We start from the raw sequence: 72,089 nt of genomic DNA, 5'->3' as shown, positions 1-72,089 counted from the left end.
ATGGTTTCTAAACACAAGTATTAATAAAAGAACTTTGCCTAAATATACTGAGCCAAAACTGTAAAAGAAAAATGTTGGTTTAAATCAAATAACTGCCTTTTTCTTATGTTATAAGTTTACAAATCTGACACTTTTTGATATTTGATGCTTTAGGCACATTTCTGTCAGTAACAAAGAACATATTGATGTTTGACCAATTAATTTTTGGTCTGTGATGAGGCACAAACACCGACCTCCAAATACCAGAACAGAGATTATTCTTTCTGTGATTGACAGCCCCACCAAGAGCCTTAAAACAGGCGTTAGAGATCATTTAATCAATTATTATTTAATTTTAAAGCTCCTACTTGATTTCTCTCAACACTCTTCACCATTAAGTTTGAACATTACTGTCACTGTGCTATTTTTAAGTCTTTTTGTAGCCTTTTTATGATTTTTGAGGTTTTTTCAAAAGAACAGCATGTACAGGATGCCCATTTCGTGTAACCTATGGCAACTGGATCACAAAGAGAAGTAGGGGATGCATACATGCCACATAGGTTGTAGACGTGGACAAAATAGCTTCATTGTATGACACAAGGAGCAACGCCGGTTGAGGTCCCTGCTGGAATTTGGCCTCGGGTCTGTTGCGTGACAGCCGGTGGAAGATAAGGGAGGAAAAAAGGCTTAACCTGGTCTGTGCGGCTGTAGCGTTTTATCGGCGAGGCTAATCGCTGTGATTAAACCTCAACACTCGATCGGTACGGAGAGGAAATGGACCAAAATTTCAGCCGAGCTGTTACAAGAACACGTGTTGCTCTGGGGAGGGAAAACGTGAAACTGCTATCTTGTTTTTCCCAATGAATTTTTAATTTCCTGATCAACTCCGGGGTCTCGGGGGTGAGATTTTCAACTAAATTGGTAACCTGTTCTGCAGTTTGGAAGCCCAGTAAAAGAGCTGGATCTCCATATGGCTGTATTAACTCAGATTCTGACACCGACAGCTGGGGCAGATGTTTCCGTCTACGGTTGAGCGACTCAGATAAATCACACGCTGACACTACATCGGGCCATTGTGTATGAGAGGTCTACCGCAATTCCAGAGTGTGAAGATATGGATCCTTTTAGTATTTGTTACAGCTGTGTGGTTGGTTTGTGCTGGAAGTGACACCGCAGATATATAAGATTTATTTATTTTTTCTGTTTTTAGTTGAGAACAGAATATCTTAAAAGGTCATTACGCGGCTCTTGCGTAGTCATATTTTTCTTCCCGGTTCTTGTTAAATCAACACCATATGTTTTCATAAATCCACAATTAATTGCAGGTTAATATTGCATATTGTTTCTACTGTTTCTACTAAATCAAATCTTTTTTTACTGTTTATGCATTAAATCGTTGCTTTATAAGGTGATAAATGTTGTCTTTTTAGTCCCCAAGCTGCTAAAACGGGGAATATTTGCTAATCTTTTATCAAATTTGATTAATAGCACAGTTTTTTTCATGTTTAATACTTGTTGTTTTGTGTTTATGAGTAAGAAGAAGTGAATCTGTGTCTGATTGCAGTTGTTTTATATTCTGTTTGTATTGAATCCTATTACTTCTGTTGCACCTAATTTCTCCACAGGGATCAATGAAGCTTCACCTCTTTTACTTACGGTGGATGTTTTCATCTGAGCACGATACGTTTCTAGCATCAAACCCTTTCTAAACCGGCAGCCAGGCTACATTAGCTTGTTGTTGAAAATCTCTGCAGATTTACACCCTAGTCTGTGTTTTGATTTTTTTTATATATATATATATATATCTGACTGACTGAAAAGTTTCCTTCAATGCCTGGAAACCTCTTTAGATTCAGATGGTGTCGCAGGCAGACGGGAGGGGATATCCAACAGGTGGAAGTGAGATGGAATGGGGAAACAGAGGAGCCCGCAGAGACAGCCCGAGGCTCACCGACATTCCTCAGCACTAAAGGCTCCCACGTCGGGAGGATTTGCAGAGGAGCTGCTGGTAGCGAATGGAAACAAGGGATCAACTTTGAAAAAGATTTTACATTTTCGACCGTGCGCGCTAACTCTGTGCTGTTTTTACACCCGAGTCGCTGCGAGAGATACTGTGATGTGTTCTTTAGTGTCCTGGGAATGTCACATATAAGGCCTAAAGCTGCGTCACACAACAGTTTTAGTGAATAGTCACAATGTTCTGCTTTGTGCAAACAATAAAGAGCATCAGTATGGTTAAGAAAACATATTCAAATGTACAGAATCCGGTGAGCGATCGCTTCCGACAGCTGATGCGAAACATGAATTATCATGTAAGATATTTGACTCTGCTTTAATATCTACTTTAAATCCCGCGTGGCGCTGCATTGCAGTGAATTCTCGTCCAAGTTTCTCCTCCCCTGAGCTTGAACTTTCAAATTCCATTTTAGCAAAAAACATTTTGCAGACAAATCAGATTCTCTCATAATTCAGACTCGTGTAGACTCCCCGGTGTATCACCCCTAATGTAACCATTGCCCTGACAATGCGTTTCCCTATTTATCACCAGTAATGATAAACCAAAATGCAAAAATGGTGATACAAAATGAACATAAAAAAATGAAATGACGTGATTGATGTCGGATCCTCGGCAAGCTGGCACGCTAGGGAGCAGAATAAATGAACGTCAAAGATTCCCTTCTGGGCAGAAGCACAGAGGGAAGAAATCTAAAGCACTTTAATGTCTCTGTCTCCATTTTTCACTAACATCTAGATATGCACACACACATGCACACACACACACACACACACACACACACACACACACACACACACACACACAGTCTCCTTCCCCTCGTCCCACACTCTCTTGCTCCCTCTCCTGCTCTCTGTAAAGCTCCCAGACTTTTATGTCGATGCTCGTCATTTGATTTGCAAGCCAAATTCATTCCTCTCCCTTACAATCTTGCTGTAGGGTTCACCACCCGCCTCCTCCTCCTCCTCCTCCTCCTCCTCCTCCTCTTCTCTTGACCCCGCCTCCCATGAGCCGCACATTTGGAATGGAAGCAGCTCCAGTAACGGTGTTGGCAGACATCTGGAAATGTTTTAGCCCTGCGCTGGAGGTCACTGTCTGGACCAATAGAGACCATACCTCAACCTTTGCAATGTGACAAGCCTTCATATATCTCCCCGACCTCGTGTACTGTATGGAAACACCCGCCCACCTCCCCTCCACCCCCTCCTCTCTTTCCTCTCTGCTCATTTCCTTACCTCCCTCATCCTCTGCTCCCATCTCAACCGCCACCTTTTTTCTATCTCCATCCACCTCATGGTATAAAACACATAACCCAGTGTTTATTCTGTCTTTTTCTCTCTCTCTTTCTGTCTCCACTCGGCTCTTCAAGCCATGTGGCGATCACAACAAGTTCCACTCACGCCAGATCGTTTCAGTCCGGTCGGGGTCAAGACCCGAGATCAAAGGGAGTCAAGATCATTCCTATCATACCTTTCTGAATTAGCCTCCCATGAGCGATGGCGGCAGTTCAGTCACTTTGTTGTTGCTGTACAGCAAAACAACAAACCGACCAATAATAAATCAGCTTTTGATGTGGTGAATGAATATGTTATTGTGTATTTTGTAATGTGGTTTTTATTTTAAAACCTCATGTGAATCATAACTCCAAACTGAACCAGGCATGTAAATTCTATTTATAGATACTTTGATAATTATTACAGTTACTTTTTTACTACTTGCACAGCAAATAAATCACTTCTAGTACATATTTAAACACTATGGCTGACTTTAATTTGCTTATTTTCATGAAAAACAACATGTTAGTCTTTTATGTTTATGTCCTATTCTATTTGAAGCACTTTAAAAAAGAACACTGTCATTTTTTTTAACAAATGTTACTCAAACAGGAGGACATGGTAAATTTGTCGGGGACTATTTTCTGCTGTCCATTAATACACATTTGATGTTCTAGTGAGTATTTATAGCAGCAGCAGGATAATAAATGTCAGACTGATTCAAAATTAAAATTAACTACAGCGCCCATGTCAGTGGTAATTAATATAGTTAAAAGGAACGGTTCAACATTTTGGGAAATACAGTTAGAGGGGAGGGGGGGGTGTGTGTGGGGGGGGGGGGGGGGGGGGGTGTACAGCTCATCATTGATTACAGTCACAGAGGAAGCACAAGTCTATAGATACAAGACAGACATTCACAAATAATCAACTTTGGGTTTTGAGCTGTGTGAAGAAAAAAAATTAGAACCAGCAATAAATACTTGGAATTAAACTATTGAATCATATAAATATGCTTTTAAGGAACATTTTACATATTTTAAGAAAACTATCATTCAAAAAAACTCCCTATAGGTTTTATTTAATAGAGTAACAGCTTTAAGATATAAGAAACAAAGGTTAGTGTAATAAAACGATCATAAAATGATTAAATTTAATAGATGTAATTGTGTTGATCCTATCAGATGTTGTTTTTATATCTTATCTTTATTTAATAAGGCCACATGTTTGATTTGAAGTTATTATGCTGTATATACTTTAATAAACTACTTGTATGGTTGACATTTGTTTTGTTTTTTTAATGAGACATTGAGACAAGATCTTTACAGGTTGTATTTACTTTGTCCTGTGATCGCTTCTCCAAAAAGTGCAGTCGGCGTCTCTTTTGTGTAAAGTGATTTATTCTTATAATTATTATTATTTTAGTCTACTCTGATCCACCTTGAACGCTGCTCTGGTCTGTTTTTCCATCCGTCATCATCCCACCTGCATCCAGAGCTCTCTCCTCTTCTTCTATTTCTATGCACTGAAAGTGTGGCAATGTCATATTTTAAGAGGCCATTTACACTAAGCTATTTATCTACACACCCTTGGAGGAGCGAGGCAGGGTGGCATCAGAGATTAGACGCATTTATTCGACTGTAACAGCGTGTGGGAAGCGGGACCGTTGCGCCGACGTTCGTCTAAAACTTTGACCTTTTCTATGTATCGTGTGTCAGATATGTGCCTTCGCTCTTAATATTGGCCTGAAAAAGCCCGAGTGTGTGTATGTGTGTGTGCAATGATGGGTCTGTACATGTAGTCGCATACACCCGCATCTGTGTAGGTGTTATTTTTCACTTCCTGTGCACGGGGAATGACAAGATATGTATGTTGAGAGAGAAAGACAGAGAGGATATGAACAAACTATTTCCCTCAGCTGTTGGTGTTACAGGCATATTTTTCAGGATGTAGCAGCATGTGGGCTCAGGCACTGTTTGTCCAGGATGACACACTTCACGTCCATTCATCAACGTCCTGCCAGACCTCACCGACCTTGGGTTGCCTGCCTGTCCGTGTGTGTCTGTGTGTGTGTGTGTGTCTGTGTGTGTGTGTGTGTGTGTGAGGGAGAAAAAATAAGGGGAAAGACAAGATCGAGAGGAGTGATGGAATGTACTCATGTTCTTGGGTGGTATTTTAATTTGTGTGTGTGTGTGCACGGCTGAGCGCACACATGTCTCAGCAGGACATCGGCCTCTGCTTTTGCTTGCTGCACACACACACACACACACACACACACACGCACATGCACGGCGGCAGGATCCAGTCCAGAGAAACTGAACCGATTAAGAGCGTGACGAGGAGAGGAAAAAACCGTCTCTTACGCGATGCATCTTTATCTGCTCGTTTGCTCGAGCAAGATGTAGCAACACGGGGGGAATATTTATCACCTTGAAAGAGGTGTGAACTCAGACCTGGACCCGTGTGATTGAGAGTCAAACATACTCAGACATTTGTTATTGTAACATCTTAATGATTTCGCCTTTTTAAGTCACCCAAGACTGCAGTAGTTCCTTCCTCCAGGTGCCCAGGTGACAGATGGCTGGCCCGGGCAGGGGTCCCTCCTTCTGCAAGTTATAGATGGACACCTTGTCTGAGACACACACACACACACACACACACACACACACACACACACAAGGAGAAAAAGGCAATTAGGGCCAGCACGGAGGAAAAAAATAAAAAAAGCTTGATGATGTTGATAGAGTTTTACGTTGGCCTTGTGTTCTGAGCATTTTCCTGCACAAAAGGGACAAACTGTGTGTGTTTTTTTTTCTTCCAAGGGCAAACATGAGGAAGATAAATTCACCTGACTTGTGCGTATCACCAGAAATCTGACAGTTTGAGGCAGTTGACTCTACATGTATGGTCTGTACTGTAGGGTTATAGAAACACATGTTTTTAATGTATGGATATATGTCAAGTGCTTACAACAGGAAATGATAAACCTATTATTCCATGAGAAAAACAGCTGCTTGTGAGATTCTGGGCATAAAATCTATTTGACATATGATCATGTATGTCAGCTGGAAAAGATGTCAGCAGGGAGATGAGGGTGTTCGGTGATACTGGAAACGAAAGCAACGTTTTTTCTTTTTGTTGTTGCTGTATCACTACCTGATGTTCTTTCAGCATCTACTTTATATCATCAGGATTTGAAGAGCAGTAGACGATTCACTCAAACGGTTTTAGAGCATTTACATTAGTAGTATTTCATTTCTGGTTCTTTTACTCAAAGAGTTGTGAAATACGAGAGCGGACGACCTGGACGGGCTTTTACGAGCGTGCAGGATGATGATGAGCTGATGTCAGGAAAGTTTGAAAGACTTTGCAAACGAAGCGCTGCAGCGAGCTGAAGCCTGAGCTTTGTCTTTTTTTTTTTAATCATAACTCAAGTTTTGGAACTTTGACCGTGTTTAACATACCCATCCAACATAGTAGTAAATAAAAAAAAGTATAGAAATAACACGTCCCCTTTAAATAAATACATCTCTGATCACTGGGAAGATATAATCAGTATGAACATTTTGGAACTTTGCTAAAACATTCAATAAAAGTGTTTCCTTGATATGTAAATACACATTTAATACAGTTGGCTCTTTGTTTTATTTCTCTCATGTGTATTTGCTTTAGTGGAACCATTTGAAAGGTCAGTTCCTTGAGGTAAATATCTCTAAATTTAAGTAGTGAATTTACAGTTTATCGACATTTGAGAGAAGAAAATCTTTCTTTAATGGGCTGAAACACAAAAAGTTTCTGAATCTCCTTCTGAAATATATCACTGATAGTAGCCATCGCAAGCTACATGCTAACAACGTGGATTAGTGCTAAAAAGGAGCATTTTCTAAATTCTATGAAAACAGGCCAATAACAGCCGAGAATCCGAACCGCCAATCACTGAAAGTCTGCTTCAAGCGAGCGAATGATACATCAGAAAGACGGCCCTGAATCCTGATTACTTAATGGACTGAGTTATTTTGATAATTAAAACTTCTTTTGAAGAGGCTATCTGGGATGTTTTCATCAGCTGCGCCCGCCGTCTTATGAGAGCGTCTCTCTCCTCTCTTCCTCCTCTCATCTCTCTCTTTTGTGTTTCTATGGCGGAGATCGAGAGCGGCTCGAATAACGACAGATGCATTAGTCTCTGAGCCTGAGCCTGATTGATTATGAGTCCCAGCCCACAAACAAATTAAAAGACTCTCTATCTTGTAAACCTTAATCTTGATCTTGGATTCTCTTTAACATTTTTTTTTTTTTTTGCTTCTAAAACTTCCAAAGATTGAAAGTGATAAACCAGAAAAACAAAAATCTCTACTAAAAGAGTAAAAACATGGCATGTTTTCATGGCAGAAATAAAGTATAAAATGCTTCCATTTGCTTCGGCATCGATCCAGCCGTCAATCATTTCATCATAGAAATAAAAGAATCGGCTCAACTTTTCATGTTGAATCACAAAAAGCTACAAAAGCAGGGAAATGAAACGCTTTGATGAAGTTTTTCATCCTCCCCGGGTGTGTAAATCACGCCGGTGCTGACCTGTATATTAGCTCTTTAAGTCGTGTTTACGACCGTAGACAAATCAGTTAGTCCACAGGATATTTACACCGGTTCCCTGACAGCCTCTCTCAGCTTCAGTGGTGCTTAAGCTCACTGCAGGACTGCACGATGGTTAAAGTAGAACCCTCGGAGCCCCACCCCGGCTCACCCCCCCCAACACACATACACTTTCTCTGGGTCCAGTTATTTATGGTATGAGTGTACAGCCACCTTCCGTCCAATTAAAGCTGAGTGCTGGCTTTGTGCAGGCCCTGTTCATCATTTCCCTCACGGGGGCAATTGGAAAAGAAGGGGGGGGGGGCGAGCTGAGCTGTACATTCACTTTCCATCTGACCCGCTCTCTAGGGTCAGGACAGGAGAGTCTGGGTTTAAGGGAAATGCCACTGAATTTCATCCTTCAAATATATTATTCCCATGCTGCTCGACAGTTCAATTTGTAGAGTCTGAAGTTAAAGGGAAAATCAACCCGGTGACTTATTCTCCTATGCATGTCAACCAGTTATTGATTGCGAGCTTCAACAGCTCTTTCTTCCAGAGCTTGAGTCCACAGAGAGAGAAATGGTCATGCATGAAAAGGAAGATGAATATACTCTCTCTTTGTTTACCATCATCTGCCTCTCAGCTGGGAGTCAGTACGACTAAAAATAACAGAGATGTAGACTTTATCAGTGGTATTTGCAGGTGCTGGAGAGTATTACTTCATATGTACTCTCCGGGGGGAGCTGAGTGAAATCTGATAAATTGCCTTAAATGATTTAACTTGAGTCAGAGTCAGTCGGGCCTGAAGACTACAAGTTTGAGAATGAAAAAAGATCTGAGGGTGTGGAGTCAGATAGAAGTGAGGTTAGCAGACGTCTGTAGCTGCTCCTCCTCTCTGCTGGAGGCTAGCAGCTACAGGCTACATTAGCCGCTACTAGCATAACACACCAGAATCTCTGACTGAACTGTTAGGGGCTGGGTTGCATTGTGGGTAATGTAGGCATCAGGATCTGACAAGGATCTTGATCTTTTTTTTAAAAAAAAATGTCCATCATGAGTCTGACAGTGTTATAGGAGTGCAATTTTAAATCGGTGGAGTGATCTTTTAATGTATATTTTATTTTTTTTAACATCTGTTTTGTAACTTTTTACAAAACATCCTGTTGCATCACTGAATGTAAACATAGTTTAAAGCTTTTCGAGTGTTTGAACATATCACATGACCTTCATTAGGAGATGATGAGGCTGTTTCAAGGTCAACAAACCTGAAAATACAACTTTGGAGCCAACATGGATGAGAAGAGCAAAAAGGCTGCAGCTACAGGCTACATTAGCTGCTACTAGCATAACACACCAGAATCTCTGACTGAACTGTTAGGGGCTGAGTTGCATTGTGGGTAATGTAGGCGCCAGGATCTGACAAGGATATTGATCTTTTTAATGTGCATCATGAGTCTGACAGTGTTATAGAAGTGCAATTTTAAATCAGTGGAGTGCACTTTTGATGTATATTTTATTTTTTTTAACATCTGTTTTGTAACTTATTGCAGGTGCCATAGCAACACACAACAATCCTGTTGCATCACTGAATGTAAACAATCTCACCTGGAGATCCATTTAGTATTGCGCTCAAGTTTTTGAACATATCACATGACCTTCATCAGGAGATGATGAGGCTGTTTCAAGGTCAACTTTGGAGCCAACATGGATGAGAAGAGCAAAAACTCCATCTGCTGATGACGACGACGGTCATGTGATATGATCAGAAACTTCAGAAGAGCTACAGAAGATATTCTGCTTTTATATTAAACAGATCTTGTGCATCTATTTTGACACCATTGTGCAGTGAAAACCGTGTTCTGCTGTATGTACGAAGAAACAAATCAGTCAATAAATTAAACACATGGTGATTTTTTGGAGTTTTATTTGTCAGTGTTAATAAATCCATATTTTCATACATCCACAAGTGAATTTCATGCTGTGAGCCGCTCCAGCAAAAATAGAAGCAGTACGTCAGAGATGCACGTGAGACGCTCCAGTCACGCATCCAGCGGCCGACCGCTGGTGGAGGCTGAACGTCCAGTGGACATCCAGGGTTAGATTCATTATCTGGGTCAGAAAATGTTGTCGTCCACTGGCTGCCACTCTTGGCTTATTACCGGGGCAGCTGTCAGCCATCATTACCGAGGACCCCGACTGGCATCACTCTAAAAAATCTCTAAATGGAAGTGAAGGGAGAAAAATACTGTATATATGTGGACACACAGAGGTCGTTGAAACCTCAAACTGCCACTTTATTGCACATCTTTTCAAGCTCTGAGAGCTGATTCTGTGATAGCGTCGCTCACCTGGATGGACGGATTTACATACATTATGATTATGTCCTATACTGCTATTAAATTAATACTTTTAATTTGATTTAATACAAACATTTATTTATGTATTTATTTATTTAGTATGGGAAAAGTTCAATTTTTTCATATAATTTCTCATATTGATATGATTTAGCCAGTCTGGATATGATTACATGTTCTATTTACATTATTTCACTCTTTCACTTTTCTATTATTTCTTTGCTAATTTTCTTGTTTTTACATGTTTAATTTGATATTCTCCCCATTTTCTTTTCCTTCCCAGAGTTGCCAAAATCAGATGACAACTTGACAACTACAGTAACTTTGAAAACTAAATGAAAAAATGAAAATATATATATATATATATTTCATAAGAAAATTGTACTTTTAGAAAGTTAAAGGTTACATTTGAAAGCAGTTTCTGTATCATTTGTGTGTGTGTGGGCGGATTTTCATTTTGTCTACAGCAGACTGGAGGAGCCAGTCGATCAGGAAGTGTCTTCATTGATACCTAAATTTATACAAAACCTAATTTTTCTTTCTTTTTTTTAAAAAAAAAACACTCCACACTTCAGATTTCATCATCCTTGAAACTTTCTCCCTCTCTCTCTTTAACTGTCTAGAGAACAATCCCCCCATTGTTTGGAGCAGACATGCGTTTTTGGAGGTGAACATAACCAGTCAAGCCTCAGACCATTAAAAACAGCATGCTGTCTGGTTCATGCTTTAGCGACCGGAAACCCACATAAACAACGCGCGGCCTACCTCACCCTGACGGCCTGTTATGTTCAGGGAAAACCGGCTAAACTGACAAAATCTATTACCTCCAATAAATACTGCAGCACAAGGGCTCTCACAAGAAGACTAGCTGCGTTACAGTGCTGACGATGATGATGATGATGCATTCCTGTCAGAGTCTGGAAGGCCCCCCCTGAGGCCTTTGGGGGAGGGAAAACTTGGCTCTGTAGTTCCAACTTTTTTTTGATGACAATTAATGTACACAGATGTCTCGTCCGATGGGCTTTCCCGGCAGCGTCGGGGGTGAGAGGTCGTTTCCCTTCACGGAGCGAGAGGGATAGTCGTAGCTAATGCCGAGTTCCCTGACGCATATATCACAGTGACATGCTAAACCGGAGCTGTAGAGCCCCCCTCACCGCCCCCCCGCGCCGGAGGGCATGACCCACACTGGGAGGATGCATCAGAGCGCTAAGCATGTCAGCACCTTCACCCTGGACTCTGGAGGGTTTGGATGGATCTGTGTTTCCCCCCCTCTCCTTTGACTCCTCTCATGCTACTTTTTAGCCATTTTACAAGTATTCCTCTCTGGTCTTCTCCATCCTTTTGTTTCTCATGCCTTCCTCTGTTTTCATTTGCTTTTTTTAAAATGCCACAGAGACCAGAGAGAAGTTTAAAATAGATGGATCCCAATCTGCAGCCGTTTTTTTTTTCCTCTCTGGAGCCACGGTCCCCCTGTTTGCTTTCTCACAAATATGCCCCGGACAATTTTGTATATCAGGGAACAGAATAAATATCCAGATTATTAGCATTCCTCGTGTCGCTGATACCCGCACACATAAACACGGCTTCTCCGTTAAACCCCCTCAAACTTGCAACACACATTTACACAGACTATAAAAGAAAAATACACAGCATCCGCTCGGGCAGCTGTTTGTCAAACAATCTCTCGGTAATCTGCCCGAATCCATGAGACGGCACCAAACATTTGTTTCTCCAGACTGTATTAAAACTTTTAGCCCCGACTAAACTCCTCGTGGTTCTCGGGTGTCGGAGTCAGCGAGGTGATTAGTGTGGGAGTCAGACGTGGCACGAGCTCTCCTGTGGAGGACCAAAACATGTTTTTATACCTCTTTTTATCCCTGTTGTTCATCAGGACATCATTTAACACAGAACACATGATTTATTCACTAGTTCTCTATAATAATTATTTGCTTGAATGTTTATTTATAGTTCATTTTTTACTATATTTGAGAAAACAGTCAGATGGTCTATTTAGTAGCTCTTCAGGGGTTTTCAATCATATCACATGATCTTCCTCTGAGAAACAACTTTAGATTCTTTCGTGACCTTAAAAACAGTTGACAAAATAATTTCACCACATTTTTTACTGTAATTTACTATATTTAATTAGTATTATCAGAGCTGATACCCAATCAAAAGGGTCTTTAACAATATTTACACATTTGATTGATGGTTACATGAAATAGTTGACAGTTATGAATATGTCTTTACAGAGCAAATACTTGTTTGCTGCTATATTGATTGTTCAAATTGTCATATATTGGATATTCAGGCTTTTAAAACTTTACATGCATGCAACATATTATAAAGGTATTTCCTATACTGTGATTTCCTCCTCACAGCATTAATCAATTCACTATTAACTATTAACCTGAACAGTTTATGATGTTGTATATGGTATCATTGTAATCCTCGGCCATCAAAACATGGAGGTAGACGTCACTTTTTCTGTGTTATCAGGTTCGGTTCAGGAGATATGATGCAATATACATAATTAGGTTATGGCGGCGGAAAGTAATTTGGTCGCCATGGCTACCACGAGGCCATTTTCACACATCACCTGGACTATTGTGGAGGGATGTGATGCCTGACATAAGTTTATCTTATTATGGTGTGATGTGTTGTTTTGAATCATTCCTCATTTAAATGAGTTATATTTCTGTGTCGTATATTCTTAAATTTATTTGACAGGATTATTTCAAAAGTGAAATTTCCAATTTTCTCCAGTAAATTTTTATGAGTATATTTTTTGTCATATTTTCCTTCGATGTCCTGCTGTGTTTTTTTTTTTTTTTTTTGATCTGGTCTTGTTAATGTTGTTTGTTGTTATAGCAAAACTCTGGTTTATTTGCTCCAGATGTTGATCCACATGTTGTTACCCATAATGGCTCTTCGTAGTGGCAACTTTCTGTGTTTACTTTCGCTCTGACTGACTCAGAGACAAGTGTTAGAAATGATTCATGTGGACATTATGTTTATTTGGAATGTTTTACAAGACTCGCTCGGCTTGTCCCCGTTACACCCGAGCGGCGACGACCAAAAGCTTGAAGCTGAAGCCGCTCCGGACCTTAAAGTGCAATTCTACCGACAGCCGCTAGATGCTGAGTGATGTTGTCTGTGATGTTTTGGGGGGGAAGGCAGAAACCTCTCAGATAGACGGTATATCAGCATCTCCATGGTTACCAAGGTCAGAGGAGGCTTCCTTAAACAACACAGTCAGACGCTTGAACCAAAACTGCTGAAATTACATGCAACGTGACTGAAACAGTCCCTTGTTTAGAAACTAGTGAACCAATCAGACTTTTCTCCACCATCGCTCAAAATATCCACAACAGTCTCAACCGCTAGCTGCGCCGGTGGTTATTTTGGACACGATCGCTCTGTTAATAAGATTTGAAGACTGATAGTAGCGTTAATGTTAATGCTGTGTGGGCGTTGATTGACAGCTGTGATTGATCGTTCACTCACCTGCTGTTGTCACAATATTTCATTAAGTTTAATAGGACATAATTTAGCTTAAGTAGCCGATCTCTCTTTTCTCTACGTTCATGGGCTTTTAATTTCATGCTGATAGAAGCAGGATAGCCAGAAATATTTGGTAAGAAGTGTTGGAAGAGAGTCGTGAGACATGCAGGTCTTTAGGAGGTGTTGAGTGTTACTGTCGGTATCTTAAGATGACAAAGTAAAAGCAGTTGGTGTTAATTAGTGAGTGACATGAATCTGTTGTAGCATGTGAGCTGTTAAACTACACATTAAACTGTGTTTTACCAGGTTTTATTAGCATTTATTTGTTTATTTGGCGTCCAGCTGTGTGAGACATGGACATTATTTGAACAGCAGTGTTTTTGTTTTGTATGTGTGGGTTGCATTTGTTTCACTATCTGCCTTTCTAGACAAATGTAGAACCAGAGTGTACATGCATGTCTGTGTGTGTGTGTGTGTGTGTGTCTGTGTGTGTGTGTGTGTGTGTGTGTGTGTGAAGTCAGGCCATCTGACACCTCTCTGGGACACACACATTATCCATCAATCATATCTGGGAAATGAAATGTCTCTCTTTGCCTCTGTGGTTTAATTTGACACAGTAAGCAAACACACACACACACACACACACACACACATTTGACCTCAGTTTCATCATGCTACAATGCTATCTACTCTCTCAGACTGCCTTCATTCTGTCAGCAGCCCGTATCCCACAATTATTCCCTCCATTTTCTCTCTCCTCCTCCTTCTGGTATTAAACTGGAGAGCATTCTCTCCATTCCTCCCTCTCTCTCTCTCTCTCTCTCTCTCTCTCTCTCTCTCTCTCTCCACCTTTCTCAGACTCTAAACTTTTTTCTTTCTCATCTCCTCATTTCCTTTTTATATTTTCTTCTTTGTAATTGCTCTCCTTCCTCCTTCTTTCCCTCCCTCTCTTCTTTATCTCTCTCTCTCTCCTCTTTTTTTACCAGTCTCCCCACTTTTCCCATCCCTCTTTATGTCCTCACTTATCTCCTCGTCTCCACTCTTCCTCTCATTTCTCACCTGCCTTTCTCTCTTTTCTTTTCTCTTCCTCTTGTCCTCCTTTCTCCGTCCGTTTTGCCGCTCCTCATTTCTTGCCTCCATTTCTACCTTTTTTCTCTCTCGTCACCTCTCCGTTTCCTCGCCTCGTCTGCTGTTCGGTGAAACGAGCTGTCAAAGCCGCCGATGATTGACGAGTCAAGGTGGACCGGACCCTTCCCTGTCACTCAGACGGCTGCGTTTGTGTGCCTGTTTGTGTGTGTGTGTGTGTGTCAGCTTGGCGGTGGGTAATAGCACTGACACAGCAGTCTAAGTATGAGAGGAGAGTTTCGCCTCAGCGACAGCTGATGATTAGATTGCCTAGACTCAATCAAAAAGCGGATGTTGTCCTCAGCAGTCGAGGAAATGACTCTGCTTCTTGTGTATCTCCAAAAGAAACTCTTTGGAACGAGAATATAAAAGAGAGCCAATAATTAATTGAGGAAGTAGAGATAGAGGATGGTGGTAGGGAGGGGGGGTGGGGGGGGGGATTACAACCAAATGTCACTGACAATTAATTTTCTATTGCACAAAGGCAGAAAATGAAGAGAGGCATAATCTGTTCCAAGTCAATCAGATCCTAAATCCCTGTGACAAGCACGATCTATGATTAAGTGGCTGCTTCGACGCCGAGGTACCTTAATTAATCTATTTTACCTTGTCATCAGTTTTGCTTCCTGCAAGTCGTTAAGAGGGTACCTTTAATGGAACGACGAGCCGCCGTTTAGGAGATCCGGGCCTTCCATCACCGTAAACGTCACCTCAGAGAGAGAAACTACGGAGGAGAGAACATGCCTCTGTCCGATACAACGTTCACTCAACGTCGTATCACTTTGTCACGCTGCTTCGTCTTGATTTTTATAAAAGATGAGTCTTTAATCTCTTGGGAGTGTCATTTTCCTTAAAACTATCACTCATTTGTAACTTGTGTAGTACTTGTTGCAAGGTGTTTGCCCAGATAAGTCATCATACATACACACACGCATCGTTTCCTGAGAAAAACCCCCAGCCAGCAGTGACAAATGATCCATTGTGATTGCGTGTCATTATTCTTATAAATAACATGTAAACTACAGGCTGGGATGCAAACAGATTGACCTTCCACTCTTTTTTTTTTTGTGTGGCACAATATGAGGAACTGATTGGAGGATGGTTCCTTAAACTCCCATCTGGAGGCATTTAAACAGTAAAAACAGTCAAGCGGCAATGAGAGGAAACCTTTTCCCACTCGGAGTTCAGCTTTATTTACCCTGCTTATCTCCCCGCTGGAATCAACACAGCCAGGCTCAGAGCTGCACTGTTTATTCAAAACGGAGCAAAGAATAATACAGTCCCCCAGTCTTCCAATCTAGAGGGTCTGAAGTCATGTGTGTGCTTTGGGGTGTTTCTAATGGCTTCACAGTCCAAAACCACATGCCTGACTTTTGTCCAATTTTTTCTCACCTACCGAAAAATCAAGTCAAACTAACCTCTTCTTCCTCCGCCCCCTCCTTCCATTTCCTCTGTTCAGTTTCTGTCTGTAAACACGGAGCTTTCAGGTGACTTAATTTCTTGGCAGTTATTTGGGACTTCTTACTCCTGACATGTGAATTGTTGTGACGAGCTGGTTACATTTCTATTTCTGCACACACGGCTGTCGAAACATGTTTATGGAGTGAAAACTGATCAGATTTATGCTGAAATAATGTTCTTTTACCTTAGTGAACAGCCAGTATAGTTTGGTGTTTTTTAATTTAAGTGCATATCGAAACCTCCTATCTGAAAAATGCACTTTTTTTGCAGAATACTATTTGTTAAGGATACCTGATACATAATACACTGTTTTTGGACTATATTACTATATTATGTGTTAATAATACCGTAATAACCATACAAACATACAGTAAACAATACCACATATCCTTAACAAATAGCATTCTGCAAGAAAACAACAAGTTTTTTTTTTAACCCTCCTGTTGTCTTGTAACTTTTGTCTCCCGGGTCAATTTTGACTTGGGAGGACAAAAGTCCACAGATGCTATAAACTTTAATAAAACACCCAAAATTCAATGAAAGTAGTGATCATTACTTTTACTTGCAACGTGTGTGTGGTATGGAACCATTCATGTGATTTTCAGGCAATTAGATGAAAGAAATCCATATTTCTGATATAAAAACATTTGAAAATGGGTCAAATTTGACCCGAGGACAGGTTTTCAAAATAAGTGCATTTTTCAGACAGGAGGTTTTGCTCTTCAGCCATCGATATGAATTATTTTAAAGTAGTTAGCATACTGCAACATATAGTGGAGGCTACAGTGCTCTCACGTTAACATTAACATTGGTTGCTTTGATGAATTAGCCTGGTGGCTAATTGGCTAGCTAATGATGCAAATATGCTCATTAAGTGTAATGAGATGACTCTTACAGTGTTGCGGAGTACAGACTAAGATCTAGGAAGGTGAAGAATAACAAAATACAGTTGAGATGCCTTCAAATGAAGTCATTCAGATATGAAAGCTGAAACTTAAAGGGAAAGTCTGACAATGTTCTCTAATGTTGTTACTGTCAACACAACCTGTGAAAAGACCAAAACCAACAGTGTGTTACTTCCCGACTACTGGTTCCTACTGAACATGCAAAACTTTGAAAACAGCTCACAGATATCTAGTTTCCTTTTTTTTTTTTTTTTTTTTTACTCAAACAGGAGATAATAGTGCATTTGTTCAGGGACACATTCGGTGCTCCAGTGAGTGCAGCAGGATGGTGTTTGTGGGATTGAGTTAAAATAAACTGCAGTGTTTGTGTTTATGGTAATAAAGGAACATGTCACCCGGTGCAACGGTGTGGCTCATTGATGTGTTTTTAATAGTTTTTGGACAACAACAGCACAGAGGAATAAGATATATAAGACTTTAATACACACACGGTACTTATTAGAAAGATCAGGTCGTTGTTTGTTTGGCTGTTTTTGAAGGATTTGTTGGAAAAAAACAGGAAGAAACTTGCAAAAAAGGTTCTAATATTTTATTGTAAGTTTAACATAAAGTTTGATAGTGTATAGTTAACACATACATGATTTAAAAAGCCAATAATGTGAAGATCCATTATAATATGATGCAAAAATAGATATCTCTGTTTGTATTTATTATTATAAATCATGTTTTGTGTGTGTGTGTGTGTGCACTCCAGAGAGTATCAATCAAACAGGTGTCTGTTTTTTCTCCATATATACACAAACCAGGACCCTGATTCAGTCCAGTCAGGTCTGGTATCGGCGTATTGTCGTATTTCAGTGGGTCTAAAGTCTGTTGTCATTGTGTCTAATACCCAAATGAGTTCGCGCAGGTTTGTCATAATCATCACTGGGAGGAGAAAAAGTTGTTTTTTTGGAGAGTGTGAACTGTGAAGTGCAGAAATAATTACATGTTTTGCTGCTCTTTTCAGCTGTGACCGTTAATTGGTGAGGCATCGTGCTACTGCTTAGTGTTCATTCTCTGTTCGGGTCTGTTGGGGTTGACTGCTTTTTGGATCAGGTCTAATTGTCTCTGTTGTGTATTGGAATCGAGTGCGACTGCCCTTTGATTCCTTAGTCATTAGGTCTCCTTTCATGAGAATTCATTTATGCGTGTCGGGTTTGGGAAGGTTTCAGAATCAGGTCCAACTTTTTTTGGACCTCTAGTACATTGTAAAAAGAAAAAAAATAATAATGATGACAGTTGAAAAACAAAATATTGTGTTATGTTTATACATGCTTAAAAAATATTTAAAAATAACAGAACTGAAATGTTGCTGCACTGCACAACCATAAAGCTTCTGCAGGCTGGTTGTCAGACGTTGTGCTAACATGCTAGTTAGCAAAACACTCAGGCTGTATACTTTAGCGGCAGCAGTAGTAGTAGTATTTTTTTGCGAGGTCTTTGCTGCATGGGTCGGTGGGTCTGTTCCAGTGTTGTGGTTCAAACTGATAAGGCTCGCTGAGGAAGTACCGTCCCAACGTCAGAGGGCCAAAGAGGAAACAAGGGGTCAGCCCGTGGAGTCAGATAAGCGGCGACGTTCCCTCCCCCCCACCCACCCACCCACCCTCCCAGCAGATAACTCCAGCCTCCAAAAACTCTGCCTGCCAACATGGCAAACACTCCCTCTGCTCATCAGGTCCAATCATAACAGAAAGTCAGAGAGAGAGAGAGAAAAGAGGGTACACAGGGGAAGAAAGCTGGGATGGGAGGAGAGTGGAACAACAACAGAGCAGTAGTCATATGAGTAACATATGAAATCATGATGCTGACAACCCAGAAAAACAATAATGTTGATGTTAAATGACATGCATCAAAGAATCCTCTCCCCAAAGTCATCATTCAAAATATAAGTCCTCTTGAGATGTGTAGACTTTGGGAGCTGGGGGGGTTGAGCCCGAGAGCGCTCAGCACTCTGTCTGTGATTCATCACTTCACTGTACACAGTTTGCAAAATGATACAGTACAATATGTTACGCAGGTGAAGGTTTTTGAATGATTGCACTGAATCCATATAAAGAGAATGTACATCAAGTGTAAACCCAAACAGTTTGACGTTTATAGAGATTTCCTATTTGGGTTCTCCGGTGTTCTTTTTTAGATGTTTGCATAATCAGATCAACAAATGTTTGAACTGCCATCACCTGCTAAAACAACCCACATGATCTGATTCCCCTATCAGATTATGATCTTCAAAAGAAACCAAGATAGACTGTCACCTTTGTTGAACCAACCAACCTTTACCTCTTCCATAAAAGGATCTGCTGCTCTGCTTCTTCCTTCTTCCTCTTCTACTGAAAAAAAAACAGACAGATCCGTCAAAATTAACACAGCCGACATGATCATATGTCATCGTAGAATGACTGAAGTGCAACCCACACCGGCAGCGTATAACACACAAAACACCCACACGGGCCTCACTCAACAATATTTTGTAATTTTGTCTCTTGAATTTATTCCTAAAAGCTTGTCAACAATCCAGAAGTGTGATTGACAGACACTCAAGAGCACTGGGGAACGTCCTACAGCACACATCAGATATCAGTGCCGTGTAGGTCTGCTATAGCGATTAGCAACTAAAATGATGGAAAGCCCATTATTACTGTGTGCCAAAAGTATGAGTCTTTATTTGTAAGCAGGAGGAAATATGTTTGGAATGAAAAATGTTTAAAAAAAGATGTTGGAATATTTTTATCCAACGTTTCCTCGACATCCTTTCTGACCTTGAACTCACTACAAACCATGATGATACGAGTGGTCCCGACCACCTGAAAATGTTGTTCTTATTTTGCTTGTACACACAAGTTAATATAAGATCTGAACATATAAACGTGTCATGACTGAAGCCTTTTGTTTTCTATGTAAGCCAAACACAAACAGACGTCACCTCGTCAAGGTATTCCACTGTCTTAACCCTTTCATGCATGGCGTCCACTACAGCGGATAGATATTTGGAAGCCATCTTGAACCATTTAAGTTGTAGTACCATGTCCCAACTACCGGGTGGTGAACCCCCAAAAGTATTGTCTACAATTCCATCTAAATATCATTTCTGACTCTCTCTGTGATTTTATGATATTGAATCATAAATTCAAAAGGAAATGCACCGAGTAGCTCAGGATTATCTGTTAAATACTTTAATTCTCAGAGAAAAAAACAGGTAAAAAGTATATTTTTCAACTGAATAAGATGTTTGAAATACTTTTATCAAGTTTTTAATAATATTTCTATATCTTGTACATTTTTTTCTGTGACTGAAAATACATCCGTCCACTCCAGTTGACGTCATGCAACAAAGGGTACATTCTGTCTGTTGAGCCTTGGACATGTTTTTCAAATATCCTCTCTATTGTTGTTTTTATCTAATGTTCCTATATGTATTCATACCATTTGCTCTTAGTAATAAAATAATAAATATATAAACAATAAGAACATTTTTTACTCTGTGATTTAATAATTCATGCATGAAAGGGTTAATTCCCAACATGCTTCACATCTCCAGTAAAGGATGATCCTACCAGAGCTACTGTACCTTCACCACTTCTTCAGTCTGCATGACGTCCGGTGCGTTCTGACGACGATGATGATGATGATGCTGATGCTGTTGCTTTCTGGAGGAGACAGCCTCAGCCGGATACCTGCTGAAGTAATCGCTTATCAGTGGAACTGATCATTCTCTGCAGACTTAATAAGTAGTATAGTCAAAAATACTTTGTAATGAACCATGCATCAGCAGTAATTTTGAGCCTCCAAGGCCTATTTCTAGCCAGGCTTATCAGGTGATTATTGATGCATGGTTAAATCTCATTACTGGCCTCTGGCTGTCATCTGACAGTCTCCAAGGCGACATCTAATTAAATGTACCCTTGTCAAAGTCATAGATGTACATTTTTTTTTTTTTTTATCATTCTGAACTTCACTAAAATTAACTAACCAAGCAAATGATCAAAACCATCTGAGGGATTGTAGATAATGTTTTTCTTTTCCTGTGAAAGAAAGGCAGTGATATCAGATGTGAAGGTTTTCTGAGCTCTGGGAAAATATTTTACATTGTTCTGCCAATCAGGGAGTTTCTGGGGAATGTTTTTGTGAGTGTGTGTGTGTGTGTGTGTGTTTTTAATAGAGACTCAATGCCAATGTCACTGTGTAATACAGTCTGGTTGAAGGGCAGAGCGACACCGCCATCCACCCCTCCTTGTTCCCACAGAGCAGCTGTGGTCATGGCACTTTGGCACAGGCGATTTGTTTATCTGTCTGTTTATGTCTTTCTCTTTCCCTTTTTCTCCCCGCATACTTTGTTTTTTCCAGAGAGTCCAGAGTCGCTACGACTGTGTTACCATATCAGGATGTTAATGCTCCTCACTAAGTGCAAGAGTTAAGTTTAAAGCATGCAGAGTTTTTGCATCATTCATAGAGAAATTTATGCAAATAATAATAATAATAATAGACAAAGTAAAAGTAGTACAATGCAAAGTAAAGACACAACACCAAATACAATAGAAAAACAATAGAGAGATGATAAAAAAGATTAAAAGACAATACAAAGATGCTTGAAAGACATTAAATAAAAGCAAGTCTGTAAAAATGGGTTTTAAGAAGTGATATATCATCTGACTGACAAACTATACACAATAATACAATGTTTCATGAAAAAAAAGATTAAATAATTCAATGAAAATATAAAAAAACAACCTGTTTGTTTGTTTGTCTGATTGTGGCAGTGATACCTGTGTTTTTCATCAGTTACAGCTGTCGGTATGAATGGAAAAATTCTTCCACGTCTCCTTTCAAAAGACGTGTTTGCAAAAATAATTTGGGGGACTTCATGTTGTGAAGTGATGGGTAAATTGGGTGCAATCTCACTTTCTTTGGCCTTGCTCTGAAATATATTAAATTATAGCTAAAGCAAAAATTATTTATCATTTATTTACAGTTCACCAATGCATGACTATAACTGGACCACGGAAAAAAGGCTGTTTTTAATGAGTGCTATTAGACAGTGGTCTGGGTTTTGGGTTTATGCTTTTTTTTCGCAAACATTATTAAATCTGAACCTCAACATTTTTCAAGTATTTGTCCCCCCCCCGTTCCCTATTTTTGTATATTTCTCCATTTGAATCAGATATTCTCATAATAATATATTCTGTTATGACCTTGGCATAATGGTTTCTGTTTAAAACCAGCTTTGCTGCCCAATCACAGAGCCATGTAATACTGGCAGAGAGCCATCGGTGTGTAAAATAAAAAAGTACCCTTGTTCAGCATGTTCAACATATTAGATGATGGAATACATGTTATAATGGTGGATAACATTATGGATACATTTTCAGCTTCCAGTGCAGTGGTGGCTGCTTGCCACTTAATAGCACTTACATGCACACACAAAAAAAAGTGTTGGATTAGAAAACAACCCAATTACAGTATGACCACACTGTTGGGTCAGAACATATGCTGGGTTGATTTGATCCAAGTACTGTTAACCACATCGCTGCGTTTACAGCTACATTTATGTAAACCCCGGTTTTATGTTACACTGTATTTGTTTTTTTTTTCAATCCAAATATCATTCACAGTAACACAAAACAATACAACCGGTCACAGGCCTGGATTTATTAATATATTATTTAAAAAACAGAAAATACACTCACTGGGCTCTTTATTAAGAACACCTGTGCAATATAATGCAATCTGAAACAACAGCTCTGCCATAAATTATACTTTTAATAAGCTTATATAGTTTCAATTTTTGTTGACATTGTCAGAAAGGTGATAATTCTACTTTATATTTATTACTGAGGTCATAGTAGGTGATGGTGGTGTACTGGAGCGCATTATTTTGAAAATCCACCCCAATAACATGCATGAGGTGGGAAAAATATTAGCAATATTAGTCCAGTATGAAACTCCAAAAGAATGTGGCTGAGGTCTAATTTATTAAAGGACGGGTTCACAGTTGAACATATGAACAGTGAAGGAGGTTTTCCTCGCTGTAACCATTAAAAGATCCTTCAAATGTGCTTTCAATGTAAGTGATGGAGGCCAAAATCCGTCATTGAGTGCAAAAAAGCATTTAAAAGTCTCTGTGAAGCTTATATTCAGCTTCAGCAGTCTGAGTTAGTCATATCAAATGGATATCTGCCACATTTACAGTCTTTTTAGCATCAAATTCCCTCTTTGTGTTTCCTTGGATAGTGTTTACAACCGAGCCTCCAGGAAGTGCGCCAGGCTTTGACGCCAATTTGACATAATGGCCAAAACATGGAATTACATCTTGTGGGTCCACATTGGGCTCAAAAAGCATTTTTCCCCGTACACAATCATGGGATAAGGAGCAACTATAAAACGTTGGATACATTTTTGAGCCTTACAACACACGCAACATGACTCGTTTCAATATCAGAGTTTGATACATTCGGTCCAATAACGTTTGGAAAGTCTAGAAGAGCTGCACGATTGAACTGTTTTATCCTCGTTCAAGTTAGCCGTCTTGGCTGGCGGAAGTCTCTAGTGAGCATGTTCTATGTGTGCATTGGGCCTATAGAGTGTACGCAGCATGTTTTCATGTTTTCATGGCTTCATGCGCCACTAAGCAACTTTCATAGGAATAAACGGGGCTGTATCCAGTTCCCTTTATAGATCCATGTTGACAACATGTTCTCATTCCCAGGTCCTCAAATACCAACACTTAGTCACACCCCTCTGTGTTTGATTCTGACGTACAGCGTGTCCTTTGCCTTTGACATCTGTATAATGATGTAAACCCATCTCCCACCCAATATTAGATGCCCAACTGCTTCATCTGTCCATTCACTCCAATATTAATTTATAAGCATTATAAGGCGCTGAGAACATCAGTCCGGTGGGTGGACCTGAGCAATTCCCATGTTAATGTTTTCTTTTAATGATGTCTTTAAGATATTTAAATATAATACTTGGAAAAAGTTGTCATAGTTAGCTTCACAGCTGACATCTGGAGCTCAGCTGTGTGTCCAATGTCATTACTAAGTCTGACAACACACTAGATAGACTCAAGTTTTACTTTGCACAAAGCAGTGCTGCAGGCTAAACAGTTCTGTGGCTCACACAGAGGAGAGTTTATCGCTACAGCAGCAGCGAGGGGTGGAGGGGGGGGGGGAATGTTAAATGCATGGAAGATTGAGAGGAAAGTCCATGTCATTTTAAGAGACAATGCCAGTAATGTAATAAAAAACAATGGATCGCTTGAGAGTTGCCAGTTTGGGATGCTTCACGCAAAGCCTGCATCTTATTGCGAGCGAGGGACCGCTACCACGGCGGAGCGTAAGTGATGCACTGACTATCAGCAGGGAAAACTGTGGGTCAACTCAAGCAACCCGCCACTCGCGTATTCATGCTTGGAGGACATTCAAGTGGAGCTGAACATGCCGCCCCAAGAGTCTACAACAAGCTGTACGAACGAGGTGGAAGAGTACATTTTGCATGATCAAGAGCCTCAACGGGGCCCTGTGTGCGGAGTATACGACCCGCCAGCCACATTCACTGCAAACCAGTGGGGGGGGGGGGGGGGGGTTGACAAGGGAGGTAAGCTCTTCATCTGCATCTGATGTCGTCCCTATTGTCAGTGTTCTTAAACTCGTTCTCACTCGAGGAAATGAGGTCGACGAGGGAATTAAGACCATGAAAGAGAGAGATTTACACACATAAATCCCACACCTGTCAGTGTGTGTGTGTGTGTGTGTGGAATTTTTTTACTTTTGAACATCTAATGACAGTATTTCACATAAAGCGTCAGCCTTCAAAATTGGATTAATCACTTGATATTAAGGATAGGCTTATTTTAAATGTTACATATGTCTAAGTACTTCACAAATGCAGAAACCTCAAGATATGCAAAGGATGCATTAATGGCAAGAGGTGAGGAAGACCACATGAGAAGCTCTACTTATGGAGGCTGCAAGCAAGAGCAGACTTGGAAGTGTTTTTGATGAAATCCTGGAGGAAAGTACAGTTGAACCTGGTCTTGAGTCAACCACCACAAAGTGCAGACCTACCTCAGCGAGCCAACTATTTTGGCTTTTGAACAATCCGCTGCTGTTTTACTGGAAAGTCGACTGACCCAGACTGCCCTGCCTGGTGGTCACAGCAGCTACGTTTCTCTCTGCACCTTCAGTAAGTGGCTCTTCAGCACAGCCTCCATTATTATTGATGAAAAGAGGAGCAGGCTGACAGCTGAGAGGCTGAAATATTAAACTTTATAAAGAAGAATCTGCCCCTCATGTTAAAATGAACAAAGTTAAGTCACATAAGGACTGTAAGAAAGATGAGCCGGTGGTTTTTGTGACGAAGGTCAAGCAGCTACTGCTACAGTAATGTTTTATCATCTGACGGGAAAACTTGAAACAAATACTTTAGTTTACATTGCAGTTATCTTTTCATACTGGAACTATATTCATTCTAATGTTTAGTTGTATGCAGGTGTTTTACATGCAGAGGTTACATGTGAAAGAAACTTTAAAGCTTGCACTGTTTCTACACTTAGGTATTTATTCTTTTCAATGCAGCTAACTTGATAAAAGGTGTAAAAGCCTTAAGATGCAGCACTGTGTTCCACTGTACATTTTATATTGGAGATATTATTATTTTATGTTAAGATATAGTTATGGTTTACATAGCAACTTGTTTTTTGCTATGTCATGGAGGTATTGCACACTGGAATTATAATTCCTTTGTTATTTTAAATACTCAGAGTAAAACTTTTGCACAAAGTTGTACTTTAAATGTCATTTTGAATGTTTTGAGTGCTCAAAAATGCTGCTGAACTGAGTCATGTTGTTGTTTATGTATTTCTTCCTTTAGTGGAGGCAGAATATTTATTTCACAGTCTGAGTCTGATGCTTTTTAGATGACCAGGTTCAGCAAAGTGCATCCATTCAAATGTATTATTAACAGTTGTTAAGAGAGGGAAAAAGATGGTATCAGATTCGTACCGGCAGATACTCAAGGTTGTGGTATCGGACATGAAAAATTGGTATCAAGCCATCTCTAATTTGTATTTATTTATTATTTATTAAATGTATTTTTGCATGCAACTTCTTGGAAGCTTTTTATTAGTTTTTTTCCTTCTTATATTTCCACTTATATTTTATTACAAAATGTGTAAATTAAAAAAAAAAGATGCAAGTTTAAAACATGCTCTTGTTCCTTTCATGTGAAAGGTGAACACAGGCATTTCACACAATGTTTCACAACATTAAGATCATTAACAGCCATGAAATAATAATTACCCCTAACCTTTATGTAAAACATAACATTAAAAAGACTTACAGGATCATTTCATATATATTTAATTTCCAATATAACCAATAAACATAACATTTACAGCAGTTCTATTTACAGTCCATCTGCACGACCAAACAGCTAATTGCAGTACTGAATCAGGCTCATCTAAGAAATATGTGACTTTGATATCAAGAGGTCCCTGATAGTTTGACCCACAGCTGATTGAACCTACCATAGAAAGAGGAAGCTGCCTATCCCAAATATGGTCCTCCTTCACCCTGTGTATGACCCTCTTTACTAAAATCCTCAGCCCGGGTCTTCTGGGTGTCCTCCACGCTTTGAGCTGAGTAGATTTCTTCAGTGGAGGGATGATGAGTGTTTCCACCTCTGACAGCAAGTTCTGGATCAGGAAACCCTTGTCAGCTATTAGTCCGTCTCTAGGCTGAAGTAACTGTACGATCTGTGATTTCCAAGTTATTTCTACATCTGAGAAATCACAGAGCGGGTGGGCACAGACCAATCATACTTAACAGGTTCTGAAACGCATATGTCAACCAAAATAGGCCATTACAGCTATACCCGCCTGAATGCGCCGCAGTTTAATCATACAAGCCTTATACATCATCAGAGGTAAAATTACAGGCACCGTGACGAACATTAACAGCATCGTACAGCCACATGTTCACACACACACACACACACACAGCTGACAGACGCAACAGCATCATTAATCAAGCGTATGGATAGAGGTACACCGGCGCCAACGTGCTCAGTAATGTTAAAAATGACAGTTGAACATAGCCACGGCCACACATACACACACACAGATGGAAGATGCAGCAACATCAGCATAAAATCCAATTGTACGCCCACAGCAGAAACTTTACCCAATAAACAATGATATTGAAACAGGCAATAGGCTCCAACAGTCAGAAACTGTAATTCAGCTTACTTTTGATGATTGCGGCAGCAGTCGGCGGGGTGCAGAGCACTGAAATTATTTTCATTATATGCTCGATGTGAAAAGTGCCCTGAGATAGCTTTTGTTGTGCTTTAACACTATATAAATAAAATTGACTTGACTATTTCATTATAGTCCAACGCTTCAGTCGGCTCTCTTTCAAAGGAAAGAGCAGGTACACAAAGAGTTCAGTCTGTGTGTCATCATTGATGCCCTGATGCCAGTTTTTTATTTAACAGACAGTTGAAAAGAGTCTTTCAACAGCAGGTAGGTTAGCGCTGAATTAGCATCCATGTATGTGTTGTTACTACTCGGCTCTCGTTGAGGAGAACCTGGCGCAGGAGGAGAACTTGAACTTGAGCTTCTCTTCCTCCTGCTCCTCACGTCTTTATGTGGCTGCTATGTTTAGCTAGCAGAGAGTAGGCCTCTGGTAGTAGGCTGTACACTGAGTTAAAGAGGAGGGGCTGCTCGCAATCTGGCATTTGCAAAATGCACTCAAAAAATCTGATCATTCATCATCACCATCATCATATGGTGAACAAGAAGCAAGAAATGAGAGTTGTTTGATTTTTATTGGTTGCGTAGTCAGATATTTGAAACAGTTTTCATTGACTGCTATTCACTGGAAAAAAAATGAAGCCTTCTGATTGGGTGAGCCTCCACCACCAAGTTACTTCTAACCAGCCTACTTTCCCAACCAATCATCTGAGGCAGTTACAGAACGGTAAATTGGAAACGATCAATAATGTTACCAAAAAAAAACGACTGTAAACATTATTAGTCTTCACTTTACCTTTCTTAATTACTTTGAGGTGTTGTTGAGCATTCCTGCATTTTCCAGAGAAATCTCCGGTGCAAAGGTAAAACAGAAGTAACGATAAACTGCATTGCATTGTGAAAAGGGCCTGTTGCACCGTATTGACTAAGCCACGCCCACCTTCTAGTAGTCCAATCAAATCTGAAGGAAGCTACAGGCGCTCTACCTCACATTTCACTGTGATTTTAAAGTTTAATAATGTAAAAATAGAGTTTTGATTGGTGCATCGCTAGCTAGTGAATAGCAGTTAGCAACAAAAACAGCAGCTAGATGCAGGAGCCATTTAAATAGACAGCAGAGCCTCTGTATCTTTATTGCCCTGTTTTCTGTTTTGCTCACATTCTTCAGCTGTTCCTTGTTGATTTTTTTGACCTTCATTCTTTTTCCTTATCGCTGTGAAATCTCACTAAACCTTTCATTCCTTTTAATAGACGTCACTTATAAGTGAGTGGGTGTGTAGATGGTGTATCTTCATTGCACTGTTTATCTTTATGCTCATATTCTTTACCCGTTCTTTGCTTTATTCCGAACATGGATTCTTTCTTTCTCTGATTTTTCTACAGTGAGATACGCATGTAAACAGTGTTTTTCTTTTTATTTGTAGCACTGAATGCATACTTGAAAAAAAACCTTGATAATCAATTACTTTACTAATTCTTTAGCGCTGTCATAGACCACACAGCTCTCCTCATTTAATCAGCCATTATACATTTGGCATTTGATCACCGGTCGACTCCGTCAAGACAGGCGAACATCTACGTTTGTGTTTGTTCCAGCAGAAGCAGAAGCAAAGGCCGATAGTGACCTCTGCTATAGGTGCTCGTGTCTTAGCTTCTGTCTACTAATGAATGCAAATGATGCTACGTGTCAGCCTATTAGCAAAAAAGCCATTTACAGTGCACCAGCCCTGTACAAACACAAGTCACCCCCTCCGTTGTTTGTTCACGTCCTGTATACCTAATGAAGAGGAGCTCATTAATAACTCTAGCATGTTCAACTCGCTCGCTCATTATATGCGAGATTGTTGTCTTTTACTGGAGGTAAACACGGTTAAACTGCAGCCCCGCTACCGCACGGTGCCTCGACCCTCTTCTAAACACAGTCACGTCACGCTCTTTACCTGCCAACACCTTTCTTCCCTCTTCGCCTTCCCTAAACATGGCTTCTCCTCTCCCCCTCTCACGTCAATCTCATAGTCATTTTCATTCGAAGATGAACCACGTAAAAAATCTATCAACTCCGCGAGCATCCGACAAGAACGACTCGTCAAAGATTGATACCCCTCCACGTGCCCTGTAATCAGTTGGCAGAGAGGGAATGAGATGGAAAATGCATCCGCCGTCTCCTTTCTTTCCCTCTTTTTTTTTTTTTCTCTCTCTCTCCATCTTCTTCTCCGTTGTTGTCTCTCAGATCTGGGTGAAGGAGGCAGTGATAGATTGGGGTTGTCATTCCCTAAGAGGAGACCTGGCTTTGCATATTACCCCTTTTCTCCATCACTCTAATGAAAACACTGGAGAGATACCTGGGCCGCAATTGATATCCACACCCCCAGAGCGCCGTGATATCTTTATCCATCACGCAGCCTCCTTTCGCTCGGCCGTAAATGCGTCTCGTGTGGCTGCACATAGCGCCGCATCCCAGGCCGTTCCCTGTACATATGGTAGAAATATGCTAAATAAAACCCCATTGTCCTTCCAGGGAATATACTTTAGGGTTGAAGTGGGATCTGCAGATAGTGAAATATTGCACAGGAAGCCATATGCTGTTTATGGTCAAGGACGTTAGTATACAATGTGGGTGTAATGACGTGATATAAAGTTACCACCTGAAAATTAGGTTTAAAACGTGGCCACGGGAAGTTCAAGGTGGTAATCATTGTGCTCTTGATAAAGGTCATCAATTCCTGCAGCACTTACGCAACCTTTAAAACCGACTGTGGCCAAAAATATGTTTTAAATTCGAGCGCTAATGAGGAAATTAGCCTCTGGGTAAATATTAATTTGTTGTTGGTCAACTGTTAATGAACATTTGGCTGCAGGGAATTTTTATTTTTCCATGGTGAACCGCGGAGGGCTACCTCAGGATAGCAATTAGTGTCTAATTCAGCCTGAAAAGTCCCAACTGTTATGTGTCCCATCCCGGTTTGTCACAGTGACTTAAACACTTGCCTTGAATGCCTTCATCTTTTTAGGCCTCGGGGAAAGTCGTGAGCGCCGCCTCTCCCTCCTCCCGCTCCTTTGTCTCCTCATTTTTCCATCCTCACAATGAAACTCCAGAGCTTTATAGAGCCGAGGCCCAGACGACGGATGCGTGGATTTTTACTGCTCTGTTGCCTGTATTCTTTTGTGACATACTTCATGCTCATGATATTGTTTCCATGCACTCTGAAAGTCTTTTCACAATCTCAGAACATCACCTTTACCAAGGTCAGCTGTTTGTGTGATCTATAAAGCAGCTTTTTGATTTTAGATAGTTTCAAGTATTAAGTATTCCCTCTCAAACCTCACGTATGACCCACTAGAAGGGTGTGGCGGTGTCCAGGATGTGTCTGGGCGTCAACCTTTGGGCAGTGGGTGTGTAGCTTTCAGCCAATAACAGCACACAGGGTGTGAGGTCGGGACTCGTAGCGTAGCAACCAGGTTACAGGGTCGTCTCCGTCTCTCTCCTCTGCTCTGTTGCTCTCTGTCTCTGTGTCATGGATGTATAAAGAGCTGCAGGTCTGTGTGTCTGCTTGACCGAGGGCGGAGCTGAGCTACACACACACGCAGAGCGGAGAGGCCACGGCGGACAGGATGAAGCACAAAATCCGGCAATGTAGCACCTTCCTGCAGAGCTGTGTGGAGTTGAGTTTATTTGTGCTTTAGAGTAAAACAGCCATGAAACAATCAGAAAATAACATTTTATTTCTTCTCGCCAGCGCCGCTCGCTCTCTTCATTCACTCTTTAGCTCGCTCGACCGCCCCTGCTCTCTCTATCTCTCTTGCTCGCTCAGGGCCATCTTTGAACGTTTACAAACACCAACTGACAAATCCTGCATAGTACACCTTTACTGTAATAATTCATGATGAATACTGTATTTTGAAGTGTCACATGGGTAAAAACAGTAGTTATAGTGAATTGAATGTAATGACATGCAAGATCAAGTACCAATAATACTCTTACATTCAGTTTATTGTGCACTAGCTTTTAAATGAGATGCACAACTATAATACTGCCACTGTTTACCTTACAAAGCTTCCTTTTTCATTGGTTTGTATCTATCTAAGCACACAAACTGTACTTTTAGACCACACAAGGTCAAGTGCCAACTCCAGTCTCTCTCTTTTTTTGTTAAACCTGGAATATTATATTTACTTTCACACACATTCCTCTCCTTTGACTTCACTCAGTTTGTCCTCTTTTTTCTTAGTTTCCTAAGTCTGGCTATCGTTTTACCCTTTCATCATAATTATCTAGGTCATCGTAATCATCTTAAGAGTAGATCGAGCGTTATGCAGAATGGCAGATAGTATAGTACGCACGCTCAAAATGACATAGTTGTGGTAAAACGGCCGGTTGTGTTGATGTTATACAAGGCTGAGTATTAACTACAGTGTAAAACAGTGTCGATGGTGCTTCAGTGTTGGTTGAATGGGGAAGAAAATAGACTCACTGCTACTTCACTGGGGTTTCTTCTTCCTTAAGCTCCACATGACAACTTGGAAAAAATAGACCTTTAACATGAGGGCCAAACTCACAAATATTAGACCACTTTTATAACATATATGACCAAAGGCATAGATTTAGTTTTAGAAGTACAAAGAAGTATAAAATTATGGTTTTTAAACTCTCTCATATACATTTAACTCAGTCAAGCAAATTAATAATACAGTTGGTTATTGTGATAATAATGGTATTATAACAAAAAAGAAAAAGTTATGTAAGCATCTGTTTAATGCACTGACCTTTACATCACCTTTAGTTGTATTTGCATCTTTATTACAAACAACGTGTTTGGCTACTGTCTCGTCTTTGACAGATGTTCAGTTCTGGCATCTTTTTTAAAATAATATTAACTGTAAATAAAAAGTTTTACCTGGAAGTTGGCCGTACTTTTTTGAAGCCCTGAGTAATGTCTGCAGGTATTCCTTCCAGGCTGCTTACTGCACCTACAGCCTCAACAACACAGTCTCCATTGTTTGTCATCAAATAACACACAAAAAATGGACTTTCAAGGTGTTGTTTGCTTTCTAATTATTTAAGATTGCCTCCATTGCCATGATCTATGAAGAGATAGATAGATAGATAAACAACTCCCAAATATGACTTTTACAGGCTATTTGAACACTTTTGTAGCTTCTCTAACACAGCTCTGTCCTTCTTTATTCAGCTTACAGCTCACTCTGCTGCGCTTTGAAATACCAGCCCAATTAGCAATAACCTTTGATATCAATTTCCCCTGAATGAGTATGTGGAGCCGCTGTAATAGCACCACGACCCACCTTTGAATCCAAAACCGCTGTAAAAGACTGAGTGGATGTAATGGTGTATTTATTTGCTTTATGATGATATATTGTTGTGGTTATTCTTCTTCTGGGGTTTTTTTTTTTTAGGACTGGAGTAAATCGTGTTCAGTTAGATGTTACACACACACGGGTGCCTGCACATATGAGACTCTCAGCAAGCACGCACAAATGAAAAATCACAGCTTTGTGGATGTTTGCATGCTTACAGATATATCAGACTATAGGTGCATTCAAACACAGAGACTCAGCAGACTTATACATGCACACACACACTCACCACTGTAGAGTAGCACTACATTATTCACACACCCTCGGTAGATGCCCTTGTCCTGGATCGACCTCTGGTTTTCAGTCCCATAGGCTGCTACGGGAGAACATGAAAATCTGCTTACGCTGTAACTACAGAATACAAACTATAGCCGACGCAGAACACAGGGAGGAACTATCTCTGACACACTCGAGTAAGCACAGAGGGCACACACACACAAGCTCGCATAGAAACTTGAACAAATACACAAGCTTAATGGAGTAAATACAGACACACACACACACACACACACACTCATCCATACTGTAAATATATGCATGAACAGACAGCATATGAACAATTGCAGTACACGTTGACTTTAAGGGCTCGGGGGTCAATAAGGAGAGTTGCTGAAATGACAGGCTAGTGGAAAGGTAAATGTAATTTTCATAATCCCCCGGTATCAGCCAACAATGGCATAATAGTGTGCACTCTCTCTCTCTTTCTCTTTCTCTCTCTCTCTCTCTCTCCTGTGCGCTGTTCATTTTCATACCACCCACCATCATCACCACCACGGGGCAAAAGGTACACAAACAGAGAGGAACAGAAGCAGGTCTGAATCAGCGGTGACAGTCAAAACAAATGAGGGGGATAAATGGAGCAGCTGTTTTCTATTTTGCTAAATACCCCTTTTCATATAGACACGGAAAAAAAAAAAAATATTATAATAATAAAGCGACACAATTAGTGAACCACTCATTTAAAAAAAAAACTCTCTCTCTCTCTCTATGTCTTGCTGGGCTAATTATAAGTGATCTGTAAAGAGAGACAGATAAAAACACAGAGAGTGGGAACTTGTAAAAGCGAGGTCAGGCGAGGTCGCGAGTGAAAGTAGTTGTTGTGAGGAGAGAAGAAGAAGAGTGACGGCGCCTGCTAAACAAGGTATGAATATAGAAAGTCAAAAAAAAAAAAAATAAAAACAGAGGTAATTTAGATTCAGATAATCTTTCCGACTGTCAACGGCCAATTTTCGCACTTTCGCTTCCAAGCCTATTTTACTCGCTACATTAACATTAGGTATTGTGAAGCAACCGGCTTTTAATGTGTTTAACAATGCGTTAAATGACGTGATTAAGCGGCTGGATTAGATGAGGAAGCTTTTTTTTTTTCCCACCGCTTGTGTCAAACACAAGGCCGGGAGGTTGACACACGTAGGGAAGATGTACACCGAGAGGAGAAAACAATAACATGCAGCCATCTAGCTGAGCATAAAAAACCCTACTTAACTCCTGACTGATGGCTTTATTTATGAAAGTGTACACACTTCTGTAAATTAATGGAAATCTCACGAATAGAGTGTTCATAATAATAAACGAGGGGATCATGTAAATCACTCGAGTTAATTGTCGACCTTGGGATCAGTATGTCAGCAGCTGTGGTTGAAAGCTCATAAAGATCTAATAACTGGACCTTGTGTTGGGATTATTTTCCAGCCATTATTTCTGCTGTTTCACACAAAATTATTATTTTTTTATCACACCAGTAAACCAGATGGATTACCAACTTGGCAAAGTGGGCAAATGCTAAAGATCCTTCCACCGTAACGCATTAACTGCTCATTTTTTCACCATTAAAGAACAATATAAACTGAAATGGTTAATGGCCTTAAAGCTGCTACACACTCATGCAACACCTGCACTGAGGCTGTTATTTAATTAGCCTGATTAGCAGAATTAGAGATGCTGCTTGTAAGTTTTATGTTTGAGTGTTTTTTTTGCTGTTTTTAGAGGTTCTCAAAAGATATTTGGTGAAGTTGAGGTCAAAGGGCCTTACCAGTTATTTATTTATGTATTTGTTTGTTTACGTGTTGTAGTGTTAATTGTTGGGAGATGATTAATGTTTTTAATAATTAATTTTTGCTCTCTCTCTGCTCCACATTGAACCTTGCATTTTAGTGGCCATGTGCATTTTATGCTGGTGGAGTTTTCTTTGTTTTGAACTGTTTTGTGATGAAATATAATCTCAAATTCAACGGTTCTACTAAAATCTACGAAATATTTCTTTATTATATATATTATTTTTATGTTATTATATATTTTAATTTATTGTGTGTGTGCTTATTTTTGCTCAAAAACAATCTTTGTTATCTTAAATGAATATCAAAAGCAAAAAAAACATTTAGCTGAATTTTCATTCTGGATCACCGCTGAAAACTGTAAAACTGGTCCGGCTGATTAGACGTCTTCTCAGGACTGTGTCGGTGCATACAACCTGTGCTTGATTGACATCACTCTGACTCTCCTGTCAGTTTTGTTGAACATGTGACAATTTACACCAGTGGGCCGTTTCACCAAATGTGCAACATGCAATCATGTCCTGTCGTTTTAATTTTAACACATTTAAATAAACAAAAGATACACATACATACTTGCACCCCATGAGCAGATATGCAAGAGGACTGTAGGACTCGCAAGTTTATCTGCAATTTGAGAGTAAAACGGGACCATTTGTGATCTGTATGTAAACAGTGCTTTTTTTTTTTCATGAAACGTATCATAAATCTTTCATAAGCGTTTTGTGATGCCAGGTAATTCATTCAATGTCAACCTGAGGAGAAGTCAGATTTACTACAATAGGTGGAAATAGCCACTTGCATGGCTTTAAATGGTTTTAAAAGTTCAGGGTTTTTATTGTTGTAGCTCTGGCCGTCGGATCTCACTTGTGATAACTAAAGATCTTGGAAGCAGGAACGTTGTTAGAAAGAAGTCAGACAAGGTACAAATAACTCCAACAGTAGCCAAACTGATTTAGGAAAAAAAACGAAGGCAAACTGTAAAATTTGAGCATCCACCACAGTTTACAGACCCACTTTGTGGTTCAACTTTGACCTTCCGTATCTGATGTTCACTCTCAGTTTTCCTGTGCAGTAGGGGATTACTGGTGACATTGACGAAGTATTTGAAGCTTTAGCTCCAAATAAAATGGTCAAAACTGCTTGTTTAAAACCTGTCTGATCCTTTTGACCATATTTTGTCTCATGGTCATTATTCTTAAATACATATGTGTGTTATTATATTATCTCCTATCAAGTTAATCCGGTCATTCCAGCGGATTTCCAATGAATTGTTTTTCACTGTACTCCACTTTCCTCTCTGAACATGGTACAGGAAGCATTTCAGTTCTTAATGGACACATGATTGGGCAATGAATACCAAGTTATTAAACTGGGTTATATGTGCTGTACATATGTTCCACATGGTTTTAAAAAAAAAACAGTATATTACATTACAGGCTGTGTGTGAACTCTAGATGTAGGAAAATAAATGAAGAGGTGGTAAACAGCACTTGAAAAATGGCTGAGTGTAAGAGTTGTCTGTATGTAATTTAAAGGAGTAATGGAGGTGAATGAGGCAAACCCGCAGAACTTGGCTGTAGCCACCAAACAGTGTTGATGTGGGCTCTATATCATTACAGTATATGATTACAGCAAAGGCTAAGGGAGGTGTTTTGGCTAGCATCGCTGCCAATGTGACTTATTGCTGGTAAAAAAAAAATTTTCTGCATGAATGATGTTTCTAAATCCTACCAAAAATTGGGGGTGCCATCGTTTTTTAAATGGAACGGCTGTTACTGGAGCATACGAGAGCTGCCATGTTAAATTCTGTACTTTGTACCGGCGTCGCTTGAGCCCATTGCTGACTAGCCAGTCCTTGTTGGAAGAGGACGTGTACACAGGGCTCAGAGCAGGAAGCGGCAGTGCGTCAAGACCCTCACACTCTGTGGAAGGCTAGGAGCTGGCAGTGTCTGTTTGAAAAACAAGCCCAACCCTGTTTGACCCCTCCAACTCCCTGGCGTGCAACTTCTTACCTCATTTCTGACACCTCGGTGGGTCCACCCTCCTCCAGACATAGAGGAGAGTACTCACATAGCGGATAACACCCTTAGCAAGGTCATCCAACCTTTTTTAAGTCTAGCCTCTGATACCGAGCTGTAGTAAAATGACTTCCCCTTGTTTGTTATCTTTAAGCTTTAGACAGAATGGTTGAAAAAGATATTTGGCACAGACAGGAATGTGAATGTGAAAATCCTCTCTTTCTCTCTCTCTCTCTCTGCAGCTACAAAAATCTATGATCCAGGCGGCATGGCAGAGGTAGCTCATGTCCCAGCTGGAATAATAAGAGTGTGGATGATACTTCTTCCATAAACAACAGTGAGGGGAGGTCAGAAGCGGGGAGGAGGGAGCGGGTCAGTGAGACTCGCTAGGAGGCCTGCCCATGACATGGAGCGCCACTCACAGACAAAAGGTGGAAGGAGGGATGAGGACAGAAGGGCTGTTGGCACCACTTGAAACGCACTCCTCACTCAATGTGTCAGCCTCTGTCAAAAGAAGGGCCCCCCTCTTGAGCTGCAATGAGCCAAGGAGGCCAACCTCTGTATGTGTGTGTGTGTGTGTGTGTGTCAAGTGTTGACCAAAGTGCTTTACTGAGAAATTCAAATACAGTTAAATTAAAAAAAAAAGCTGAATATCTGTGTAACAGACAAAATTACAGCAGTTTTATTGTGATATTTATAAGTAAGAGGACTGAGATGAAGCTGTAAAAAGGTCAAATGTGGGAGAAAAGCTCGGTTACCAGTTAAGAGAGGCCAATACCTGGGAAAAGTGGTCTCTGTTCTTGGTATAAGGGAGGACTCTCATTGCTTCATTTGGATCCAGCAGAGAGGAGATATGGAAGACTGACTGACTCCCACATAAAGAGAGTCAAAACATCAAATAAATAATAAAGGCATGTAAGATGCTCTCCAGATCTCCAGATACAGGTTTTATTTTCAGCATCAATATAATGTGGAAAAAGCTAAAACTGACAGAACAGTTTATTTGTTTGTAAAAATTTTAAAGCAGCGTCAAAAATGACTCTCAGACTTCTTGCATATCGTCACTACCCCTGTAGTATAACGGCCTACGTCAAGAGTGTGACTGAATCGTCATATTGCGTAGTTATTTAGTCTTTTTAGTCAGCATTATAGTCAGCTAAATAGTCATGAAGCTATCATTTAGTAAAGAGTGAAAAGGCTGCAGAATCTGTGGCTGTTACAAGTGATTATAAGGTTTTCTGTTAACTCTTCTCTGCCTTTTAAACAGTTTTTGTCTAATTTTTTTCCACATTACATGATCTAATTAAGAAAGATTTGAATACCGTATTGTAATCTAACAGCCAGAAATGATATGTATAACTAAAAAATTACAAAGGATCCTCTTTACTTTTGTGTTTTTCTTTAATGAAAATCTCACTTGAACATAATATTAGTAATCATAACATCATTTGACCGGTATTATAGTAGCCTGTGGTGCAGTGTCTATAGGCAGCTTGTGCAGACCATGATGATTATTTTGTGTTTTCTGAGAAACCTGAAAAAATGACGTAGGCCATTATTTTAGGAAGGTGACGATATGGACATTTGAAGAGAATTAGCCAAAACAGTAGTGGAATTTCATCCAGTATTTAACATCTTCAAGAAAAGTTGAGGATGAGAGAATGAAGGTCATACATTTGCTCAGGTTTAAAATGAAGTACAGCTGCATGTTGTTGGCATAGCGATGATACAGGATGTTGTATTTGTTTGAAAACAGTCCCCTGTTAAAGTATATATAATGTTAATAAAATAAGGCCTAAGATGGAACCTTGAGGTACATCACAGGGTTAGGGGTTAGGGGTTAGGGTCAGAGGAAAATATAAAATTATCAGTCATAAAGGAAACTGTTCAGTGTTGCAGATAATAAAAAAAACAAAGCAGCCTAAGGTCTTACTATAAATGTCTACTACACATCGGAGATTATGGAGAATATGCAACGGTTGACTGGATCAAAAGCAGCAGAAAACTAAATTTAAATGATATGATTCCCTGGGTCTTAAGACAGTAGTGAGTCATTTGTTATCCTAAGAATAGCTGCGTACTGGAATCTGACTGGAATTGGAACTGGAATTTTCTATCACGTTAGATATCAATGACAATTTTGAAATTGGTGGGTTGTAGAGCACCTTTTCTTCTTTTTTTGTGTGTGTGTATGTGTGTGTGTGTGTGTTTGTATGCGTATGTCAATGAGAGGAATAAAACAAGCCCGCACATGAATCATGAATGCATGTAAATGTTTACACGCATTTCTATGGGCAGGAGCACGAGGTAACAGAAATAGGAAATGACACATAGCACATATGCTAATTGCTTTCAGGAACAGCTTGCGACAGCAGTCAAGACCACCCACGCCTTACTTTAGCATACAAACTAAATTAAAACACTTCCCAGGGGCCGCTGCATTCCCATAAAACCCAAACCACAAATTTCCCAACTGTCTCCAGCTTTATCACCTACTGTAGACGCAGACATCCCCACATCTCTGTGGTTTTCATTAACTCGATATCCCATCAAGCCCCTGTTTGACCCCCCCTGGGAAACCTCCCCTGTTGTACTGTATGATGTCAAGCTCAAGCTGGATCCAGATCACCTGTGGCAGACAGTCAAATGCCAGCCGCTGTAATAAGATATGTAATGAACGTCTGAGGCACAGTCCGAGTATTCGAGTGGGGATAATTCTGTCACAATTGCGTCACGGTGGAGAGAGGGGGGGAGGTTATTTTTTATAACAATGGCTTTGGTTTGTCAGCCATCAAAGGAGGATTTTGCACTTGTCCACCAAAGGAAACACTTTTATCTGACATTTTGTGTGGAGAGTTAAGTTTTTTTTCTTCTTCTGTGGAACTCACATTAATTTTCAGCTAATTCCAACTCTGTTGATAAGAAATAGAATTACACCATTTGATACACATGACTTGAGCCTGTAATACTTTATCACCAATCGAGGATGCGTAAGAATCCTAATTGTGTTTTTCATTTGGACAAATTTGTCTTTGGCCCCTGCCTTTTTTTTTTTTTTTCCAGAAGCAAAAAAGTAATTATCTCTCACACGCAGCCTTAATATCACTTTGGAAAATGTGTCATATTAAGCAGCGCTGTGATGAAGTTGCCCCATTAAATCTGTTGGCAGGAGTGGGGGCTACACATAAGTGAAGCACATCGCGTCAACGTATCAGAAGAACCACGAGAACAACACAAAGACATATCTCCTTGTCCTCAGCAGGAGTCTATTGGCTGCAGTAAAATTACTTGTTTGCACGCTCATTACTAAAGTGAAGAATCCTTATGTGTTTATCTTATAAACAGCAGTACAACAGTTGCACATCTGGCAGCCAAATCTCTTCCTCATTAACCTCTGGACAGGACGTATAGACATTCCCTATTATTATTATTATTTACATGATATGTGAGATATGTCACTCTTCAGCAGTATGTATGTTACTATATGATAAAATAAAACTAACATGAAGTTGGTTAACATCAAAAGGCATACCTATGATCCTGAAGACAGAGTAATATAATAAATTAGAGGACATTTCTAGTATTACGTAAAGTGATTAGATATTACATAAGGAAGAAGAAGAAAGTTAAGCTGTCTTTGAAGTCAGTCATCCCAAACAAATATGTTTAAATCCTTTATATGGATGTTATATTATACATGGCCCTGAAATGATGAATGAGCTCTAGCTGTGGAATTAATTTTAGTGATTCAGTACTTGTTGATAGTCGTACTGCTCAGATTTTTATGTTTTCCTGCTGAATGCTGTAATTCAACACATTCTTTGACGCTTTAATGACACAAACATATAACAAGCAGCAAAAGCAAATAATATTTTATATGCACATGCAGATCTGATTAAATATGCCACAGAAGAAATAACGTAATAATTTGATGGGAGACATGTGAAATATTATTTTTAGGGTGTGTTTCTCCTCATATTTCTGCTCAGGAATTATGATTTGTTCATCTGGATGGATCTCAGCGGATAACTGATTCTTTAAAGACCGTAAAGCTGCAATTGTCAGTATTTTTAAATGTGACAGGTGTCACTCAGAGTGACGGACGCAGAGAATAATCACCAACTCATTTCAGCTCATAGTTTAGGCTATACAGGCGTGTATCGGTTCAGTCTCACAGCTCTCATCAGCCATTTACAGCCTTTTTTCACCAAAGAAGTTATAAAAACCCACCGTACACTCACTGCTCAGCTCCAAACAGCAGATAGCAATTCACTAGTGGAGTCAAACATCTAGTCAAGTTGTTGGAGAACAAACCAGAGCAAAAAGCGGAATGAATATTGCACTTATATATTCCACCTTCATCAGGTGGACACAAAAATGACTCCAAATTAATCATAACGTTGCTCTGTGTCTGTCTGGATGTGTAAATTTGCCAACAGTTGTAGCTGTTAACACCTTTTATATATCAAACACGTGTGTGATATTCAGCTTACAGTGGACTATTTTCCTTAAGTGGTCAAGCAAACCGAATTAAAGTAAAGCTTTAATGAAAACTTATGTTAATATGTGAAGATGAAACCGGGATGTCGACGATGTCAGCGGCAGCGATGGCTGGTAGGAAGACAATCCACGCAGCTCGTTATTTTTAATTAGCCCCACCTATTAGTCATTACCGCTTGATTTGCATGCATCACTGCTGCTCTTTCCACCTGCAACGTTACTGCCGTAAAACACCGTCATGACACTAGAGAGGCCTCTGTGTGTAATTCCACTTTTGGTGGATATTTTACTTAAAGTTTAAGTTAAAGGACTAAGTGTTTTAATAAGTTACAGCAAATTACAACCCTTTAACTGATGGAAATCTCAATAAATAAGCTCAAGTAGTGATAACATAAACAAAGCTTTATATTAAAGAAGAGGATTTTGACTGAAAAGCATGCATTTATTACTATAGTTTGCATCCTCTTTAGTGATGTTTGTTCCATTATTACTAACAAGGCATTCATTAATTATTAAATAACCATAACTGCTAATAACAGCATGTAAGATAAACCAAAATAACTGTTGCAGCATTAACAACCTTATCTCAGTAAATCACACTCTTTCCCATTACCATTTTCATTCTATTTAATGTACTGTATTTAATTTGACTCGGCATAAATTGCTTTACAACAGATAACATTTCATTGCATTATTGTTTTGTATTCTATGTGTCTTTTCATCACAGAGTTCTTTTAGGTCTGATGCTGCCTAATTTCCTCATTGATCATTAAGGTTTCATCTCTGTAATCTGAGCATCTGCGGCTGAAAAACATCTATTTAAATCTAATTTGGTGTGTGGTTTTATTCCAGCAGCCCCCTGAAGCCATCAGGTGTTTGGCATGACCTCAGACACTGGGTTTACCCTACTGGTGGTGCTTGACACCTCTTCAACTGTGACCTTTGACCCCACTGGAGGCTTGTCAGAAATCAGCCGTCCAGCTACTGTTCGGTTGGCACTCGTGAATGAAGGATAGCACAATTGACTCGCAGTCCTGTGTAGCATTCATGCAATGTTTTCAGTGCAGATGTTTGTCATAAATATTCATAAAGCTGCCTAATGGCAATCATTACTCCAGTTCAGTCTCTTTGCCTTGGCAGGCCCCCCAGTGAAGCCCGCTGCCAAAACGGCTCTTGAACTCTGCACTCTAGTGGCTGTCGTGATTGATTGGGATTGTCATCGCAGGAATCCTCCAGTCACACTCGCTCGCACAGCCGGCCAGACAAACATATGACGAGCACAAACACGGAGGCATTACACTGGCGCGCGGAGTCATGAATAGTCATTCAATTCGCTAATGTGATCAGCCATCAATCTCATACTCCCTTTGAGGTGTTCCAACACGTTTACATGCTTGTATAAGGAGAGGTAACGGTCTCGTTTGCATCCTGTTGAAAGTGCTTCCTTTTTTTACGGTTGATGGGAGCTCACTTTTCATCCCATAATCCTGTGTGAAAAGAAAGTTTAAGTCAGGATGGGGAGGAAAAGGTGCGTATGTGGGCGCCAGCGGAAGAACATGGAAAAAGACAGGGATTTTTGAAAGCGTTTAAGAAGAAGTGTCATGTTGACTGAGTACTTTAAGGTATTCTCAAAGTGGATAAGGGTGATTGGAGCCCAAGGGCCTCCCCCTAACCCAGTCTAACTGTAAGTGCTTTAGTGGTAGCCAATAAAAGCGTAAGGGTTGACTGGCAGGGGGCTGGCTACAGACCTACCTTTTCCACTTCTCTCTACCTCTTTCCTCTTTCTCATTTTCTGTGGCCTGTGGCGGCTGCCTGCGCTCTCATTCTGTGACAGCAGCCACCGCTAAGAGCAAGGCCTCCATAAATCTAGTGGGATTAAAGAAAACCCAGCTATGGGTCGCCTCCAAATTGAACCGGGACAGAAACCACTTAATAATTCACAGGAGAGGAAAAAAAAGGGAAAAGGAGGCAAAAAAAAGAAGAAGGGGGGGGGCAGTGAGTTTGGCAGGCATATACATGAAAGAGGAATATGCATAAACACAACTTCATAAATAAACATATAAATGATGGTCTTCCTGATGAAAAGTAGAGACTGACATTCACAGATAAATATCAGCTGAACTCTATTTTAATATTAAATTTCTATTTGCTTTCCGATCAGTTTACTGAGATGTGTGATTTTTCCTTCAACTGTTCCGCAAAACTCTTTTGGCTTTTTGGTAACTTTAATCTTAAAAGTAAAAAAAATGTGGAGCTGCATTTTCTTTGCTGACAGCACAGACACTGATGTGGCACTGCGAGAGACATCTGAGATGGTGTATGTTTGTCTTCAGGGAACTTAATTTTCCCCCTCGTCTTTTTTCATAACCAGTCGTTTCAATGGCCTGGGCTTGTACAGAGGTTCTCCGGGGACACGCCAGTCGACGGAAAGCGTTTTGCAGGATGTCTTTGACAGTTTGTGCACCGCGTGTGTGTGTATGCAGGTGCAAAGCTCGTGCATGCTACTGTTTTCATTTCGGAATATTTGCAAATGTATAAATTACATCCTTCAAAGACTTGATTTTACATCACGCAACTGCCGTCACTTCTGCTACTAGCCGTTTTTGATTTAATGCAATTGGAAAGGTGCTGCTTCATGAACTTTCACTGCTTGGAAACGTCCTGGCTCTCCAGGGCAGCGGGAGGTGAGAGTGGAGGAGGAGGAGGAACCACAGTGATCCACGAGTAGGTATTCCTGCTTCTACTCAGCTCCTTTGGGAACCTTTTGTTGGCACACACACACGCTGTTTGTTTGAGTTGCTCCACAATACTCCCACTCAGTGGGAGAGAACTCCTAAGGGGTGTTGGATTGCACCTTGTGTCTTTCCTTTCCTTTTCTTCTCTCTTTACCGTTGCGAGGCGAGCGGAGCGGGGTTAGGGCAGGGCAGCAGGCTGGGGGATAACGTACAGATTAATCAGCTCCTGAGGGCTAGACTGGGCCCAGTGTTGCACATGAAAGCACTGGGAAAATGGACACTGGATCTCTGGTTCCTCGCTAAGGTCTGATGACTTAATCTGTTTGTGTGAGGATAAAGAGAGTTCAGTGAGGAGGGAAGCTGTGGCTGCGGCTCAATGACAACATTATAGATATAAACTTTATGCTTCTGAACTGTGCGTTTGAGGGTGTTTTATATCACACCTGTATGTGCAAATGATTATTTTGCTCAGTACTGATGGGTTCTTTACTGCCCATTGTAGTCTGTAGGTCTTTCATCACATTCTCTGTGCAGAGGTTAATTAAACTTACTGTCAAACTTCACCTCTTGTGTGTCTTGAACAGAAAAAGTAACTGTATAATTTGTCAGTGATGTCATGAATAATGTTTTTCTTCTTCTTGGAAGGTCTGATCCCTCCAGTCACTGCACTGTGTCACTGCTAACTCCGCTATTAGCCTGCGTTACTGTACCTCCATGACACACTGTGTTTCCAGCTGCTTCTTTTCACCTGTCAGAATTAAAAAAAAAAACCTCACTGAGAAGGTGTGCAGGCGCAGGATTAATGGCAAAACATCTAGGGGTGGGGCAGTATGACAATATATATACGCTGACAGTGATACATTACAGATTTGTCCACAATCAGAGGTTATGCTGTACGATCATGAAACAGTGGAAGCTGCTCCTTAAAGCTCCTGAACACTTTCAAATCCAAATTATTTCTATAAAAGAGAAAAATATAGTCAAAAATTTGTCAAAAGAAATCAAAATAGGTATTAAATGTATGTATGTAATAGACCATTGTTGGAAAGTAATGGTAATATTTGATTTTTGTATTATTGTGCCTTTAATTCACTGAATGGACCAAAATCACACTTGCCTATGTGGTCATTTATGTTTTTCAATCCATTATCCAGAAATATTTTATACCTTAATGTATCTATAAATGTAACAATATAAAATTACAAATATTATGCTAAAGGGAATTTATCCATATTGCTCAACCCTATCAATACCATCGTCCTCTGTGCAGGTGCTCCGACCAACCACTAGGAATTAAAGACACGGACATGATCCTTCACTGGCTTCCCACCCACGTTTAAAGTTGTTTTTGTTCGTCCAAACATTTTTTCTGTTCTTTAGACATTTCACTTCTCTGACATGAAGTCCAGAGACCTTCTGATCTCCTGCTGTTGTGTTTTTCTGTGATGACAAATCTCATTTTCTGTTTGAAGCTACTATAAAAACTCTTCTCCAACAAACAACCCCAACAAACTGTTTGCTGTTGGTAATAGTGTGTATTGTTCTGTGTGCTGTTATGATTTTTTCTTTGAAATTAGAAAAGTAATTGGACATGAATCTCACTCCTTTTACCACATCCTATCAACCATTTGACACTCATGCTGAAACAAAGGAAAACTATTTATTTAAAGCTATCAGTCTTAGCAGTGACGCTAACTAACAAACACTTAAATGTCCAACAAGGCAATAAAACATGATAATGTAAAATAATGTGTATTAAAGTAAGTCTGTACTTGGCTGCCAGGTGCTAATTGCTAAGCTACCAATGCTTTTCACCACATGCAATACTAATATGAGTTTTCATATGTACATGGTCATTTGTATGTTAACACACCATCTAGACTGTTCAGTTTATACATGCACATGATTCACAGCAGACATTTTGACTTGTAGTACTAATAACATTAACAGTGTTGAGACAGTGAGCCAGCATTAACAATACCAGGACCCTGATAGTGAAGCAGCTAAATTGAATATATTATTTTTTATTATTGTGTGATTTCTGGCCTGTGCTCTATGAAAATTGCTCAATTTATATGTCCGCAGGTCAGTGCTGCCATTAGTCTGCACTCCATGAAGATTATGTGATTCCCAGATGAGTTTCTTCATTCTCCTTCTGATCACCTTCTCAATCAGTGAACTAAGGATCATCTGTAGAAAATAGCTGAAAATTATAATATTGAAAGACGGAAGCAATTCAGCCTATTTCGGTTCGTTCAGGTTTAACCTTTGAACAACAAAAAGATCCGCTGATGTTGCAACTGGAGCACGATAGACTGAAACAACAAAAAGAAATTGAAATGCAACTGGAATTGGGAAAAAATGAAATTCAAAGCTGAGCATATTGGAACTGGAGCAGTTCAAACTGGTCCTGATTAAAGAGGGTACGCTGTCTGAAGGTTCAGGTTGGGAAAGTGTTTGCTCCAGTGGACTTCAGTCTAGGTTTGACATGGCCCCTAATCTGAGATTTTTCTTGTTTTTCTCATTGTTTGATATGTTTATGACCAGATACTGAGCGCACTCTGATGCTTAATTGTGTTTTTACAGGTAAAGCTCAGGTAGGATATTGTGCAGTAAGCGCAGCAGATAGTAAAGACTAAGCCAAAGTGAAAGCAGCTGTATTAAAAGCCTACGAGCTGGTAGCCGAAGCCTATCATCAGTGTTTTCAGGGCTGGAATACAACCAGCTGTCAGACTTGTGTTGATTTTGTGCATGATCTAACCTGCTTCTACTTCCACTGTTGATACCTTTGAAATGCTTGTAAAGTTTGTTGTTATAGAGCAACTGAAAAATTGCTCCCTTGATTCCGTTGCTTTGTTTATCGATGACGCGTAAAGTTAAAAGTTCCAGTGAAGCAGCTTTTTTTTTTTTTTTAGCTGATGATTTCTTTTTGACATTTAAGAACTCACGAAACCCTTAACTACTGTCACCTTGAAGGACATGGGAAAAATCACTAAAATCCTAAGTGTAGTGTCGATAATAAATAAATAATTTAAAGATAAATAAAGTCTGTTGCTTTAGCTGCTCCTGTTCGTTCAGCTGTCACATCTTTGGCCTTGGAAAACTCCAGTTCAGAGGACAGTGATGCTTATGCAGCTTTCATTTTGCAGAGTCTGATTTCACTTGTTGGTAGCAATAAGAAAATTTCTGTAAAGATTTTGGGGGACAAAAGTGCATCAGACAGCTTCTTAAGACAGTCTGTCCCAGGTCTGACCTTGAGGAAACTGTTCTTGTCAGGGGAATGCCATTAAACGATTTGTCCGTACCCCTGCACAGAGTGGAGTTTGTGTCTGATTTGGTTCAAGGGGATGTCTGTATGGGTGTTTGTCCTCGAATGCCTGTGAATGCGGTGGACATTATCTTAAGCAGTGACCAGGCTGGGGACCGGCTGCCAAGGCTGCCAAAGGCTGCAGGAGCCTGTAGTTGTTCCAGAGAGTCCTGAAGAGTTTCCTACCTACACAGGATGCTGTTGTCCAATGTGACATGAAGCCACACTGTGTGGGGGAGGAAGAGTTGGCACTTGACAACGCCATTTTTTTAAAGTTTGTAAAGAAAATACTGAAGCGCTGTTTGTTCTGTTGAAGGCTTCGGCCGAATTCAGAGGGTTCATCCCCCAGTCAGACACTTCTTTAAGAAATTCAGCTTGCAAGTGTGGTCCCATTTCTTGAATATGACAATATTTTATAGCTTTATCAATCAGTCTCATGCATCTCAGGTATAAGTTGTGTCAGTCTTCGATGTGCCCTGTTCACCCTATTTGTTTTGAATTCTTTCCTTCTCTTAAAGTGCTCCTAAGACCTAATCCAGGTTGCTGAGGGGAGAAGCTGATACTAACACCAGAAGTGTTCAGGTGGACTATAGGTAATTATTCTTGTCATAGGTGAGGTGAAAGCCTCTGTCACGTCTAGTACTCCTCCTGCTGTCCTGTGTTTTTCTCTTTTGCAGGTTGCCTGCAGGTTGAGATGGGTGGAGCCATTTAATCTGATATCGTTCACCTGGGTAGTGCTTTACTTAGGCTGCTTCCTCCATTTTCTCTCTCTCTCTCATCATCATCATCATCATCACCTACGCTTGTTTTTGTACATTCTTTTGGACCTTTTCAACTGCTGCATACTTTGCTGGAAAAACCATTTAAATGTCAAATTGTGCAGCTCATTTAGCAGATGCGTACTATTACTTTAACGTCTTCTAACATATTCCAGAGATTTTATATGAATTTTTCAACATTAAAATTTATAATGGCAGTCTATGAGAGAATCTGATCCAACTCAGTTGGAACTTTTGTCACTTTGAAAAAAGTTGAGAAAAAGTTTTAAACACATCTCACTCCCACATTTTTAACTCTCCGAGCACATATCATACTTTACAATGTTGCCACAAGCCCGCTCTCTCTGAAAATGTTAATATATTTCCCATAGGAGTTATATTTCTTGAGATCTAAACCTTAATTGATAGGGAGCACGCTGTCACACTCTTTTTGATGGCAAGGCTGTGCTTCCTCTCTCTCCTCTTCCTCTTTCTTTAACTTACAGATTCTCTCTTCCTTCAAACACAATGTACACATATTATACATTCTCATGTTCAGCAAGTCCTGCTGCCAATAATAATAATGTACAAATCTCTGAGCTAGAAGCTTTGTTTAAAGCAAATCAGCTTTTCCTTAACAAAATGTGAATTTGTGCTCCTTGTTCTAAGGATCTCATGCTGGTTCTGTGGTTAAATCCATGTAATGGTCAGTTTTCCCTGCTAGATTTCAAAGTTCTGGGTTTGATACTCGCTCAGAGCAGTGCTCCTTTTATAAACAAAGTTGCTTTACAGGTTTATTATGTACTATTATTCAATGTGACTCCGACTCCCTTTAAAATGATAAGAATGTCAGAGCAGCAGCCCTTATTTTTTATGCAATTAAAAGTCTAAATATGAAATCTGATCTTGCTGTTGCTGTATCACGTTAGCTCTGAGCGTAGCACTGCTGTCTTAGAAACTTGAGGTTGTAAGTTCAATCCCACCTGTAGGCAGTTTTCTAACAGTGCAACACAATCAATTTCAGCTTTCAGCAATCACACGCAGCCTCTTCAGAGACTAGATTTTCTACACATTTATATTAGATATGTGGTGTTCAGGTCCACTGGACCCGAGGGGAATAATAGTGTGGGAAATGTGGGTGAAAATAAGTAAATATGGTAAAAATGAAAAAAAAAACAAAAGGTTTTCTGTGCACCTTCACTCTGTCTTCCTCCTACCTGGGCCTGCTGTTAGTGTGTGTGTGTGTATTTTTTAAATTTTTTATTTTATTTTACAATAATCACATTTTATCACAAAAAAAATGAATGCACTTTTATTGATAAATGTGATGAAGCAGAGTTAAATGGCAAATATGAACATTTATATGATGTCTATATTGCTTGTAATAGAGATAAAGTCGACATCTGTTAAGTATTTATACATAAATTGTTATGGCTGTGTTGTTTTAAAAACCCAATAATGTTGTGGGTCCACCAGACTCGCGAACATTGGGTGAGTAACAAAAACATAAACACCACACAAGGGTTTAAAAAAAAAAAAAAAAGCTTATTGTCTTAACCAATTGTAAGCAACAGATGGGAGAGATATAGAACAATGTTGAGTGTAACACGAGAGGTTAGTCACATAAAAGTTCACATGAAGTGTCACGTCAGCTTTCAGTTCTTTAAAACTTTCTGGCATTTATTATATTATATGTGGTGAATCCAAAAGAGGGGAAAAACAAATACTGGAGAGTTGTTTGCAAACAGTATTTGACCCAGTGCCGACTGTGAGCTGAAAGAATTTACACATAATTGTTTCAGTGTGTTCAAGCTGCATCTGTTTATTGGAAATAAACAACTTTTTTTTTTTTTTTTTTGGTGGGGGGGGGGGGGAGGTGTGGGGGACCTGAAATCCAATATTCTAATTGCTTGACATTATTCCATCTGCTCAACATTTCCTCAGGTTCCTTGATCAAGTGTCACCACTTTAACAAGTCACAGCATCTTTAGGAGCAAAAGTCAATTACCGGACTAATTCACTGATTGATTTCACCTGCCGTTTGTTTCATAGAAAGCTGAAAGATTCACAGTCTCTCAGGCGTTAGCCAGAACCAACACCACATTTAGACAATCCATTCTTTGGCAGAGATTGTTTTATTGTGGAATAGCTATTTTTTTCATAACTATTGGAATATTTTACATAACTAAACCATGAGGCAACAAGAGACCAACAGACCATTGTGACTGGATACAGAATTGATGGGCCTGTTTTTAGGAAGTTGAGCCTCAAAATGTTTGATTTCATGCTAAGCTAACATATCAAATACTGCTGTATAGATATGTAGTGTAAATGAGGTTGTGATAAATGATAAACAGGTTGTTGTAAATTACCGTAAAATACTATGTGGATTAAGTGAAGACTTTTATTTTGATGTATTAAACCTTATATGTCCTTATATGATCCATTCCACTGTTGCTACTCCTATCAATATTAAATAAATTTGCAATTTACAATAATAACAGAGGCATATTAGTCATTTTTTAAACAACAGGTCCATTTCTAGCCAGTGACCATCAATCATGCTGGCTGATATGACAACTGTAGCTAGCTAGCTAATTAAGGTAACAATAGCTCCATGAGTTGTATGAAAACACTATCGAAGACTTACTTCATAATGATTCCAGGTGACTAATTTTAAAATGAGAGCCATGTTAATTGGATTTGAAATACAGCACTGTGCAAAAGTTTTAAGCACTTTAGATGTTTAGCTTCTTATCTATTATGATATACCATGAGGGAGGCGTCTGAAGGGCCCCAAATGTATTCTGCAGCATGACAACGACCCCAGACATACAGTCATAAAGTCATCTTCAGTGACAAGAAGAACAAGGAGTCCTGCAGAAGATGGGATGGCCCCCCCACAGAGCCTTGATCTCAACATCATGGAGTCAGTCTGGGATTTACACGAAGAGACAGAAGCAGCTGAGACGCCTGAATCCACAGAACAACTGAAACAAGTTCTCTGAGATGCTTTGAACAATCGACCTGACGAGAACCTTACAAAACTGTGTGCAGGTGTACCGAGGAGAGCCGGTGTTAATTAAAGGCAAAGCATGGTCACACCAGATATTGATTTCATTAAGGTTTCTTGTCTTTTCTGCACTTTGTATGAAGTTAAATATTAATGGAAGTAAGGCATCCTCACCTTAATTTTAGTGTCTAGAACTTTTGCACAGTACTGTATGTGCTTCAAAAGGCTAGATATATTAAGCTCAAAGCTCTAACATTACCCTAACCTTTGATGTAAAAACATCCAGGACCAGCTCTCACACAGTGGATATACCAGTATAAACAACATTTTATTTGTATTTTTATTTTTTTAATGTAACTTGTGTTCCCAGAACATGTTGTTGGATGGTGGATGTAACTATGGGTTAGATCCTGACTGTATAGAAAGCTAGTTAGCCAGACATGCTAACGTTTGCAGTTAAAAGCAGATAAACATACTGTTTACCATTCCTTACCCACCAAATACCGAGTATCGCTCTCACATCAACCCCAACTGTTCTTTTTGTTCTGTACATTTCCCCGAGAAGGCACAGAGAGCACATATGCAAGAGAGACTCAGTGAATGCTTTATTTCTGTAATTCCAGGTGCTGGTTTCTGTTGCCGTGCTGAAAAACAGTCCTGGGAAATATGGTCTTCATCTACCGTGCAACACATTATGGTGTTAAATCACTACACAAAGACTCAAAAATGTGGGATTTCGGTAAGTGCTTTTGCCATTTTTCATAATGAGGACATGGTTGCCAGCTCTGTGTGATATTTTCATTTGATGGCAGTTGGCTCAATATTGCAGCAGGCAAAGTTAGGCCCCTCAAAGGCAACGTTCACACTTTTGAGCCATTAGCCCCAAGTGGTGGATCAGACTTCTCTTGAAAGGCCCTTTGCATCTGTTTTCCGTTTAAACGTCATAAATGTGAAGTGTATATATGCCAAGGTCATGACAGACAGATGGTGCCGTAATGATTTTCAGAGCTCGGTGCAGCCAGCAGAGCAGGAAGTGCACACGGGCCTGCTTAGGCTCTCCTCACAGTGCCCTTACTGTAGCTAACACAGGCCTTTTCTTCCTGGAAGCCCCAAAATGCTCATTTTTACCTTCAAAAGACATCAATTTCAACTTAAACAATATTGGCCACACTTTCACAGGTCCAAATATCCATAAGCCTCCATACTGGTTTTCTTGTATTTTCTTTGCCCTTATAAAAGGCTGCAGGAGGGGGAGTTACTATACATACCATTCAAGTTTAGTCCATCTTATCAAGGAGATATTTAGCTTCTTTGGGGGACCTAAATATGTGTCTCTTTCCTGCATATTTTTTTTTATTTTTTTTTATTACTTTTTATTATTTTTTATCAATTTATATTGTTGTATTATGCATCTTTCTGCTCTCTCTATACACAGCACTTTATAAAGCCTTTTATCTTTACTATTACTATTATTATTATTATTATTGTTATTATCCTAATCAAAGTGTTTCTAATGTATGCCATATCTAATAGGCACATTTTTGGATTAACAAAAACCGAAGTACCACCCCCTAGTTGCACCTTTCTAGTTAATGGACCAAATATGGCATCACCCATGTCCCTTCTTTGACAATGATTGGCCTGAAGCCACATGACCATATATCCAACCCATCTTTGTAGATGTTCCATAGGCTAATATGTGTCTGGATGTATATGATTGGTTGTCTTTTATATTTTTTTTTAACTTTTTTTTTACCTTTTTTCATACCCAACTTACTTTATTTAAATGTTGTTTGTAATGTGTTTTATGATGACTCTGATGTAGGCCACAAGCCTACAAGTGTTGCTGGAGTTCTCATCTCTCTAGACTTCTTTCCCTTCTCCGTGCACCTTAGAAGTAGGTGAATTTGGGCCAGAGACCCTTACTTTGCACTTTACCCTGCATCTTTCCTGCATATGTCAGTCCAAGAACAGCAGGGTACTGCATGGAAAAGTGTATATTCCTCTCAATCAGCTGTTTGCATACTTCATAGTGTGAACACTCTCTTGAAGGTCTGATGAGAATGTTATCTTCCCTTTTATTGTGCACAAGCTCCTTCTTTGCCTTCGCTGCGGCTAGAACTTTAGCCTTGTCGGTATAATTATGAAGCTTGATAACAAAAGAGCTCTATTTTTCTGGATGGCAAATAGTAATTTAATTTTGTTGAAAAAGGTATCTACTTTCTCCATATCTTAACAACATTCGGGTGTATATAGTTTCTTGTAATGAGTGTGCATGGGGGGTCGGACTGAGCTCCTGAGGCGTATCATTTCTTTGTCCACCAAACCCGTGATGTGCACGCTCAATTTTTACTATGCCTTGTTTGGTCTCCGTTTCCAGGAGCGATGGTAGTCAAGATACAAAGAAGCACACTGACATGGAAGTTAATCAACATGGAAGGACACAGACGTCTGTGTCCTTCCATGTTGATTAACTTTGCATTGAACTGTTCGATGTTCTTTCAATGCTCTTGCCACACACTGAGACTAGCTTGTAATTCGGTTGTCAGATCCTCAGCATTAGAGATACGTGTTTCTGCTTCACCTGTATGTTTAAAGTGACTTTCAAGGTGCTCGATAACTTTCTCTAAAGTGTCCATGAAACTCTTGAACTTCTCAAAAGTGGCAAATTTTTTGCATGATTGCGTCTACAAGGACACTGTTTTCTTCAGTTATCTTTTGTATCTTCTCTGCTGTGGCAATTAACTTCCACTTGAGTCAACTCTTAAGAAAAAAAGCATGACACTTTGGGTTCTTCAATAGTTCCCGCATCAGTTATAAGAAGCCTGGAAGCTTTCATTATTGCGAAAATGAAGGATTATCAGGAGCTTAGTCCGAGACCCCATGCACATTTATTACAAGAAACTATATATGCATGAATGTTGTAAATATATGGAGAAAGTAGATACCTTTTTCCACAAAATTAAATTACTATATGCCATTCAGGAATATAGAGATCTTTTATGCAAACCTATATCTGAAACAGAGGTTGTAGAGTCTCTAGAAAGTGGGAAAGCTGAAGAGCCAGATGGATATGGCCCAGATTTCTGTAAGAAGTATGGGGTAAATATACCTGGTCTTTTGACAAGAATGTATGTTGACTATTTCCAAAACCAAAGGCTACCTCAAACTATATCGCTTTGATACTTAAAAGAGGTCAAACCACCTGATCTAAGTAGCCCTTATAGGCCTGTCAGACTCATCGACAGTAAAATCCTCTCTAAAATTTTCACAAGACAGATTGAAGATATTATTCCTAAACTTGTTAAGCCAGCTCAAACAGGCTTTATTCAGCAAAGATTGTCTGGTTAAATATGAGGTGCTTAATCAACATAATACATCAAGCTAAAGTAGCCTCAACAAAAAATGGTTGTTATCTCTCTCTAAGCTGAAAAAGCATTTGATAGGATTGTATGGAATTACTTATTTGCAGTGCTTAACAAGTTTGGTTTACGAGAGGAGATTATTAAATGTATTCAGCTTTTGTACTGTGCACCAAGGGCAAGGGTTATTGTAAATGGAGTACGTTCTCAGGATTTCCTCCTGGAGAGAGGAACACGTCAGGGCTGTCCCCACCTACTATTGTTCACTCTGGCTATTGAACCACTTGCAGAAGCTATAAGAGCTCATGATGACAAAATCGCATTATATGCAGATGATATCTTGTTTTTTGTATCTTTACGCGCAATCCTGAAGGTTATACAATATTTTAGTTGCTTTTCAAGTTATAGGATAAACCTGGAATAATCTGAAATGATACCTCTTGGCTCATAAAGAGACACTGCTAGTCTTTAAAAAATTCCATTTAAGCCGTCTCTCAATGGTTTATCTTACATGGGCATAAATGTCTCCCCTAACGTATGTGAACTGTATAAATTAAAGATGAATCCTCTCTTAAAAGTTGTGACGGCTGACTTGGAATGCTGAGTTAATCTTCCTATTACTTGGATGGGCAGGATAAGCCTAATTAAAATTAATATATTACCACATATTCTTTATCCGATACAGATGATACTACTTTATATGGATAAGAAAAGAGACTGATAGAATTTTATTGAGATTCATATGGAGAGGGAGAAAGGCAAGATTTAAAGTACTGGAGTTATCTAAAAATTCTGGCAGACTTGCATTACCAAATATTTTGTTTTATAACTGGGTAAATCATGCCAGAATTGTTGCACAGTGGCTTAATGACTTTAAAATGATAGTTGGTGATAACTGGTGCTATACTACTTTTACTTTGTCAAATCTCCTCACAAAGGATATCATTAAAGGGTCTGCAGTTATTACTCAAAACCTGATAATAAGTAGTACTTTACGTTCCTGGCACGATATTATGAATTTCATCAGATTCAGACTGTACAATATATGGAATATCTTCATCTCACTTTTTTTCTTTCTCCAAATTCAATTTTATAATGGCCAAATATCCAGATTTGAGTAACCATTTTAGTCAGTAACCATTTTCTCTCATAAAATGCTGAGCTCCCTCGCCACATAAACTATTGAAAAGACCAAATCAGCATGGAAAAGAGACTTGGAAATAGATTTGAATGAGGATGATTGGAATGAAGCCGTAAACTCTGTATTTATCTGTAAGTGGCTACTTGAAACAGTTGAAGATTTTTCATCTTCAATATTAAGCAAATTCAATTCCCAGGTCTCTCCATTGTGCATAAAATGTAAGTTACACACTGCCTCCTAAATTGCTTTTAGTCTTAAATCCTTTTAGGAAATATCTCCGTGGAAATCAATTTAATCTTCCATCGTAACATAAATGCTCATCTCCTCTTCTTATTAAAGGGACATTAGACCCAAATACAACTGAATCTAAACTTCTGGGGAAACTTTTGTTACTTGCAAGGAAATGTATATTACTTAAATTGGGGAATTAGGATTCTTTCCCTTAGAAAAACCGTCTGCAGTCCTGCAGTGGCAGTGAAAGGAAATTTAGCCAAATATGGATTTATTTATTTATTTATTTATTTATTTATTTATTTCAATCATGTACAACAGGTGATTGTAAATTCCTTGCTGGCAGGACTGACTTACTGCCAAATTTTCCTTTATATGTATCAGATTTTTAATTATATATGAAAGAAGCTCAATTGATTAATAGAAAACATAAGAATTTCTTGTTGAGGTAATTGACTTTTTTCTTTATTTTGTTACTGTTTCCCTTCTTTTGTAGTATGTAGTTGTATCCTTTTGAAGATAGTACCTAATTACTCTGTTTAAGCTTTATATTGCATTAGGGTGATCTCTCACCTTACATTGGACTGGATCTGTTTTTGTCACAGAGCAATGACTGGGCATGTTATTTGTAATTATTTGTGATGTTTTCTGGGTTGATGGGATTGGGGTTTTGGGGGAGGTGTTATTGTCAATATAGTTTTGTTTTGTCTTATACGTATGGTGATATTGGCTTCACTATGGAAATAATAAAATATACTTAAAACAAAAAAAATATATGTGGATTCTTGGATGTATGAAAAAAAAAAAAAAGAAATAATAATAAAATAACCTTCAAAGGACAAATTGTCAGTATTTTTTTTTTTTCCGTTTGGGAGGGGCTGGGTAAATTATGCCTAAATTGCAGCATACTCCGCCAATATTATTTACATGGCTGTCACTTTGACTTGCTGTGGAGCCACTCACAGCCCTTTTTATTTCCATTTTTGCTGACAGCTCTGGGCTCATCCCTGAGCTGTCATAATTTGCTGTTTTGCTTCTCTGTGCTCTGTCTCTCGAGCTGAGGCACGCTCCGGCATGCTCGCTGGCTTTTACACACACACACACACACACACGCACACACCCCTACTGTACATAGACAATTTCTATCAGCTGCTGTTTCTCTATTACTTTTTCACAGTCACTCTCTCTATATATACTACTCTTTTATTCCCACCCTCCTTCTCCCTGTCTCTCCTCTCTTTGCTCTCTGTGGATCTCTGCGTGGGAGTAGACCTCAAGTGAAGGCAGCAGGCAGAGAGTCACTGAGTTCAAACACATACGAAAAATACACCAAATATAACATAATATAGCCATACAAACATGCCACGATCAAGACCTTTCACTGAAATTATGTAAAAAAACATTAAACGGTCACAGATCACACAGTGAACTCTGACTTATCCCATAAGTGCAAAATCTTTATAGTACAGACAGTGACTTTCATTCCCCAGTTAAGGGAGGAGCTGGGAAGATCACAAACTGCCCTAGAAACTGGTATTCCTCACAGGCGTCTTACATACTTACCACAGTTAGTCGACATGTAGTAGGGATATATTTTAAAGTAATTTCATTGGTGTCTCCTTGAACCTACTACCAAGATAACGCTACTAAAAGCTGTGCATGTATTAGGGGTGTGCCCGAATACAAATACGTTATTGGGCAAAGTACAAATAGTGGGTTTTGTACGAATATTTGTTTCATACAAATATTTTTTTTAATTATTTGTATTCGAGAAGAAAAAAAAACATGTAAAATACCAGTATGCAGTATCTCAGTGTCTCTCCTCTGCTCCATTGTTAGCGTATCAGCAGGTCTCAACGAGGGGAGTCACATCCACCCGCTACATGATGCGCATTTCCTAATTTGGACATCAGTCCCAGAGTTGGGGGTGTTCCCCAGAGATAAAACTGAGTAACTGACACAAGTGAAGTGCTCTCAAGGGACTCTCCATAAGCTGTTGTTCCCCTTCTCCTTTCCACAAAGTTTGGTTGTAAAAAATAGGCAATAAATGAAAAGTGCAAAGCAATAATCGCCTTTGAAATCCTTTCCTATATATTACACGGTGTGCTGTCTCTGTGTTATGGGTGTATAAATAGGTAGAGGTCTGTCTGCAATGAGGTGATGACTATAGTTTTAGCTGTAATAAAAACAAAAACAGGATTTTTAAGCCTCTTTCCACTTTTATTCGAATACAAATACAAATAATTTTGCTGCCTCAACAAATACAGATACAAATACAAATACTGGGCCCTCTGCACATCCCTAGTATGTATACTGTTGGATGTTCAGGGTCGAATTGTTTTGCTTCTTCATTCACTGAGAGGAAGAAAAAGAAAAAGACACGCAAATATAAAATAATAATAACAGAGGAGAAGAGGGAAGAAATGGAGAAGTGACAGGTGAAGGGGGAGAGACAAGCACTTGCACCGAGGCACGCAGCAGGACGGCCGAGGTCTGATTCACATACAACAGTCTTCGCCGGCACCGTCGCCTATGGAAATCAAAACATTCCACATGGTTCTAAAGATGAAGCAAAAAACCCCAAGAGTGAGGCCTGCTGTGTTCATCTCCTGCTCTCTCAACCCTCCAGGCGAGAGAAGTGCTACAAAGTCTTTCACCCCCTCCACTACCTCCTCCCCAACACCATACACTCTGTCATCAGTGTCCCAAGGGTTGACTGACATTGACTGACAGCTGGTGTGCTTTTGGGTTCTGGTGTGCTTTTATTTTATTTTTTTTCCCCGTCTTCAGTTGGCTGAGGCTGTGGGTATATCCTCTTTTTTTTTTAACATTACGCTTCTGTGATGTTTCCTGCTCAAACATCCAGCTGTATGGTTGTAGCTCAGGGGTTACCCTCCATCCATGGTAGGCGTGCAGACCTTGGTGTATTCCTTATACTATTTTTTTTTGGTTATTTCTTTTCCAACTCTGCTGAAATTTGAAACAATGACAAAATCAATGCTTAATGTATTTGTGCATTTAAAGATATAGTGTTATTATGAGAAATATTGATTATAGTAGCTTTAAGGGTGACACAGAATTACAAAACTCACAGCCAGAGATCTCACAATATCAATGAGTCACTATAATACATATACTTCAATCCATTCTCCTCAGTTTCTTTCAGAAGGAGATAAAATACATTTTACAGTACGAAATTTACTTGACAGCTTCTCATGGTTACATAAAGAAACATACAATGTGGAGGTGTTTGTTGGTGCAAGATTTTGTACCCAATTTGAAACAGCCTTCTAGAAAACCTACCTGAATCTGATGTGCATGAATTCATTTTCCAACAGAGACCCAATCCAGAGGGGACCCATAGAGAAGAAGAGAGTCTAGGATAATTTTATTAAATCCAGTTATTAAAGTCAGTGTAATGGACCACCAATGAACATCAGCCATGGTCAAAAAGAGCAGCAACACATGTCATCTCTCCTTAAGTTCACAGTTCACAACAGATCACCTGTACCTGCTATAATATTTATAATGCAAGTTGGCACCCTGTCCGACTCAGTTACGGTCACTATAATTTGTCTTATTCATAAGGTACTTAATGAACCTTTGTAGACCTCTATCTAATTAGAAGATACATTTGTACAAGTTCAACTACTGAAAAGTAAAGAAAATAATTAAAATAGCTCAGCCTAGACTCTATTATACTATAATTATGCAAAAAAAATGTTATAACAATGTATAAAAATGTGTCATTTTTATTGTTTTTACATTGTATACTTTACACCTGAACATGATCATTCTGTATGGCTGATTGTCTCATGACACGTTCTGACTTTTTATTATTTAACAGGCTTATTGCATAGTCACTACCAGTCTTAGCTAGGCATGCCATACAGTATATAATTTTCAGAATAAGTTAGGTTACTCAGCAAAGCATGTAAGTGTAATGTAAGTGGTATCATACATGTTCTAGGACTGTTTTTATTAATGGGAAGTTGGGTTTTTGCCAGAGATACTGCTATCATACTGCTGAAAGTTGCACTAATTCCAGTAGCTACTTTCTTCTTAGAGACCTAACACAGTCAAACCAGTTCTAAGGCTACATTTGGTGATAACACCTATACATATACCAGATACTGATGTAGAACTGGGATCCTTGTTTTGGTGCATTTTGGTCTTTAGTTGATACTAACCCTAACCCTAACCCAACCCTAACCCCTAACCCTACCCTAACCCTACCCTAACCCTACCCTAACCCTAACCCAACCCTTACCCTAACCCCTAACCCTTACCCTAACCCTAACCCCTAACCCTTACCCTAACCCTAACCCAACCCTAACCCTAACCCCTAACCCTACCCTTACCCTACCCTAACCCTACCCTAACCCTAACCCCTAACCTTAACCCCTAATCCTACCCTAACCCTAACCTCTAACCCTAACCCAACCCTTACCCTAACCCCTAACCCTTACCCTAACCCCTAACCCCTAACCCTAACCCTAACCCTACCCTAACCCTACCCTAACCCCTAACCCCTAACCCTAACCCCTAACCCCTAACCCTAACCCTAACCCCTAACCCCTAACCCTACCCTAACCCTAACTCCTAACCCTAACCCCTAACCCTAACCCTAACCTTAACCCAACCCTTACCCTAACCCTAACCCTAACTCCTAACCCCTAACCCTACCCTAACCCCTAACCCTAAAGTAGGGTTAGGGTTAAAGGGTTAATTGAGATGCAGGCAGGAAATGTGAGGAGAGACAAAAAGGGGGGTGACATGCAACAAAGCTTCCCAGTCGGACTTTAACAGGAGATGTTGCTTATGTGGTTTTAGCCACTAGGCCACTGTGACAACCCAAGGATTTAAAAAACATCTTATACCGCTGCACATCACCGAGTGGTAGCTGAACAATAAGAGCCAAAGCTGGCACAGTAAAGCTGCTCTGACTTACACTGCTAAGAAAAAGCCACTCTCAAACCAACAGGGCAAATAAGAAACCAACTAATCAATCATCAGAATTGACTGTTGTTTTTTTTTTCTGTTAGCTTTGCCTCCCACAGTGCTCCTCTGTCACTGCTGTAGGAGCGCCTCAGTATTCCGGCTTAAATCCATAACCTAGTTGAAGGATAAAAGTTAATGACCTTAGCATCTCATTTTCTGGGGGACCCGTCTTTGGCGTGTCTCCTTTTGAAAAGCACCTCGCAGCTCAATGGGACAGAACAGAGGAGAGAGGAGCCAATCTGCCATGGAATGTATAATGACATCTTCTGTTATAGCCCAGAAATGGTTATAGGCCATAAAATTGCAAGAGCTCATCTCGGGTCAAAAATTAGATGAGTGTGTGTGGTCAAGAGTAGGACAGTCGTCTCTTTCTCTTCCTGTCTGTCTCTCCTCCTCTCTATTCTATATGTATTACACCAATATGCACCTAGAGACTCCTATAAAATGCAATTGCAGACCTAATGGAGAAGAATTCTCTCTAAAAATAATCACCTGACATGTTCTTTCCTTCGGTGCAAACTCACAACTCACATCTGCTTCAACCCTGTTTATGACTCACTGGTATTTACAGTACAATACAAATCCCGATGTTAACTTTCCCCCGCTCTTTCAGCTTAATGTGCACCAGCCACACGGTGTTATCTCCGAGTATCAAGGGTCGTAAATCAGAGCTCGAGAGGTCCGTGAGGCACTCAAAAGGAGGCTGAAATTAAATCAGCGTTTTCCTCCCATCAGCATGAATACTGAAACTCAACACCAGGAAGCTAGGAAACATACAGCATACACAATGTCAGCTCTAAGCTCACACATCCAGAGAGCTGTTAGCTGCAGCTACCTTAACCCTGACTGTTTAGCTGGGTGCGAGCCAAAGCTTTTAGTCATAGACCCAAATTTTCACCTCACTCCCTTTTTTTTTTTCTGTTCTGTTCTGAGATATAGCCTTGGCCGAGCTCCCAAACTTAAATGGCTGAATTGCTGTGGGTTAACTGAAGAATGGGAGGGTGAAGTCATATACAGTATATTGTGTGTGTGTGTGTGTGTGAGGGGGGTTAGCTGAGTGGTAGATCAATTTGGAAGAATAAAGAATGAGCCAGATGGCCACTGGATCACAATCCAAGGCAGATGGGGGTAAAACAGCAGTAGATGAATGCTCAGGTATTTATTACCCATAAAGTTTGAATATGAATTGACTGTATTTTTACTTCAACATGATAAAAACACCAGACTATCATTGAGAAATTGTTAGGTCACTACAGGAGCAACAATCACTCTCATGCCGCTGCTGAAAATCGATGCGCATTCCTTAACGCGCCTGAGATCTTGACATGTTGTGATAGCAACAAGGCAGACGAAGAGCGAACGCAGACGTCTTATCCGTTAGATAGACAAACTTGATGTATGATGTAAGAACAACAATCCGGACCCATTACACTAATCACACATCAGGTCTCGTTGAGAAGGTGAAATCTAAGGATCTTAAGTTCTGTTCAATTAAAGCGGAGCAGCTCGTAAACCAAAGCAATCAAACGTCTGATCGATAGCCGCCCGGACCTCATCTCTCCAATCCCGGGGGCTCAGGGGGTTATCATACCTGTAAATCACAGCGTGTGTGTGTGTGTGTGTGTGCATCTGTTTGTTAAAGACAGAGCGAGGGAGTTGATGCCACAAGCTGGTGTCAGTCTCGTGGCGTACGCCAGGGTCGCCGGCTCTCAACATAAACCTTTTCAGAGAGAGAGAGAGAGAGAGGCTGATAAAGAGCTACAGCTCTTGGGATGAAGGACAGGCCGACCCTCAGCTGCACACACACACACACACGAGTACACACACACACACACACACACACACATGGAGTCATTTCCACATTAACATTAACCCCAGCACCATTACTGCTGTGAAGTGCCATTAAGAGCCAGACGTGAGGCCAAGGGGAGCAGATATTACTAAACTGTCTCCTCCTCTCAGTCTGCACTCATGTCATGATTCTCTGGCTGACGGGGGAGGAACAACTCAAATGACGGAGAAGGGCGACTATAAAGGGCCACGTTAACGGGGTTGATTTTATTGTTCAATTATTGTTAGGGGACTTAAATTGCCATGTTATATGTTATACACAATTTAGTTAAGAATTTGTTTGCATACACCTCTGAGGAATGCATTTTTGTTTACAAGTGATTTTTGCTGCTACCTGTTAACTCAGTGGGAATTATTAAGCTTCAAGCTACACTAGAATGAAGATTGATTTTTAAATGTATTTTGTTTATTAAGACAACTCTAGATTAACATTTATTCAAATTTTATTTTACAGCGTGAAAGTCTTAATGCTGTTCCAAAGCCGTCTTGGTACAACATTCTGGTGGGGAAATGCCTATTTTTTAATTGTTTAAATATTGGAATTAGTCTTTAACAATCCACCATGACTCATTTATTAAATTGTATAATAAAAACAGCCCTAAAGGGACTAAAACCTCATCAGTGGAGATCCAAAACATTTTTGGTAAACAGGTACACTAGCAGCGTGACTCTAGGGATGTCAAATTCAAATTCAAATAAGCTTTATTGGCATGACAGATCAGAAACCTACGTTGCCAAAGCAGTACAGAAAATTATAAACATTGACAGATGATTAATTATTATACAATAATATGTAAATATAAACAATAATATTAAATACAATATAATAAAAGGCATTTTTACAGATGTGATCACACAGAAACATTTACTACAGAGCTTATTTCTCTCAGATTATGACAAGACTTCATCTATTTTGCAGCTTTTACTGCACATTGACTTTTCTCCCCACATAGATAGAATGGGTTTTTTGTCACTGTTGGTCTGTCTGTCCACCACTATTGGATGGATTGAAATTCATGATCCCCAGAATTATGAATCCTACTGTTTTACATTTGTGGTTTTGAGTGAAATGTCTCAGAAATGATTGTATGATATGATGAAATTCAGTACATACATTCATGTCCTCCTCAAGATGAATTGTAGTAACTTTGTTGGTTTTCATCTTGCACCATCATTTAATTTATTGTATTTATTTAACAGGGTCAATGCTCATTAATGCTCATTAATCAACAGAAATAAAAGAAGTGTAAATGAGCCAGACTTAGTTATCCCTGATCAGATGTTAAAAAGAAAAACAACTGTCCAATAATTTGGTTTATGACCAAATACCTGCAAAATAAACGACATTCCCACACAGTGCCTAATAACAGCCTCACATGACTGTTGATTTTTGCCGTTTTGCTTTTATTCCTTAGCTGACAGTAGAGAACATGGTGCAACAGATAATGATGGGTATGAAATGCAACAAAAGTCCCGAAGGTGAGCAGGGGTCACTGTATACACTGTACACTGTAAGTACATTTATATGCAAGTAATAATACTACAGTGCTTCTCAAGGATAGCCGCTTGACATCCCTTTAAGTTTGCTTTTCACAGTTCACGACAATCCAACGTTGACTTACGAGCGCAGAGGGCAAGTGTGTAAATAGGTCTGAGGAGCTTCCTGCCTTGTTAAAGAATAAATATCACAAGTGCTACTGAAGGCTAGCTGAATAGCACTTCTTGTTTACTCTTAACTTTACAGCAACGCTTGTTTTTGGGAAACTATACCACATTTAAATTATTCATTAGGTATGAAATTATATGAGCAGATTCCCTCTGATTACTTTCTGCCTTGACATACTTGCAGAGTGAAGGTGCTCCATCTTTTTTCTGTTTTATTCTAGAGGCCTGTTGTCTACATATTTGTGTATTTCCTTGTCTTATTACAGCAAACAAACATACTATAAAACCTGACCATGACATCTGCTATAATGAAGGCAGCAAGAGCAGGATTTGGGAGTTGTGCCAAAACTTGGTAGTGGTCTCTGCAACCCCACCAGGAATCATGTTGAAGAGGCAAGTTGTCATGCAGTCTCGCCCCACATTGATAAGCACCAATACTTTTGATAGCTCCACAAGGACGCCGCTGATTCCTAACCAGGTGTGTGAAGGCTATTCTGCAGCTAACCGTGAATAAAATGAACACATATTTTATTTACAACATTTGAGAAACAGCATGGTCCAGTATCAGTTCATAACTTTTGGGATGGATACCAATTTAACTTTCAGACATTGTGCACAAAAATATCCAGAACCAATACTCAATAAAACATTTGTATCGTCCTGCTGCATTAACTTTTTCACCACAACAGAACAAGACCCCGATCAGACGGAACGCAAGGCGTACCGCACTACCTTTTTTTTTTTTTGTTGAAGCCCACAATTACAAAGATTGCCAGGTTGTCTTTTTTATTGTTGCTAGGCAACCACCAAATCATCTGTCCTTAGTCTAACCATTATTTTGCTGTGAGGTAAACTCACAGATCTGTACCTTTTATTTATTTAGGTAGTTATAAATGATGGTAACTATGGTTGGTAAAGTCATATCCAGCATCAGCCACCACTAGTTTGTCCTCCATGATTGTTGTCTCCACTTGAAGGCCCGCCTCTCAATTCATCCCATTGGACAAGTGGACAAGTGGTGCTTTTCTGCTCTGAGTTGAAGTTTTTCCAACTTCAGGAGTTCAGGGCAAAAGCAGCAAACAAAAAGCTTCACTCTCACTGAAAACAATTACAAAAAGCCCGTCTGATCCGTCTGATTGGAGCCTGAGACTCGCTCGGAACAGTCCCAAAAATACCTATAAGATAAAAGTGAAAGATGTATGTGTTTATTTGAGACTCTTGGGAAATTATTCATGTTGGCAAGATTTGGTATAAATAATCAGAGATCAGGAGTGGCACTGGGTGTATGAATATTAAATCAGTTGTTTATTTCTTCAGTGGGGAACCAGGCGGGTTGTGGTGTAGATCAATGAAGACGACTACTGTAAACAGTATCTTCATGTCATTATTTAATACCGGCTGCACGTAGTATACGCGTAGGTTTCAGTCACATTGGTATACAGACGACTCCCCTGAGCAAACATTAGTTCCAGTGTTTTTCACAGAGAAGTGATCAAAGTAACATCATGTGCAATGTGAGTGCAATGCTGAAACTGACAGATGTTTTTCTTGATTCCTGATAAGGTATAAAAAATGGTCATGCTTCTTTTAAAGCTTCCTTTCTCATCCAATCATACCTGCAGTTTGTACTAGAGAGACAGTAACAGCATTAAATATGGAGACAAATGTACATCTGGTATTCTTTACACATATTCAGAATGAACTCAACAAAAACTAGGTTGTATTTTATGTCGCCGGTATTAGATCAAATGTCTTTTGTCGTATGCAAATCGCAGCTGTTGTTGTGAGTGTTACTAATGACACTGATGACATATGCCAGAGGTGGAAACATGCAGGGAAGCAGTCAGTGTTTCATCTTTCTTGTTGCTGTGCAGCACAGATTTTGAGATCTTGTAAGTAAAGTTGGCTCAACTAATCCAGGCTACCATGATGTACTTAAAGTATTTTATTATTTTTATTTGACAGCAACTGTATACAAAAAAAACCTCCATTAGCTTAATGTATTGTAACAGATTTAGCTACTAGCTAATTTCCATCTGCAGTTCCTGGGCAGGTAACAGTAAAATTGATCCTGTTAATTTATTATTAACTTGGTCCTATGTGAACACACTCTGGGGTTTGATTAGTTTGTTTTGGATCAACCTGTCCTTTTTTTGAAAATAGCTCTTATTTTGAAACAGACAGCTGTTAGCACATCTTTTACTTTGGCAACATGCTCGTTAATTTGAAACTAAAGAACAAATGTTAACATAGTCTAATGAAACACCAAAATTACATTTTGTGACAGTTGTCCAGCAAATTGAGTTCAGTAATCAGTCTTATGATTTGCCTGTATTTGAAACTGACTCATATTTAACTAATAATAATTGATACAAGTTAAACTTTGCAAATCACCATTAAAACCTCAACTACCGTGTTTCCTGGTTTCATAGTTCTGATAACATTTATTTTGCTCCTATTACTCCAAACTACATTTAAATCATGCATCTTTTTGAAATGTACTGATTTTATTTTATTGTATAACCTATTTGATCATGTATAAATAATTTACTCTTTTGACAATTAAATTACTATTACACAATGACAAAATGATATAATCATAATTATATAATTGTTGCCTCTAATGAAAGGATTCATCTGAAAATGTCATCATGATGTTCAGTTCAGAAAAGAAATTTGCACATTTGCAGGTTTTGGGTTTCAGGACTTGTTGCTCTGATAATAATTATAGATATAGAATAGATACATTTTGAGCCAGATAATAATTCCAGATACATTTTGAACCAGATCTGAAGAAACGAATCTCAGGTCAAATCATCAATAATCAAATCAAGTTAACCAATTATCCATCCATGTATGAATAACAGGGCTAAGAGCTGTTGCTTTCTTCCTTTCATGTTGCACAATCTATTTAATCCCACAATACTTTGGTTTGTAATTTAACAACTTTAGCAAATTTTTCAAAGGGGTCACCCGGTCAGTCAAGGACACTTTTATTTAGCTTTTTACGAGTAACACGAGAGGTTCACAAGTGTGACTCTGGATGCTCAGCCGTCTTTGTTATAGCTCAAACATCATTTCAAGTATCACTTACCAACCATTTAATGCAATCCAACTTGGTGCTGAGGTGACGGGTACTTCAACGCATCATCCTACAAAAGCTACAGGTGGTTGGACCTTGAGGTCACAAGTGCTTGTAGAAAATAATCCTCAGTAAAGTCACATTATTATTGAAAACCACCTTTGATGCTGCTCAGCTATGGAAGATTTTTATGCTTTTCAAATTAAGTTGTCATCTGTTCTGGGTTGCATCTAGTGCTTGAAAATAAAGACAAACACAGTCGCTCCTCTTCATTCCTATAATTCCTTCACTGAACTGAAACACAGACCAGTAACACCACTCCAGCAGTGATTATATGGTTTTCTTTTAAGATCTACACTCAACTGGTTTTTTGCCACTGGCAAATTGTGGCTTGATCCTTCTTTGACAAACACTTTGTCTGTACAGAGTTAAAGGAGACCACACACACACACACACACACACACACACACACACACACACACACACATCTGTCTCAGACGGCCTGGAAGAGAAGAGCAGGAGACAAGACTGGAATATATTTTTTTATACAGAAGATCTCCTTGTGAAACTGTACATCACGCAAGCATTCAGTTACAACACTTTATTTAATCAGGAATATATGAAAATATGCATACACTTAATTACATTCCTCTAGCGCCAGCCGCCCGCCACTTCCTCCACGCATTTGTACAAATATGTTGTGCGTGTCTTATTATCTCTTGTCTCATGTTAAAAAGCAAAAAAAAAAAAAAAAAAAAGTAAGACGGGATCCTGAGGAACAAGAAACGTCAGGAACGATTACCTTCATTAAAGTGTGATATTTGCGTCTCATTTCAGGGCGACGAGGGGCCCCCGCTCAACTATTTTTTTTTTTTTAGTCTCAAAACACATTTGTCAATCAACCAAGTCGCAATACAAGGACGAGCTGTCAGGAGACACTAGTCTAGCCTTCTTTCTCGAGAGTAACCGACGCAAACAAACAGTTTCGGGTTACAGAGATGACAGCGTTTCTTTGTGAGCGCACCTCTCAAGGCCCTCTACGGGGAGACGGGGAACGAACGCCTACATTCCTTCATGTTTTTTGTCTCTCATTAAATAAATGAAGCAGTGTATATAATTCCTTTATTCAAGTATGATCGTTTAAGCCGCTTTTCCTGCCGTATATACTTTTCATTGCATTTTAATCTACACTACACGTGTCTCGTGGCGTCTTAGCTGCTCTAGTCTCAATGACGGCACATCGGTATTTTCTCTCCTCTCGTTCGGAGCGCGCTGTCAACATCAAAGCGGCAATCATGCAATGAACTAAAAACTGTTGTCAGGTGTGGGGTGGGTTTTTGCCTAAAGGTTTGTTGTCTTTGACTGGGGTGCTGTTATTTTCAGTAAGTAAAAAATGAAGGGGCTGTGTATATACGGCGGGATTGTTGGGAGTTGTTGGGAGGAATGAACTGGCAGGTTGCTGTTGTAATTGGCATGTAAACATATTTGCTTTGGCTTCCCAGTCAGGAAGAGTAAACACAGATGAACATGCGCAAGTTCATGCACATGCAGGACCCACACGGGAGAACATCATCATCATCATCATCTGGACGGTGAAACATGTTTTGTTGTGTTTGTGCTTTGCAACTGCAGCACGTTGAACAGTGACTATAAAGTGAGGATGACTTTCAGCTTTAAGTTGAAGGTATTTACATCCATACTGGCTGAACAGTGTTTCCGTTTTTAATATCTCAGTTAAGGGACCAAAGATCAACATTAAAGGTGAACTCCAGCAATTTAGTATCACACTTTCATAAAGAATAATTACTCCAAAACCTTTATGTTAACGGGAATATTTCATCATGTATCTCCCCTTAAGACAATATTACTGTTGTTACATTTCTCTTTGTGTATGAATTAAACACATAAAATATAATTTAATTGTTAAGCCTTAGAGGTTGTTCTACTGTTTTTTTCAGCCCTGCATTTCTTTAATGTATGCATGTAAATCCTTTGCAGTGAGTGATTGTCTGTCTCTCCAGTAGACACTTGGTATCTTCCTTTGTGATGCTCTGCCAGCTCTTGTGCGCGTACACCTCTCATCATAGAAACACACGTGTGTATTTTTACACTTTTGAGGACCTTCATTTACATAATACCACACAATTACACGCCTAAGCTCAACCCTCACCCTAATCTTAACTCTAATTATATGAGGATGCTGGAGATGTTCAATATATTCAACAGTAAAAATACTTAAACCAACAATGAATTGATCCTGTTTATAAGTATTGTGTGTGTATCCAAACCCTGATATATCTTATTCCGCTTTTATTGTCCAAAAACTATTAAAAACACATCAGTGAGCCTCTTGGTGACATGTTCTTTCATCACACTGTCGTTTATTTTGACTCAACCCCATATTGTGTCAGAATAACTACATTTAAAATCACTCAAAATGACCTCATTCATACACAACAGAAAATAGTCCCTAACAAATGCATTATTTCCTGATATTTGAGTATTTTTTGCTTAAAAATACAAATTTGTGAGCTGTTTTTAAAGATTTATGTCTTCAGTGTGAGCTGATGGGTTTGGGGATGAGTGCGTACAGGGTGGAGATGTCTGACAGTATTGAGAGACAGACAGAGACATTGTTGGTTTTGGTTTTTTTAATGGGATTTGTCAAGAATAATACCAGCTTCATAAAAACAACTCTCAGTCCTTTGAAAAGACTGGTCAAAAAATGTCCTCACTGTCAAGGTCTTCAACTGAGACACACACACACCACATCCTACTTAGCCAGATGTGATAATATCAAGTTTCACTGGAGACCTCGGTGAAAAGAACAATAACAGGGTGATTCAACATCGGCGGTTCACCTATAGTACAATCCTTTACTGTTCCATATGGAAGTCTGCTGTCTTTCTTTAATCTTGGCAAGAAAACCAACAGTCTCTCTTTCACTTCCATACATGAGAATTTCACTTTTTTTTTCCATTTGAAAGTGCAGTTTTTCACTTCCAACGTTCCACAACTTTTATGACAGATTTCCTGCTATTTTGATGTCGGACTGTGAGACTGTGTTTACTTAGCACACACAGGCAGGGCGGTAAGAAACGGATGTGTGCATTGGGGAGGTTGGAGAGAGAGGACCTGTCAATCACGGGGACGGCGACACCGATTAAGCCTGCTGTGACTCAGCTATGGATGTGTTTGCTGCTGCAGGAGATGTGAGGAAGGAGTTTGTGTCTGTGGATGCAGACCCCTATTAAGTAGAACAGCTTCTATTATGCGGAGGCTAACAGCTAATAGATGAAATAAAAAGTGTATGGAGGAGAGGAGGAGGAGGAGGAGGAGGAGGGGTGTTATTACAAAGAGGGTGACACAGGAAACTAGAGGAAGGCTGGCACAATGGAGCAGGGTCACTGTGGTGATTGTCACTTCTGGCCACCACACCACGCCTCGATATTCACAATAGACTGTATCCGCTATAGGCAACCACTCTGCATAAACCAGGAAACTGACAAGAATGTCTACACACTCAGGATTAAAAAAAAAATAGTAAAAAATGCCTGGCTGAATGCAGACAGAAATACTTAGAATGAAAATCTAACAGCACTTGTCCCCTTGTAGAGGTATAGCGGCGGCAAACTGCGGCTGCTCCGTCCCCCAAAATTTTCCATTTATATTCAGCAGCACACGGACGACTGTGAGAAAATGTATGAGTGGAGGAGCAGAAGTAATGTAGCGCTACCAGTTCAGGCTTAAGTCTTGCTGGAAGACTCAACCTGCATGAGCACATTTCATTTTCCATGCATAAGATATCTGTATAAGACAGGCCATACCACTTCCCTTCCTCCCTCACTTTATTACTCGTAGTCATCCACAAAATCAAAAAAAAAAGATCACTGGATTTCAGATTTAGTCCCATGTTACGGTATTTATGCATGCGTAGTCTTAGCGTGGCGTGTGGTCTGAGCTAGTAAAACTAGGTTAGCTGTCAGGAAAACAATTTCCTACACAATTTTCTTCTTTTTTTTTGTGTGTATCAACTTGTATATTCTGTGTTTATCTGGTGGCAGGGTGGGGAGAGAGATAGTGTAGAAAAAAAAAGAAAAAAAAAATCCATCCAAGTGTGAAGTTGGATCTTTGTATTTTGTTTTGGGGCAAAGATATTTAACCACTCCCGTGTAGAAAAGGCATAATACGCATGAGTGCCATGTTAAAGGGAAAATTCACTGCTGCGAATATGATGATTTTTTAAAACTAGGTCACCTATGTAGTAGAAATGTGCAATTACTTTTTTAAAATTGGTGCCCTCTGACCAGAGAAAACTGAGAAAAAGGGCTGCAGATTCCTCATACTGAACATACTACAACAACCAGAATGCATTGCGCACGTCCCATCCAATCATCTACTGACAGTGTGTTTACAGAAGCAGCATTATATCTCTTTACCGAGGCTTATTTTCATTTACAAAAACATTTTTCCTCATCGAGTCTGGATGTATCGTACTGGTGTGCAAGGATCATAA

This window comes from Thunnus thynnus, chromosome 11, assembly GCF_963924715.1.
Source record: "Thunnus thynnus chromosome 11, fThuThy2.1, whole genome shotgun sequence".
NCBI classification, from domain to species: domain Eukaryota; kingdom Metazoa; phylum Chordata; class Actinopteri; order Scombriformes; family Scombridae; genus Thunnus; species Thunnus thynnus.
The sequence above is the reverse complement of the archived record's forward strand: the minus strand, read 5'-3'. Positions refer to the sequence as shown.